The sequence below is a fragment of the Durio zibethinus genome, chromosome 3, assembly GCF_047325235.1.
Source record: "Durio zibethinus cultivar Kanyao isolate XHJ-2024 chromosome 3, ASM4732523v1, whole genome shotgun sequence".
Taxonomy (NCBI): domain Eukaryota; kingdom Viridiplantae; phylum Streptophyta; class Magnoliopsida; order Malvales; family Malvaceae; genus Durio; species Durio zibethinus.
This window is the reverse complement of record NC_143164.1, coordinates 31,326,405-31,398,493: the sequence shown is the minus strand read 5'-3', so window position 1 is coordinate 31,398,493 and position 72,089 is coordinate 31,326,405. Positions and strand designations below refer to the sequence as shown.

At 30.4% G+C, this 72,089-nt stretch overlaps 2 protein-coding genes and 2 pseudogenes across 3 annotated transcripts; 1 reads left to right on the top strand and 3 right to left on the bottom strand.

The window, feature by feature from the left end:
- The first annotated feature begins 17,827 nt into the window (after positions 1 to 17,827).
- LOC111283660 (BRCT domain-containing protein At4g02110-like) lies at positions 17,828 to 25,448 on the top strand (annotated as a pseudogene). Its single transcript, XR_016340991.1, has 9 exons — positions 17,828 to 18,198; positions 18,562 to 18,666; positions 18,989 to 19,090; positions 19,222 to 19,306; positions 19,730 to 19,808; positions 21,439 to 21,483; positions 21,658 to 23,994; positions 24,220 to 24,436; positions 24,638 to 25,448. The product of XR_016340991.1 is annotated as a BRCT domain-containing protein At4g02110-like (transcript).
- Positions 25,449 to 38,398: 12,950 nt separating this feature from the next.
- On the bottom strand, positions 38,399 to 40,343 carry LOC111283840 (uncharacterized). Its single transcript, XM_022872466.2, has one exon. It carries the CDS (start codon positions 39,226 to 39,228, stop codon positions 38,635 to 38,637), a length of 594 nt encoding a protein of 197 aa, XP_022728201.1. The 5' UTR covers positions 39,229 to 40,343; the 3' UTR covers positions 38,399 to 38,634.
- Positions 40,344 to 51,541: 11,198 nt separating this feature from the next.
- On the bottom strand, positions 51,542 to 52,491 carry LOC149519748 (uncharacterized; annotated as a pseudogene).
- Positions 52,492 to 53,984: 1,493 nt separating this feature from the next.
- On the bottom strand, positions 53,985 to 56,723 carry LOC111283727 (small COPII coat GTPase SAR1A). Its single transcript, XM_022872324.2, has 3 exons — positions 56,369 to 56,723; positions 55,900 to 56,031; positions 53,985 to 54,571 (listed from the first exon to the last, which is right to left on the bottom strand). The coding sequence occupies exons 1-3, from the start codon at positions 56,495 to 56,497 to the stop codon at positions 54,251 to 54,253; spliced, it is 582 nt and encodes a 193-aa protein (XP_022728059.1). The 5' UTR covers positions 56,498 to 56,723; the 3' UTR covers positions 53,985 to 54,250.
- Positions 56,724 to 72,089: the final 15,366 nt, after the last annotated feature.

Genomic DNA, 72,089 nt, shown 5'->3' with positions numbered 1-72,089 from the left:
CAGAATGATTTTAAAAGAGTTAGTTACTGTTTGGGATCAGTTAAGTAAGGGAAGAAAAGAAAGCTTTTGCAAAAAGTATGGGCAGATTGTATCCCTCATTTCAGTAGTGGTTGATGAACAGCTGGTCAAAGCAGCTATACAGTTTTGGGATCCATCCTATAGATGCTTCACTTTTAATTAGGAAGATTTGGTGCCAACCATCGAGGAGTATTCAATTTTGCTCGGGATAAAACTACAATGTCCAGATAAAGTATTTACCCGAAAGCCAAAATCAGGTTATCGCAAAAAGTTAGCCAAGCTTATGGAGGTTAAAGTAGAAACAATTGATTCCTTTGTGAAGCCTAAAGGTGAACATCTCGGCATTCGATGGGATTTTCTCTAAAATTTCATTCAGGAGCATTTGGATAATGATCAAGGTATGGATGTGTTTGCTCTAGCATTGTATGGCATGATAATCTTTCCGAAGACTTTGGGTTACATTGAGATAATTGTGGTAGACTTTTTTGAGCAAATTAAAACCCAAACAATTAATCCCGCTCCAGCAGTCCTAGCCGAAACCATCAGGTCATTGAATTTCTGTCGACGAAATGGAAAAGGTCGATTCATAGGATATGCATATCTATTATACGTATGGGTCAGAAGTCATTTCAAATGTGGGAAGAGTGCATTTTCGAAACCATATCTTCGAAATAAAGCACCACTCGAAGAGTTTTACAAAAGCCAATGGCCGACATTAAAGACTAAAGAAGAATAGGTCCTTTTCTTGCGAAGGATTACTGGGGATGAAATCGAATGGATGGCGTCTTGGATGCCTCGTGTGCCCTTGTTGTATCGTGGAGAAAATGAGCCATAGATTCCGTTATTAGGGCTATGAGGTGTTGTAAGTTACGTTCCATTGATGGCACTTAGGCAATTTGGTGTAAAACAGTTTGTTCCTGCTATTCATGGCCTGGTCCAAGTAGAATTCATTTATGGGAAATCGAATCCATCAAGAACCTCGGAGCAGTTGATCCAAGCATGAAAGAGAACACAAAGAATGAGATTAGGGCCTTTCATCGACAAAGTCACTTCTGACTACCAAATTTGAAAAGCAATGCGGCTTAGAGACATAATACTCCCTCTTGATGATAGCTCATATCAATTGGTTAATCTTTCAGAAGAGGTGCAATTATCAGAAGTTGAGCTTATCAAGAAAGAATTAGAAGCTGAAAAAGAAGAAATAAGAAGAGAAAATTTGAGACTTCGAGATAAAGTAGGGTAATTAAAATATAAAACGAAAGTACAAGGGAGCAGATTAGAAAAAGTCATAAAAGAGCGAGAATTGGCTAATAGTGACTTGAAAGATCTACACTAAGAAAATAAGAGGTTACGAGTTCAATTCAAAACTAAAAAAGTTACCAAGTCTTACCTTGGCCGACAACGTGAAATGGATGAGCTTCGAGAGGGAATAAACCAATGGAAGGGCAAAGCTCAAGAAAAGCAAGAAGAGACCACCAAAATTTCTCAAGAATGTCAGAATTGGAAGAAATTATACTCTACAACCTCAGCAAGATTGGTGGAATGCCAAAATGAAAAGAAAAGATTAAAAGTCATGCTCGCAGAAGAGAGAAAAAAGCACTTCGAAGTATTGAATGAAAAAGAATCGCTTCACCAGGTGATCCAAGGGTTAGAGCTACAACTGCAAGACCACAAAAGTCATATTTCAGCAATGATAGATGAGTGGCATAGAAGGAAAAAAGATTGGATCTTCACATGTGATTCAGAAAGAGATGCTTATATGATATGAAAGGCAGAAAGTTTAGGGAGGCAACAATACATAGAACACTTGACTAATCAAGTTAGCAAGGCAGTGAAGAAAGCATAGGAAATGATTGAAAAGGTAGAAGCATTAAGAAGAGAAGTCAATCCCATAGGAGAATATGGATAGCGTCTAGTGAACTTTCTAGATGAGGCGAATGACCATTACGAGCAAGTCAAATGCTTTTATGGAGATAACTCTAGGATGATAAATCCTATGTAATAAAAGTTATATGGATCAATAAAAATTTCTAATGTTGAAATTCGCCCAAGAGCAAATATCTCTCACTTGCATTCATGCATCATATACATCATTTTTCATAAAATAAAAATTTTAACACATAGCATTCTAATTTTTTTTCTTTCTTTTTCAAAATAAAAACTTTATGGTAATAAAGGTTCAAGAATAGCTCGCCCATCAAAAATTTTGACCCAACTTACTCATCATTCATACAATACCAGGATACAGACAAAAATCATGGAGCAAGAACAGACCAGTCGATTTGAGAGAATTGAGAAAGCTCAAGAAGAACTAAGAGGGGATCTTAGCACAATAATGGATATGCTCAGGAAACTTGACAAAGGAAAAGCAGTGGAAAAAAATCCTAGCTTTTATGAACAATCGCCAGATATAGTAGATCCTGTCTATCCTCCAAGGTTTGAGCCACGATTGAACCAACCTTCACAAGGAACTAGAGTACCAATTCCTACTCCTGGTGGATATCCTAATCCTTATCCAGGAATGACATCCACACTTGCTCCAAGATAATTTCAAAATTTTGTTAATCCCATTATGATGGAAAAACCACCTGAGCCAATCTTAGTTCCTGATTTGGATGATCCCAAGGAAAGAGAAAAGCTAGGGATGCAGACACCTGAAAAGGTAGAAGATACTAGTGCCCGGGAGAAGATGAAGTTATTAGAAGAAAGGCTTAGGGCTGTAAAGGGAATGAATTTTTATGGTTCCACAGATGTGACTGACCTTTGTCTAGTTCCAAATGTGGTAATTCCACCTAAATTCAAGGTCCCTGAATTTGAAAAATATTATGGCACAAAATGCCCAATGACCCACATCACCATGTATTGTCAAAAGATGGCAGCATATGCTCGAGATGAGAAGTTGTTAATGCACATATTTCAAGATAGTCTTATAGGTTCTGCAGCTAGATGGTATGTCCAGCTAGATAGGACTCATATTCATTCTTGGCAAGAGCTTACAAAGGTATTTCTTACACAATATCGGCATGTCACGGATATGGTTCCAGATCGTCTGTCTCTTCAAAGCATGGAAAAGAAAGTAACTGAAAACTTCAAGGAGTATGCACAAAGATGGAGAGATGTGGCTGCACAAGTTCAACCTCCTCTCACTGAGAAAGAAACAACTGTTTTATTTATGAACACCTTGAAAGCACCGTACTATGAGAGATTGATAGGCAATGTAACCAAAAACTTTACAGATATGGTGATATCAGGTGAGATCATTGAAAATGCCATAAAGAATGGTAAGCTCGATGCGGGAGAGATAAGTGGAGCAAGAAAAGGTGGAGCTCCCAAAAAGAAAAAGAATGAGGCTCAAACAGTGAACTATATGGGGTAACAATTCAGAGGTTTATACCTTATCCTACACCAGTATACCAAACCCATTACCCTTCTGTAAACCATGTTACATCCATCCCTCATTCATATCAACCATACCAGTCATTATCATAACCAGCTTATCCACCTCATTTTCAGCCATCCTTTCAGACACCCACCTACAATCGTCCTACTGCACCTATCAGACCAGGATGGAAACCTAGTCCTAATATTAGTTTAAGAGCCCCGAGAAATACCCAAGAAAAAATTACTTTTGATCCCATTCCCATGATATACACAGATTTGTATCCCAGACTTGTTGAGAAACATCTGCTTGCTCCTGTTATCATTGAACCTATGAAACCTTCGTTTCCCAAATGGTATGACCCCAATGCACATTGTGATTATCATTATGGGAATCCAGGTCATTCCACTGAGAACTGTACTATTTTGAAGCGTAAAGTGCAGGGGTTAATCAATAAAGAAGTATTAAATTTTGATACCAGCCAACAAGGGACTCCAAATGTCAATGGGAACCCTCTACCAAATCATACCAGACCATCAATAAATGCTTTGGTTGATGGGCAAACAAGTTATGTGAAAAGAAGAATAGAAGAGGTCAAAACTCCTATGGCTAAAGTGTTCAAAGTATTGGTCAAAGCTGACATGTTAAAGCCAATAGAACCTTAAAATTACTCTAAAATAATTAACTCAACTGAAAGTTGCAATTATCACAGAGGTGTTCTGGGGCATTCTATCGAGAATTGTCAACAATTCCATCAGGAGGTGCAAAAATTGATGGATGAAGGTCGAATAGAGTTTTATCGAGAGAAAAAAATTGGTGAAAGCTGAAGTGTCTACCATTGATTCAAAGAATAAGTTTGTACATAGACCGGTAACTATCTATTATGATGAGAAGCCAACATCAAAGCTAGAAAAACCCGTCTCTCGACCAGTGGTGACAATTAAAGTTTTTAGCCCTTTTCCATATCAGAATGATAAAGCAGTACCTTGGAAGTATGATTATGATGTCGTAGTTAACTCAGATACTGCCAACATAACGGGTGTAAGAGGTATAACTCGAAGTGGGAGGTGTTATACCCCAGAAGCTCTAGAAAAAGCTAGAAAGGAGAAAGCCAAGGTAGGAGAAGAAAATAAAAGTCAGAGTGGTCTTGACACAACCCTAGAAAAAGAATGGCAAAAGCCAGTATCTGAGAGTGAAGCAGGTGAATTTTTGAAGTTAATAAAACATAACAAGTATAGCGTGGTAGAACAGCTTAACAAGATGCCAGCTAGAATTTTGTTATTGTCATTATTGCTCAGTTCAGAGTCACACCGTAATGCTTTGCTGAAAGTGCTAAATCAAGCATATGTGTCTCACAATGCTTCTGTTGAATATGTGGAACAACTTGTTGGCAATCTGACGATTTCAAACTATATCTCTTTCAGTGATGAAGAGATTCCTCCTGAAGGTAGAGGAAGTACCAAGGCTCTTCACATTACTGTGAAATGTAAAAGTCATATAATGGCTAAGGTTTTAATTGATAATGGTTCATCCATCAATGTTATACCCGTGACTACTTTGATAAAACTCCCTGTTGATGGATCTTATATGAAACCTAGTCATATGATAGTGAGAGCTTTTGATGAAACTAGAAGAGAGGTGCTAGGAGATATAGAAGTGCCATTACAAATTAGCCCATGCATTTTCAATGTGAAATTTCAAGTTATGGACATCTCTCCTTCATACAGTTATTTATTGGGTAGGTCATGGATCCATATGACAGGTGTTGTTCCATCATCATTACATCAAAAAGTCAAATTCATTGTTGAAGGAAAGCTAACAGTGTGACAGGAGAAAAAGATTTATTAGTAACTCAACCGATAAATACTCCTTATGTGGAATCGACAGATGAAGCTCTAGAATGTTCTTATAGATCTTTCGAGATTGCCAATGCAACATATATAGCTGAAGGAGCTAAATTATATTCGCCACACTTATCTACAACTACTAAAATGGTAGTCAAACAGCTTACCAAGATAGGATGGCAACCTGAAGCCGAACTTGGAAAGAACTTACAAGGAATCACGAAGCCATCGATCATATATGAAAAGAGAGACAGATTTGGCTTGGGATATAAACCAACAAGAGGGGATAAAGTAAGAATGGTGAATGAGAAAAGAGATAAGAGGATAGCTAATCTTAAGGGATATGAGCCAGAGTCAGAGCCCATAGTCATTCCATACCTCTATGATTCTTTTCACTCGGGAGGATACATTTATTCAGATTTATCGGGAGCCTCAAGTGCAGGATTCGTGGAAAATTTTTCAGAGCTGACCATTCAAATGGTGGATGATGGAGAAAAGAAGAGTCGAAGTGAAGAGCTGTTCGTGTACCCTTGTCCTTCAGATTTTGAGCTGGATAATTGGAAAGTTACAGAGCTGCTTGTTGTTTTTAAAACTTTGGAAAAGTAATGTGAAAACTTTAAATCCCTAATTACTTTCTACGAGTATTAGGAGATCTTTTATGGTGTGTTTATGTTCGTCATTTTAATAAAAGACTTAGAAGATGCATCCACATTTTCTTCTATTATTTTTATCTCTATTTTACCTTTCATTTTTTTCTTTCTTACATTTTCTTGCCATTCCATTTTTGTGTGCCAATATTCTCTTCATCTTACCCTTTGCAGGGTCCCAAATAATGAACATGAAGATAATCATGGCAATAATCTCGGATTTGATTTTGAAAACTTAATTCATGTTGATGAACTTGATAATGAGGAAGATTCAGATAACTACACACTACCTCCTGATTTGTTAAAATTAATAGAATATGAAGATAAGCCAATTGAACCCCATCAAGAAATTACTGAATCAGTAAATTTGGGATATGGTGAGAACAAAAGAGAGGTCAAAGTTGGTACATCTCTTTTACCAGCTGAAAGACAGAAGCTAGAAGAGTTACTCCTAGAATATGTAGATGTGTTTACGTGGACTTACCAGGATATGCCAGGACTCAGCACTGATATTGTAGAGCACAAGTTACCTTTAAAACCAGAATGTAAGCCGATGCAACAAAAGCTAAGACGCATGAAACCCGAGATGTTGCTAAAAATTAAAGAGAAAGTGAAGAAACAATTCGATGCTGGATTTTTAGAAGTGGTAAAATATCCTGAATGGGTAGCCAACATAGTGCCAATTCCTAAGAAAGATGGAAAAGTGAGAATGTGTGTCGATTATCGAGACTTAAATAGGGCAAGCCCTAAGGATAACTTTCCTTTACCTCACATCGATACTCTAGTGGATAATACTACTAGGCACTCTATATTTTCCTTTATGGATGGTTTCTCAGGCTATAATCAGATCAAGATGGCTCGAGATGATATGGAGAAAACTATATTTGTGACCATGTGAGGGACATTCTGTTACAAAGTTATGCCTTTTAGGTTGACAAATGCTGGTGCTACTTATCAAAGAGTAATGGTGACTCTTTTTCATGACATGATGCATAAAGAGATAGAAGTGTATGTGGATGATACGATCATAAAATCTTGTGAAAGAGAGGATCATATAGTCAATCTCAAAAAGCTGTTCGACAGATTAAAAAGATTCCAGTTGAAGCTGAATCCTGCCAAATGTACATTTGGAGCCAAATCAGGAAAACTATTGGGCTTTGTAGTCAGTGAAAAAAGAATCGAAGTGGACCCAGATAAGATACAAGCCATCCAAAACTTATATCCTCCTCATACCTCAAAAGAAGTGTGAGGTTTCTTAGGGAGATTAAATTATATTGCTCGCTTCATCTCTCAACTCACTTATAAGTGTGATCCTATTTTCAAGCTTCTCAAAAAACATGATCTTGAAGAATGGAATGACGAATGCCTAGAAGCTTTTGATAAGATCAAAGAGTACTTGTCAAATCCACTTGTGTTGGTCCCACCAAAGCTAGGAAAACCTTTGATTTTGTACTTAACAGTGCATGAAAATTCAATAGGATGTGTGTTGGGGCAAAGAGATGAAACTGATAAGAAAGAACGAGCAATTTACTACTTGAGCAAGAAGTTCACTGATTATGAGTCAAAGTATTCACCATTAGAAAAGATGTGTTGTGCATTAACCTGGACAGCTCGAAGGCTTAGACAATACATGCTTTATCACACTACTTGGCTCATAACAAAGCTGGATCCTATTAAGTATATCTTCAAAAAACTCTCATTGACAGGAAAAATAGCACGGTGGCAGGTTATGCTTTCAGAATATGATATCATCTACGTGACTCAAAAGGCTATAAAAGAGAGTGCAATAGCTGAATTCCTTGCTGATCGTGCAGTTAAAGATTATGAGCCAATGAAATTAGTTTTCCTAATGAGGATGTGATGGCCATTGAAGAAAATAAACCTGTTAAAAAATCATGGAGGATGTATTTTGATGGAGCTGCTAATGCTTTGGGTCATGGTATTGGGGCAATTTTGATATCTCTTGATGGACGTTATTACCCCATCACAGCCAGGTTAAATTTTAATTGCACAAATAATGTGGCTGAATATGAGGCCTGTGTTATGGGTCTACAAGTAGCAATTGAAAAGAAGATCAAAGTGTTAGATGTGTTTATAGATTCAGCTTTAGTCATCTATCAGTTACGAGGTGAATAGGAGACAAGAGACTCTAAACTGATTCAGTACCATAAATACATCTCTGAGTTGGTTAAGCAATTTAAAGAAGTTCAGTTTGAGCATCTACCTAGAAAGGAAAACTAAATTGCTGATGCACTGGCTACTCTAGCTGCTATGATCAAAATATATGTAAATACTGAAATCCAACCCATCAAGTTGGATGTGAAAGATGTACCAGCACATTGCTCAGGTGTTGAAAAAGAAATTGATGGAAGGCCATGGTATCATGACATCATGCAATACATTAAAAGCCAGTAATACCCAGAACATGTAACTAAAAATAATAAGAGGACTATCAGAAGATTGGCTATGAGTTTCTTCATTGATGGAGATATCCTTTACAAAAAAGGTCTAGATCAAGTGCTTTTAAGATGTATAAATGCAGCTGAAGCAAAGAAGATTATTGAAGAAGTGCATGATGGAGTTTGTGGGGTACATGCAAATGGTCATATGATGGCTAGACAAATTATAAGGGCTGGCTATTAGTGGTTGACAATGGAGAGTGACTATATTGATTATGCTAGGAGATGTCATAAATGTCAGATTTATGTTGACAAGATTCATGCTCCACCATCAACATTATACGTTCTAGCTCTTCCCTGGCCATTCTCAATGTGGGGTATGGATGTCATTGGTCCCATCACTCCAAAAGCTTCGAATGGGCATAGATTTATTTTTGTGATGATTGATTACTTCACCAAATGGGTAGAGGCTGCATCATATGCTAGCGTGACCCGATCTGTGGTATGTAAGTTCATAAAAAGAGAGATAATATGCAGATATGGGCTTCCAAAGACAATTATTTTTTATAATGCCAAAAACTTGAATAATAAAATAATAAATGAAGTATGCACTCAGTTCAAGATCTGCCATCGTAATTCGGTACCATATCGTCCGAAAATGAATAGGGCAGTAGAGGCTGCGAATAAAAATATCAAAAGAATCTTGGAAAAAATGACTGAAACTTACAAAGATTGGCATGAGAAGTTGTCTTTTGCCTTGCATGCTTATAGAACGTCAGTCAGAACATCTACTGGGGCCACACTGTTTTCTTTGGTATATAGAATGAAAGCTGTGCTACCGATCGAAGTAAAAATTCCCTCACTTAGAGTCCTGATAGAGGTAGAGTTAGAGGAAGCAGAATGGGTTCAAAAAAGCTACGAGCAGTTAAACCTCATCGAAGAGAAAAGATTGTCAGCACATTGTCATGGTCAATTATATCAAAAGAGGATGATGAAAGCACATGACAAGAAAACTCGTCCCCGTTGCTTTAGGGAAGGAGACTTAGTGCTAAAACGAATCCTTCCAAATCAACATGATAATCGGAGGAAATGGACACCAAATTGGAAAGGCCCGTATGTGGTGAAAAAAAAGCCTTTTCTGGTGGGGCATTGATTTTGGCAGAAATGGACGAAGGTGATTTGCCTACCCCAATAAATTCAGATATTGTGAAGAAATATTTTGCTTAAAAAAAAGAAAAAAGAAAGAAAAAAATGATAACTTATCTAAGCTGAAAACCTGAAAAGGTAACTTGGATGTGAAGCAGAAGCATCATCAAGAAAAATCCCATAATGCAGGGGCAAGTGTAGTTTGACGAAATCTAAATGATCAAAGAAGTCATCTGATTTAGTTTTAGAGAAAGAATCTGAGAATATTTTGTCCATGATTATCTTGTGATCATTATTTGGGTACCTTTGTTTCAACTTAAACACTTTGACATACACTTGTTACCAGCCATATGAAATACATTATCTTTCCTTTGAAAATAATGCCTATTCCTTCTTTTATCCTTATCTGATATTTTTGTTCATCGTATAAGTGAATTAGAGAAATGTGTGATTGCATTTTATTTGTCTTGAACTTAAAATGATGAAAAGAAAAACAAACATGAAATATCTCAGCATTACTTTTAAAGTTGACAAAGGCAAATGAAAAAGGATGAGAAAAGTATGACAAGACATTGATGTTGCAGACTTTTGAAGAAAAAAAATATTGTGGTCAGATGTTGAGAACAGATTGGTCATATAAGAATTCGGATAAAAAAAGTCGAAAGTAAGAGATTTCGAGAACCTTTTTACTACAATGAGCTATTTTGATTGCATTACATGCATTGCATTATGAGCACTCAGTACATGCATCCATGATAAGTTGTAACAAAGATAGAAATTTTCCATTTCTTAATGAAAAACAAGATTTTGGTAAAGACAATGATCAAATAAAAGAATTCAAAAGAGGAAATTTAATTGTTAAATGATGAGAACTCAAATTTGAAATTAAAGTTGTTGAGCCTCTGCTGAGATGAGCTTTTTTAAGAGAATTTTAAAGTTGTTGAGCCTCTGCTGAGATGAGCCTTTTTAAAAGAATTTTAAAGTCGTTGAGCCTCTGCTGAGAGGAGCCTTTTCAAGAGAATTTTTAAAGTTGTTGAGCCTCTGCTGAGATGAGTCTTTTTAAAAGAATTTTAAAGTCGTTAAGCCTCTGCTGAGAGGAGCTTTTCCAAGATGAGATTTTAAAGTTGTTGAGCCTCTGCTGAGAGGAGCCTTTTCAAGAGATTTTAAAGTTGTGGAGCCTCTGTTGAGAGGAGCTTTTTCAAGAAAATTTTTAAAGTTGTTGAGTCTCTGCTGAGAAGAGCTTTTTCAAGAGAATTTTAAAGTCGTTGAGCCTCTGCTGAGAGGAGCCTTTTCAAGAGAATTTTTAAAGTTGTCGAGCTTCTGCTGAGAGGAGCCTTTTCAAGAGAATTTTAAAGTCATTAAGCCTTTGCTGAGAGGAGCTTTTCCAAGATAAAATTTTAAAGTTGTTGAGCCTCTGCTAAGAGGAGCTTTTCCAAGATGAGATTTTAAAGTTGTTGAGCCTCTGCTGAGAGGAGCTTTTTCAAGAGAATTTTAAAGTCGTTGAGCCTCTGCTGAGAGGAGCCTTTTCAAGAGAATTTTTAAAGTTGTTGAGCCTTTGCTGAGATGAGCTTTTTCAAGAGAATTTTAAAGTCATTGAGCCTCTGCTGAGAGGAGCCTTTTCAAGAGAATTTTAAAGTCGTTAAGCCTCTGCTGAGAGGAGCTTTTCCAAGATAAAATTTTAAAGTTGTTGAGCCTCTGCTGAAAGGAGCTTTTCCAAGATGAGATTTTAAAGTCGTTGAGCCTAGGGCTGTAAACGAGCTGAGCTGAGCCGAGCCGAATAGTGAGAAGCTCGAGCTCGAGCTCGACTCATAACTCGGGGCTCGATACTCGGCTCGAGCTCGATCGAGTTTTATTTTTCAAGCTCGAGCTCGATTCGTGATCGAATTCGAGCTACTCGAGCTCGCTCGATTAAGCTCGATTAATATGTAAAAATAAGCTCGATTCGTATACTCGACAAGAGTTCGATTATTCATGATCGAACTCGAACTCGGACTCGAAATATTTTATTAATTAAAATAATAAAAATATATTTAAATATAAAAGCTCTATTAAGCTCGCGAGCTACTCGAGTCAGATATAAAAATACTCGAATTCGGCTCGATCGATAAGTCGAGCTACTTGAGCTTGAGCTCGACTCGACAATAATCGAACCGAATTCGAGTTTTTTTCAAATCGAACCCGAGTAGCTTGCGAGTACTAATGTATCATTTACATCCCTAGTTGAGCCTCTACTGAAATGAGCCTTTTCATGAGATTTTAAAGTTGTTGAGCCTCTGCTGAGAGAGGCTTTTTTAAACTTTCAAAAATATCGATTGAACCTCTGATGAGAGGAGCCTTTTTCTGTCGAACCAAAAAAAAAATTTTTTTTTTCCTTCTCAATGTTTCATCTTTCCAAGCAAAATGGTTGTTTATTTGTCTTTGCCTTATTTCTGTTTCACAGAAATAGGCAAAGATGGGCAACTGTAAACACCATTTTTTTTTAATTTTTATTTTTATTATTAAAAATTTTTTTTCTTCCCATTTCTGCGTTTGTCTTCTTCTTCCTTTCTTTTTCTTTTTTCTTCCTCCTTAGTTGGTTCAAATCTAGTACACAATCCCTAAAGTCAAAAGCACCACCGATAGCTGCCAACGACCGACAAGCCATCAATCACGGACGGTAGGTGTGATTTTTCAGTTGAAAAATGAGATTCGAATCTCAGAAAATCTGAGATTTGAATCCCAACAAGCCCTGGAACGGGAAACCCAGCACCAAACTACACCTACAAAGACACCCAACGAAATCAAACCAGAAAACACACAAAAAAAGGTGTTTTTTTACCGAAACTTTGAGCCCCAATCTACGTTGATTGGGGTTGTTTTCGGTGAAAAGGAGATCGGATCTGGAAAGAAGGCATCTAGAGGAGTCTTCGGTGACCTTTTGACCATTTTTCGGTCACTGGCGACAACCGCCGACGGTGGAGCAGGCCACGGTCGGACAGCGATCGGCCGAACCCCTCCCCTAGAGCACTCTCTCTCTCTCTCTCATTTTTTTTTTTGAAACAGAAGCCAAATGAATAAAAAAAAAAACCTTCAGCTATATATAGTAAAGCAAAAACTCAAAACGACGTCGTTTAGGGAAAGACCCAAAATGACGCCGTTTCAGCCAAGGAGGATCCGCGCGTCAACCCGCGACCCAACCCGCGACCCGTTTTCTTCATCTGCCTCTGATCGATCTGACTGGACCGAAACTGAACCGCCCAGACCAAACCGAACCGGTACTGAACCGCCTAGACCGAGCCGAACCACCGGACCGAACCGTCAAACCGAACCAGACGTTGACCGAACCTTTGATCGATCCGATTTAGGTAAAAAAATTTTATTTATTTATTTTTTATATATTATTTTATTAATATTTATGCATATTAAAATATCTATATTTGTTAGACTAATTGATGAAATTGTGGTTAAATTTTTTATGTAATTATGTTAATAAACTTTAAAAACAATTATATAAAAATAAATTTAATAATAATACTAAAGCAATAAAAAATGTAGAAAAAGAAAATTTTTATCCGACGATGAGATTCAAAGGTATTCCGAGTAGTGATGCCTACAAAATCTCTAAGTGAGAAGATTTTTTTAAAATACTACAGCGTATTGGAGTATTTATAAAAAAAATTTTAATACAGTAAAGATTTTTTTTTTTAAATAATAAATAAAAATTGATTAATAAATTAAAAATATAAGTAATAAAAATAGGAAGAAAAGAAATTTAATCCAATGATGGATTTCTAAAAGTATTCCGAGAAGAGATGCTTTAAGAAATCTCTAGGTGAGAAGATTTTTTTGTAAAATATTACCAACGTATTGGAATATTTATAGAAAATCTTCAATATGATTAAATTCTTTTTTTTCTTCAAAATTTCAATTAAAATTAAAAATTAATAAAACAATTAATAAAATTTTCGAAAAAGAATAAAATGTGTGCAGCAACATGTAATTATTTGCATTGCATACATGACATAATTTTTTACGAAAAGTAAATTTAGACCTCCGAGGATGAGATTCTAAGGTATTCCGAGAAGCGATGCCTAAGAAATCTTTAGGTAAGAAAAAATTCTTTTAATGTTACCAACGTATTGGAACATTTTAATAATTATTTCAATAAAAAGGTTTAAATTTATTTTTTCTCGAGAATAAATTTTTTTACATGACATTTTCTTACGAAAAATAAATTCGAGCCTCCGAAGATGAGATTCTAAAAGTATTCCGAGTAGAGATGCTTTAAGAAATCTCTAGGTGAGAAAGAGTTCTTTTAATGTTACCAACGTACTGGAACATTTTAAGAATTATTTCAATAAAAAGGTTTTAATTTATTTTTTCTCAGGAATAAAATTTTTTTAAAATAAATAAAAAATCAAGGAAATTACTTTTCGAACACCGAAAATTGGACTATTTTTATCAAAATCAAAGGATAACACGTTGTTAATTGGTACCATTTTTTTAACGGGTGTTGTGGGGGTGCTAATCCTTCCCCACGCGTAATCGACTCCCGAACCCAGACTGTTTCGCAGACTGTAAAATTATCTTTTTAATAAATTTTAATTAATTTTAAGATTTCATTAAAAGAATATGTTTTAATAGGTGGCCAATTGCACCTAGCCAAAAAAGATTGGTGGCGACTCCGTTATTTTTTTATTTTGTTTTCATATTTATCGGGCGGACACAAAACCGTTACGACGCACATCGAGGAGAATATTTTGATATATTTTAAGATTTTTCGGTGACTATCCGACAATCGACCGGCACCACCAACGGCAACCGACGTGATGGACTACAATTGGCCGATTGTGTTTAGAGAGAAGAGTCTAAGAGAGGGAAATATTAGAAAGAGAAAAAACCAAAAAAAATGATTTGAAAAAAAATATCGGCTTTTATAGAAACTAAAAAAAACCAAAACGATGCCGTTTTAATAAATGTCAAAATGACATTGTTTTGAGTACCTAGGATCTGTGCGTCAGCCCATAACTTGACCGTGCACTCGATCCGGTGACCCGTTTGACCTTTGGCTTCTGATTTGTTCAATTGAACTGGCCCAGACCGAGGCAAACAGACCCCAAATCGAACCAGACCGACCTTCAAACTGAACCAGACTAACCTCAAACTGAACCTAATCAGACCACCAAACCCACTAAATCAGCGTTGATCAAACCGTTGACCAGTCTGATTCAGGTGTAAATTTTTTTTTGAATTTTTTTAAATATTATTTTTGTTATTTTAAATTTATTAATATTTATGCATGTTAAAATATTTAAATTTACTAGAATAAATTTTTGTTGTTTTATAATAATAATTAATAAAAATAAGTAATGAAATATATAGTTGCAATTTTTATAATTTTGTTAATAATATCAATAAATAATAAAAAAATCTAAGAAAAATAAATTTTTATCCGATAATGAGATTCGTAGGTATTTCGAATAGTGATACCTATGAAATCTCTAGATAATAATATTTTTTTTAAATACTACTAGTGTATTGAGTATTTAAAAAAGTTTTCCAAAAAGTTTTTTTTCCTTTTTTTGCTATAAAAATAAAAATAAACTAATTTGTTAAAAATAATAAAGTGACAAAAAATGAGAAAAAAAAAATTTTATCCGATGACGGATTCTAAAAGTATTCCAAAAAAAGATACTTTAAAAAATCTTATGTGAGAAGATTTTTTAAATATTACCAGTATATTGAAATATTTATAGAAAATATTCAATATAATAAAAATTCTTTTTTTCTTCAATTTTTTAAATAAAAATAATAATAAAAATCAATAAAATTTTTAAAGAGTAAAATAAAATGTGTGCATTAACGCATTATCATTTACATTGCATGCATGACATAGTTTTTTTGAGAAAAATAAATTCGAGCCTCTGATAATGAGATTCTAAGGTATTTCGAGAAGCGATGCCTAATAAATCTTTAGGTGAGAAAGAATTCTTTTAATGTTGCTAATGTATTGGAACATTTTAAGAATTATTTCAATAAAAAGATTTTAATTTATTTTTTTTGAATAAAATTTGAGCACTAATTAAAAATAATAATTTTCAATAAATGAAAAAAATCAAGAAAATTAATTTTTAAATACAAAAAATGAGACTGTTTTTTTATCAAAATCAAAAGATAACGTGTAGTTAAGTAGTATCTTTTTTAAATGGGCGTTGTGAGGGTGTTAATCATTTTTCGCGTGTAACCGACTCCTAAACTCAGACTGTTTCACTGACCATAAAATTATCTTTTTAATAAATTTTAATTAATTTTAAAATTTTATTAAAATGATAAATTTTAATATGTGATCAATCGCATCTAATCAAGAAAGATTAATGATGATTTTATTTTTTATTTTTTTATTTTTATTTTTAAATTTATCAAATGACTCTAAAACTGTTACGATCAAAATTTGTCCTATGATTCAGGCTAGTTTTTTCCGGGAGCTCTTTCTTCTTGTCCCCACATGTTCATTTTGTTTTCTACTATGTGCATGGTTTTATGAATGTGTGATGAATGATTGGGCCATACCTTTTCACATCCTATATGCGTCTGTAAACAGGCCCCTCATATCATTTAGTTTTTCGTTTCCACCTGGCCCCACCTTGTCCAATTGCACTTGTATTGCATGCATGTGTGTATTGACATGGGTTGTCCACTGAGTGCAAGCTTTTTGTGTCACATCTGGGTTTGCTTGTGGGCCTTTAGAAGTATCCATACCCCTCTCAAATACCTCATTAATTCCTCAATGCTTTACCGGCATGGTTTGAATTTCTGGTTGTAAATTTGGAAACTTCTTTTTCTCCTGTCATTATGTCGAGATTCTTGGCCCCACGTTATCCTTTTGCTCCTTCAGGATAATAGTTTCTTTCTTATTTTTTTCACTCCACTTCTGTTGCTAGTATCCGGTTTCTGTAATTTCACTTAAACATCCATTTACAAATTGTCCTTGTTACAGAACTAGTAATGACTAATGAGCCCTACCCTACTCATTTTCCATGGCGTCCGTTGTTCCTTCAATCTGTCTCGTTGTGGCCTATCAACATTATTCTAGATGGAGGCTTGCCCTTCGCCCCATGTCCTGATCGTAGCTCTATACTCCAACGATTTCACTCTCTTTTTATCATGAATGTAGGGAAATGTTCCTCAGTATTGGTTGGCAGTTGGTGGTTGGTTGAATTTCCAATGATTTTTTGAGAATTTCATTTTTAACGGACTTACAAAATTGTCAATTTTCTTTTTCGAGATTTTTAGTCAAATAAATCATCAAAATTAAAAATGTCTAAGTATATCATTAATCAATTTTATATTTTCTAGCTGTTCAAAATTTTGATTTTAATCGAATTAATCCGTTGAAGTTATTTAAATAAAAATTTGGTTAGTTATCAAATTAAATTTGATTGATTATTAAAAATAATTTTAAATTTTAAATTAATTTCATTTTTGAATTGATTTAATCAAAATTTGAATTGAAATATAACAAAACTTAAATATAATTTAAAAATATATGAAATGTATCATTTTATTTTATAAGTTAGAGCTTTTAATTTAATATTTTATTATTTAAATATTTTATTTGATAGTTTTATTTAATTTATTTTAAATATGAAAATTTTAAAAATTAAAATATAATTGAACATAAATATATTTTATAATTCTACTAAACAAAAAATTAAGAATTAATCAAATTTAATTAAATTGGTTAATTTTTGAGATTAATAAATTTGATTTAATTAATGAAAATAAATAACATAATTCAACTAATTTAATTTTAAGTAATTTGATATGAAATTAACTTAATTGAAATAAGCACCTTAATGTTTATTAGAAGATTTGTTATTATTTTTTAAAACTTTGATGGTATAATATTTCAATTAAAAAATCTCAAAAAATGATAAATAATACAGTAATTAATCGACCTAAAAAAGAAATAATTAATTGTTTTAAAAACATAGGCTACCATTTTTTTTTTCTCTTTCGTGGAAGAGTTTCAACCCACTAGTTTTCTAATTTTACCGTTCGCCCGAAACACTTCTGAGGTTTTGATTTAGATAATTGATGGAGTTGATTATGATAAAATTAATAATAATAATAAAATTTATTATAATTATAATTAAAAAAATTATTATAATTATAATTTAAAAAGTTTTAATAAAAATTTTATATTAATTTATTATCAGTAAAATTAATATTTAAATTTAATCCTATTGCACGAAAAGTGTGATGAGATTCATCCGGCTACTAAAATAGGTGATGGCATCGCAGCACGAAAACCCCGAATCGCACGTGGCGAAACAATGGGTTTTCACGGAGCCACGTGGAGGCATCGTGTTCAATCGTGACTTTTTCACCTCCCGCCAGTGCACCAAAAATTAATGAACAATGAAAGCAAAACAATTTTCCCTCCCCCCCAAATGTTTTTTCCATTCTCACTTCACTAATTCCCCCCTTCCTCGACAAGTTTCATAATAATCCCATTCACTTTTATTTTATTGTCGCTCACTAGCATTCTCACTTGATTGAATTTCCAAACCCGTTGGATTAGATTTCTGATTTCAAGGGCTATTTCACGTCGATTCTTCTCTTCTTCATCAGATAAAGTCTCCCTCTTCCTCCAGTTACCCTAATTTTATAATTATCTTTAAAGGCTAACTTTCGGACCAATGCTGGAATCCGATACTCCCTCGAAAACGTTTCTCGGCGTTTGTTTTTACCTTTACGGCTTCGATCCAGTCAACGAGCATAAGGTCTTTTCGCATTCTCTGTTAGTTTATTTTTGTCTAAAAAGCTCTCTGCTTCTTACTCAATTGATTAATTGAAGTGTTTATTTGTGCAAAAAAAATGTTGGTGATGATTAATTTTGTTTTATACATTGTGAAAAATCGTGAAGGTTCGAGTAAAGCTCATTGATGGTGGGAACGTGGGTGCCGGTCAGTATAGCCGGAGTTGCACATCTGATTGTTGATAAGATTGTCTATGAAAGTCTTCCTTAATTTAACCCAATTAACCCAATGGCGCTTGCTTTTATTTTGGGTTTTTTTTCCCTCTTTTTAAGTTTTTTAACATTCATAAACCGAATGCTGAAAATCCAGCTTTTAAATGTTATGTAGGACGATCCTGTATGTGTTGCTGCTCGAAATGATGGCAAAACAGTTGTCACTGGATTGTGGGTTGATCATGTTTTTGATATTGGAATGCCTGTCAATGCTACTTCCGTGAGTTTATATTTTTCCAAGTACTATTTCTTGAAGCTAATTGTCTCATTGTTTAACGTATATAAGAGATTTTTTATTTTTGTATCATGTCTATTATTTGGATTCATGAATTCAGTTGGTGTAGCATTAAATAATGAATAACAGCCAACGGTATGATCACTCTATAGATAATTTATTTATGCAAACTCTATATGATTTCTGCGAATTAGAGATGTTTCATTGTTTTTAGGTCCAAAAAGTTTGTCATATCATTATCTTTTTTTTAATAAAGCTGAACTTATATTCCATGTAAAATTGTGAATTTGTCATTGTTTTGGTACAGATTATTTGCAGACCTCTTAGAGATTTGAATGGAATTCCTGGTGCTAAAAATTTAATTATATGCTTGACCGGATGCCAGAGGCAAGATAGAGATGACATTATGGTAGTACTGTCTCTTTACTCTTGTGGTGCTGCTTTTATTCCTTGTAAAGCAAATATTTTCTTTTTTCTTTTCTTTTTGGTTCTTTTGGATGATAATAAAAATGTTATGTAATTTTACTTATTTGTTTGCAGACAATGGTTAGCTTTATGGGTGCTCAATTTTCTAAACCTCTGGTTGTAAATAAAGTCACCCATTTGATATGCTATAAATTTGAAGGTGCATTTTTCTTTGTTTTTCTTATTATAGGGCAGCTAAAATAAACTGCAAAATGCTAAAGACTCTGTGCTGATCTTATTTGTCTTGTCAATCTTTCCCCAATGAACGTTATGCTGATTATTTCTTTATTTTTTCCTGTCAACTCTTAATATTGTCCTTCTCTCTATTCCCTTAACAAACATTATGCTTGTTAATTCATCTATTGTTTCGTGTTTGTATAGATTTAATTTATTTTTGTATAATTCTATGCACATCTAGGAGCCAGTTCCAATGGTCATTGCTGGTAGTTTTTACTAAACATTAAGAAGCTTTGATGTTTATTTTCTGTCACTAATAAGTTTTTCATATGAAATGCAGTTTTTAATATTTTACTTCTATACATAATGAGCTTCAATGGTAATTTTTTTTAATAAATGTTGTCAGCTTATGAAGGGGAGAAGTATGAGCTTGCTAAGAAAATCAAGAAGATAAAGCTTATCAATCACTGTTGGTTGGAAGATTGGTATGTTTGTAGAAAATTGAAGTTTGTAGTCATTAAATACAATGTATTTAAAGCTTAAAAAATATAGTTTTGAGAAGGATGAGAGTAAAGAAAGTTGTAGGATCAGATGGAATCTCTATTGAAGTTTGGAAATGCTTGGGTGAAATAGGTATAAGATGATCGAATCTTTTCAACAAAATTTGGTGTACTCAAAAGATGCTAGAAGAATGGAGGAAGAGCACTCTTGTGCCTTTATACAAGAATAAATGTGATATACAAGATTGTTCGAATTATCAAGGAATAAAACTTATGAGTCATATTATGAAACTTTGGAAGAGAGTAATTGAATGTAAGTTGCGACATTAGGTCAGTATCTCTGAAAACCTATTTGGGTTTATGCTAGGACGTGCCACAATGGAGGTGATCCACCTTTTGAGGTTTTTATTGGAGAGTTTTTGGGTGAGAAAGAAAGATTTACATATAGCATTTATTGACTTGGAGAAAACATACTATAAATTTCTTTGAGATGTGCTTTGGTGGGCCTTAATGATGAAAGGAGTCCCTTTAAAGTGCATCAACATAGTTAAAGATATGTATGATGAAGTGGTATTGAATGTGAGGATTATTGGAGGCATGACAGATAGCTTCCCATTACCTCAAGATGACATCAAAGCCCAGCACTAAGTCCATTTCTTTTTGCATTAGTTATGGACGAACTTATTAGTCGTATCCAAGATAAGGTACCATGGTGCATGTTATTTGCCAATGACATAGTCTTAGTTGTTGAAACTAGTGATGACTTTAATGCGAAATAAGAATTATGGAGTACATTGGAGTTTTGAGGTTTTAAATTGAGTAGATCTAAAACTAAATATATATAATGCAAGTTTAGTAATCATAGGGAGGCGGGTACTAGTGTGATTAAGTTGGATGGTGATATAGTACCTAAGAGTAGCCAGTTTCGATATTTAGGATCAATTATTTAAAGTGATATTGAGATAAAAGTAGATGTCAAGCAGGATGGGCGAGATGATGAAGTGCGTCGGGTGTGTTACGTGATCGAAAAATGTCTTTAAAATTAAAAGCGATGTTGTATAAAATAATTGTAAAACTTGCATTGCTATATGGAACTAAGTGTTGGGTTTTTAAGAAACAAAATAAGAAGAAAATGAACGTAGTGAAGATGAGAATGCTTAGATGGATGTGTGGTAAGACTAGAAGAGACAAAATAAAAAACGAAGAGATTTGAGAAAAATTAGGGGTAGTTCGAATTGAGAAGATGAGAGAGGGTCGTTTGTAATGGTTTGGATATGTGAAACGTAGGCTTAGCTATGCACTAGTTAGAAGAATTGAGTCTCTAGATCTAGGAGAGATCAAAACCTCTAAAGGTAGACCACGAAATTAATGGAAGCAAGTAATAAAAAAAGATATGATGGTTAGGGAATTAGATGAAAATGTTGTTGTTGATAGAAATGAGTGGTGCAAGAAGATTCAAACTACAACCTAACTTGATTCCCTTATTTGGTCTTTTATACAGCTGACCCCAGAGTATGGGATATAAGGTTTAGTATGTTGTTGTTGTATATTAACCAGAAAACTAGATTTGTATACAAATTTTTTGCTGTTGTTTGATCATGTATTTTTTATGCAGTTTAAGAGAATGGGAACTTCTTCCAGAAGTTAATTATAGCAAGAGGTAAGGGTCTTTCTGAGAATGCTATTTGTGTTTCTGTATAACATATCTACCATGCATATGCTTAGGCATATTGATTCTTGTTTATATTTGCTTGGTTCTTATCCAAGAAAGAAAAAGTGAAAAAGAAAGGTATAAACTGTGCCAAATTATAAGTTAATCTGTTCCTCTCAACAGTGGTTATGAGTTAGAGGTGATGGAAGCTGAAGCTAAAGATTCTGAAGAAGAAGCTGGAGAAACTACTTCAAAGCAATCTGAACTAAAAAATTTGAATAGAAGCCCTCGTAATTTGAAAGCTGGAATGCCCGGTTCCAGTGAGTCACCCAATTCAGCAGTTGAAGTGTCAACTTCGACTATGCCCAGACATTCATCAAATACCAAGGAAGTTTCATTGATGCCTGGCAAATCTCAACGAGGCACAAGATTCAATAATGTTAATGTTCCTGAGCTACATGCTTTTCAGGACTTTGGTGTCAGGAATCTGAACTACACAACAGAAGCCCAAACTGTACAAAGGTTGATAACAACTTGGCATCTACCTCTAAGAACCTCTCTTTATCTGATGAGAAGTTTACTGCTACAATTTACTTAAGGAAAACACCAAGGAAATCAGCAGGAAAGTTTACGCCCCCAAATTTATCAGGAGAGATATCAGGCAACATTAGTGGTGGCTCTCCTCAAGCTATGAGAATCAAGGATACATCTGACATTTCTTCCTCTAAAATGCTGCAATCAGAGGAAAGAATCAGTTCTCGTTTTGTTGAATCTCCTTGGAAAGGAAATGATTTATGTCATGGAGAGGACTCACCTGGCATATTGCCTCAGAAAAGAGCATTGGAACTTTCTGCCAGTAGCTGTCAATCACAAAAGATGAGTCATAATACAAAAGCTGCCATAAAGGGGAGTTCACTTGATACTGAACGATTGGAGCCAACATCTTGGTGGGTGATCAACTACAGATTAATGGCTCCTCAGTGGATGGGACTGGTTTACTGAATGTTGTACGTAACTCATGCGCTAGCAATGCAACTACCAAGTTCTTGTCAAATGATATTGCTTCCTTTAAAACTGTAACTGCAGACAGGCCAAATAATACTGAAGAGAAGTCACTCAAAATGTCCTTTAGGGCTTATAGAGAGTCCACCTTGGCAAGCAGGCCTGATATGCAAACTGAGAACGCTTATGAGAACTCACCCCAAATGTCCTTCAAGGGATTGAGAGAGTCCACCTCAGCAAGCAGATCAGATATTGGAGATTGTGGCCTAGAAAAATGTGGACAAGTGGTTGGAGAGCCAAGCGAGCCACAGAATAAGCAGCAAGATGTTGAGGTTCCTTCACTTGATGACGGAAAACTGGTGACAGAAAATTCCCATAGCCCTGCTACCTTGGATTTGCTTGAAGGAGGAAGTGATAAGTTGGTGACAAAACTGCTTAGCAAGAAGATGCTTGCAAAAAAAGAAAAAAAAAAGAACCTGGGTTCTAGACCAAAACTAAGTAATATTGCTAACAGAAAAGGATCTATTTACTCAAGCAAAGTTGCTTGTGAAAATGATTCTACAATATGCTTGGATGGGGCTAATGAAAGAGCAACTCATAAAGAGTGCCAGTGAGCTTGGGATATCCCCTCCAACTTTTAAAGTGAAAGCAGCAAAGGATGTCGTTGAAAAAGAAGTCCCAAAATCTCAGAATGCTGCTGTTAGTAAGACTCAATTCATTGATGATGAAACTCAAGCTCCAGGTGAGGAGGATGAAAATGATTATGAGAGGACCTCTGTAAAAGAGAAGTCTGAGTTGGTTGAATCGACATGTAAAGCAGATACATTGGTAGAAATGGAACATGTCAGACTTGATTTCAAGGTAGCTGTACATGGGAGTGTAATTAGCTCAAAGAATGGGACAAACGGAACTGATCCTGAGAGGGTAGTTGGTTACAAGAATTCTGAATTGGGTGAATCTACTTTAAAATGTGATGGCTTGAAAAGGAAAGCAAGTAAAAGGAAGTAACAGCTTTCAGGTAAAGCCAAGATGAAGACTGTTCCTTCTCAATCCAAAAGTGATTTGGTCGGGGAAGATACTAGTGTTGGGAAGAATGTTGAGGAGAAAGATGATGAAAAGAAGAATTGCGTGTCACATCCTGTTGCCAAAACAAACAGTAATGTCTCTTCAAAAGTGGAAAACTTTTTGGTGGCAAGGGCACCCCAGTTGGTTGCAAGGAGATTGCTAATAAATCAGGTGTTAAGCCAAATAAAAAAGCAGTGAAGACTAATGATCAATCCCAGAAAGTCGATCCTAACACACAGCCAGTACAAAAGTTTTTCAACAGATTGACAACGGAGCCTGTATGGTTTATATTGAGTGGCCACAGACTACAGAGAAAAGAATTTCAGCAAGTTGTTAGGCGTTTGAAAGAAAAATTTTGCAGAGATTCTCATCAATGATCATACCAGGCAACACATTTCATTGCCCCAGATCCAATTCGTAGGACAAATTTTTTGCTGCTGCTGCATCTGGAAGGTAGCATATTTCTAAATTCTAACTGTCAAACTTGGCATAGTTTTCTCTTTTGTTCTTGGCAAACTTATGCTAAAAGTTTCTCAATGGATCATTCTCCAATTAAGATGGTATGGTAACTTTTGCTCTTGATATTTTGGAACTTTTTGCGATTACATTTCTTACATCTATGCGTCACTATTTCATTCTTAATTTCAAATGGTTAATTCGACTTTCCTCTGAATGCAGGTGGATTCTAAAGACCGATTATTTAAGTGCTCGCACTCAGGCAGGAAAGTTCTTGGCAGAGGAGCCTTATAAATGGCACAAGAATAGCCTCACTGAAGATGGTGCAATCAGCTTGGAGGCTCCAAGAAAGTGGCGTAACTTAAGGGAGAGAACAGGTCACGGAGCATTTTATGGAATGCTCATTATCTTTTATGGAGAATGCATTGCTCCTCCTTTGGTATGTTTTCCAGTATTCATTTGTTTGCAGTATTTTTTCAACTTCTGCAATATCTTGTACAGTACCGGCAATATTTTTCATGAGTTTGGGTTGTGCCCTGCTGGCTTTTCTTGTTTCCCATAAACATAAACTAGCAGATGATTAAGGTTGGTTTTATATACGGCCTTTATGACTCTTTGCCTTATACCAATCTTCAACCAGGAAGTGTGTTTGAAGGCTGGGGATGGTACCATTTTAGCAACTTCTCCCCCTTACACCAGATTCCTTAAATCTGGAGTTGATTTTGCATTTGTTAGCCCTGGCATGCCACGCGTTGAATTGTGGGTTCAAGAGTTCTAAAACATGAGATACCCTGCATTGTTGCTGATTACCTAGTAGAGCAAGTTTGCAAACCTGGTTACTCCCTAGAGAGACAAGTTCTATACAACACTCGTGAATAGGCAGAGAAATCATTTAGCGACTTGACAAGCCGAGCTGAAGAGATTGTTGAGGTCTTCACCACCCCACCGCCAGCAGATGAATGTGGGAGTAATGATCTAACATGCCAAGTTTGTGGTTCTCGTGAGAGAGATGTGATGCTAATCTGCGGTGATGAAAGTGGCTCTGTAGGATGTGGAATTGGCACTCACATTGATTGTTGTGATCCTCCGCTTGAGGATGTTCCTGAAGAGGACTGGTTTTGTCGGAGGTGCAGTAGAAGATGGAGAAACAGCACAACGCTTTCCAAAAAAAGAAAAGAGGAAAACTCTCAATCAAAGGGCAAGTGATGGATTTTTCATTCCTTTTGTAGCATTTGGATTGGAACGGTAGGCTTCCCTCGTAATTTTTGTACGTTAGTTTTGGGCTTTGTGTCCTAGCTTGTAGAATTCTTTAGAGTTCAAATATAAAATATTTTGAGGGCCATTTAAACCTGTTTGTTATGCTTATTTCGTCATGTTGGAATGTTGATAATATTGTTCCGGAAATTTTCAGTAAATAATACCGTTCTTCCATTAGAGGTGTTTTACTTGTATTCTTTCTGAAATGATTCTCTTTTGATCAGATTACCGGTAATACTTTCTTGTTACGACTGCGAGCCATAATTCATACCAAAAAACTCTTGTTTTTTTGTATATTATATTCTGAATTGGGCCTAAGGGTCTTAGTAGACCAAACAAACATGTAGAAGAAATACCTTGAGCCCAAGCCCAAAGTTTGTGCACTCACATCCATTAATCAGCCTTTCCTCAAGTTTTATATGTACATCAATATTCACAAGTTATTTGAGTTTAATTATAATAAAATTTAAATTTAATTTAATCATTATTAAATCGAATTTGAATTTAAATAACTTAATTTATCTGATAATTGAATTTGAGTATTTAATATATGACTCAAGTAGTTAGTAAGTTTAATAGACTTTTTATATTTTAATGTATTTTATTATTTTAATTAAAAAATTATTATTTTATTTTTATATATAATAATTCGAGTTAAAATTCAAATACAAATAAATGAGTTTAAAATCGAAAATGGAAATCAAGCTTGTTTTTTTTTTTTTTATTTGATAAACAAATCTAATTCAATAAATTTGAATAATTTAATTTTTATCTTGAATCAAATTTAATCTTCAAAATTAAATTTTGAATAATAAATTTTAAATTGAGCTCCAACTCTTAATGTATTGACTCACTTGATTTTGATAACGAAATATAATATATTTTTATGATGAATTCTTCTATAAATTCTATAGAAGAAACAAATTAAAAAATATCCTCTATTGAAACACAATAGATGACTTCTTTTTGTAATATTGTAGGAGAATCTCATACTTTAACAGAAGATGAGATCTCTAAAATGCAAATAGTAAAAAAAGACAATTTATAAAACCTCATTTTTAAAAAATTTCAACATTGGGTACAATGTCACATTGAAAAAGTCAGTGGTAATACAGTTGCAAATGATTCTAAACAAGAATCTATTAATATCTTTTTTTTTACTAATGAAAAAATCAAGAAATTTAAACAAAGATATCCTGAATTAGATACATTCGTATAGATATTATAGTGATGACTATAAAATCCCTCTTTATTTTTGGTAAAGACATACCAATTTTAGCAGTTTCACTAGACAAAAGGTTTACTTGCCCTGTTAAATCTATAATATGAGGTATTCAATCAAAATTAGTGTCAGAAGTCATTTGGTTTAAAGTCAAACCAAATTATTTTATTTCTATTAATGATCCATTAAGTGAAGATTGTCTTAGATTAAGAATAAAAACAAAAAATTTTGAAATCTGAAATAGGTCATGATCTTTCCATAAATTGGACAACAATTTATGAATTGACTAATCATACTACTATTATTAAAGAAATTGATCCAAAAATTATAAAAATTTTTAAACCAAGATCCTATGATTTAGAAATCAAATCAAAATTAATGAATCTAAGAGATTTATATGTTCTCATAGATTGGTTATTAGAAAACATTAATGAAGAAAGACCTATACATCGTAGAGTCAAGTTTTTAAAGTTTTTTGCATTAGGAAAGAACCTATATTTCAAAAATTCTGAAGTCAATAGTTCTAATACAAATATAGTTTCACCCTCCTTTACATCAATTCCATCACTTTCTAATCAAGAAGATGATGTTGAAAGTATCAATAGTGAACAAACTTTTAGTTCACATAAAAATTCTTTTTCTGGTTTTTCTAATCAAACAAACAATACTAATATTCCTATATTTCAAGTGATACTAGATCTTACGAACCTGAAAACTCTGTTTACAATTCAGTAAATTCTGTATCTTCTAGAAACACTAGAAGAGAAGAAAATAAAAGCTTAGCCATCATCACTCAATATAAGATTACAGATGATGAAGTTATTACCTTTTCCAACAATCAACCAAAAAGGCATTATAATCATATTAATGCATAATTTAGATTTAAAAAATATAAGCCATATTTTTACATGTTTTATTAGACACTTGAGTTGTTATATCCAGCTGTATAAGTAATGCATTACTATTAAATAAATAGGAACCCATAAAACATCCTTTAGCAGTTATAGGCATAGATGGTAAAGAAACTATTATTAGTTTTAAAGCTAAAAATGCTTCTATATACTTGATGAACAAAAAGTTCATAATCCCAAAAATTTTATGTTTTTTTTTTATGCATGGAGATATGCTATTAAGAAATAATTTTTTATACAACTATTTACCTTTTAGTCTAAATCCTTCAACCATTACTCTTACTATAGATAAAGAATCTATAGAAATCCCTTTAATAAAAAATCACGAACATATTTGTGATTCTAATTTTCAACTTGAAGCTAATAAAGCTAAAGTCAAAACAATCAGTGAAAAACATTGGTTATTTAAAATATTATAGGAAAATTTTAGTGAAGAACCACTAAAATTATGGTCTAGAAGTCCTAGATATTGTGATTTACAAATAATCGATTCTAATCAAATCATTAGAGTCAAACCAGTTATTTATACTAAATAAGATATAGATGAATTTGATATCTAAAATTTTGATCTATTACAAAAGAGACTAATAGAACCAACTAATAGTCCACATTTTAGTCCTGCATTCATGGTAAAAAACCATGCAGAAAAAAAAAAAAGAAAAGCCCGAATGGTAATCAACTATAAACGACTAAATCAAAATCTAGTCTTTGATGGATATTTTATTCTTAAAAAAGATGTGTTGATAAATTTAGTAAAAAATGTAAAATATTTTTATAAATTTGACTGTAAATCAGGTATTTGGCAAATCATGCTAACTGAGGAATCAAAATCATTGACTGCATTTAGCATTCCAAAAAACCACTATCAACGAAAAGTAATGCCTTTTAGACTTTGTAATGCTCCATAAAATTTCCAAAGATAGATGGATTTTATTTTTGGAAAATATAAAGATTTTTATTGTATTTATATTGATGATGTTCTTGTTTTTTCTTCAAATTTAGACCAATAGAGGAAACACTTTAATTTAATTGCTCAGGAGTTTATAAAACATGGTATTATTTTAAGTTCGAAAAAAATTAAACTTGAAAAACAGAAATAGAATTTTTAGGATTAAATTTATCTTCAAATGGTATTAATTTACAAGATCATATTAGGAATATGTTTGTCAATACTAAGAAGAATGCTGATACTCTTTCTAAAAATCTAAATAAAGCTAATTATAACGAAACAACTTTGCATAATGAAGGTCACAAAAGCAGAGCGAAATCAGCCTTTTTAAGACCAAAAGCTTCACTGCCCTTTTCTACTTCAAATTCACTAAATCAAACATGAAGTTAGTATATTTATCCGTTGTTAAAACTAAAGTGGTTATCATTTTTGAGATTGCTAATTAAATCTTTAGTTAATCCTGCAAGGTATTTTGATTGTGAATTAGGAGCTCAATCCAAGCTTGATGAGAAAGTAAAAATTTCACTTATAAAAGAGCCTAAAGATATGCATGAATATGTACTAAATAATTCTCCAACAAGAGAAAAAACTAGCAATGATGACATGCGACTTGATGATTGACTATTGTGCAAAGTGTATAAGAAGCAAAAAAATGTAAAAAGGTAAGATGTTATTCTTTTAACGGACAACATTCCTTGTTCTACTCAAGGAAACTTAAAAATGCTTATTTTCCTTATTCACATTCGACATGGCACAACCTTGGTTATTGATCTTGGAGATCTTCAAAAGAACATTAACACTACCCTACAAGTGATTTAGGTGCTTTCTAATGAATTGACAAAACCAACCCTTGCAGCAACTTTCACTCATGAAGAGATTACAATTCATAAAAGTGTTGTTGAGACATATCTTCTTTGCTATTGATATGACTGCAATTAGAGAATTTTATATAACCTGCAACATCAATTTCCTCCTTTCAATCCTTAAAGATATGGATTATTTCAAGAGAAGGGTATTGTTACAAGTTGAATTAGTTAGTTAGTTGACTATTCTGTCATCGGCCAACAAAACCATTATCTTGAATTATTCACTAACTGATAAACAACAAAAGTACATGAAAGAGGAGTCTATGGGAAAAAAATATCATAACAACACTTCTAAAAATTCAATATTTCTCTCTTTATTCTTTGAATTTTATGAATTCTCTCTACTTTTATTTCTTTATTTCTTGTCCAAAAGCTTCACTCTCTAGTATTTTGTCTTCATTTTTCTTATTCATTGACAACATCTGATTTGAGATACAACACTAACCCTAAATTTGGATTGAAGAGAAACGTAGCTCACAATGTTACATAAGATAAATCAACTATAGATTTGATAAAGGTAATATTTGATATGTATGGAAAGCCTTCGAATAATAAAGTTTTTCTTATGAAGAAATTATTTGGGTTAAAGATGATGAGAAAAGGTGTTTCAGTGGCAATGTATCATAACGATTTAAATACAATTGTCAATCATTTGTTTTTTTTGTTGAAATTATCGACACTTTGCAAATGATTATTAATCAATTTTCACCTAAAACTTTCCAATTATTACTATGACTCAAGGTTTCTTCCAATATGATTCATGTTTATAATGGTACATAATCAAAAGAAAATCAAAGTTTATTTTGACGTTTATAGGAGATAATATTATGACGTTCCTTGTTGTATTATTTTTTTTATTTTTGTTTTCCCGTTATATATTGAACGATTTAGGCCTTATTTATTCTATATTGCTCCACTAAAAGCCCCAAATGGAAACATTAACAGACACAACAAAATTGGGCTACATTTCTTTCATCTATTTTCCTTTAGAGATTATAAATTTAATAGGTTATTGTGTCTATATTTTAAGAGCAACAGAGTGAAGCTGAGATTCTTATCTGGGCCAAGCAAGTTTGTTTGGAAACCAAGAATATCATTTTTTTTTTTATTTTAGAGGAATATTATCAAATTTTTAATTCTTAAATAATGGTAATATGGTAGTTGGGCATAATAATAATAATAATAATAATAATAATAATAATAATAATAATAATAATAATAATAATAACTAGCATTAGACCCCAACTTCGTTTAGTGTGCTAAATTAATTTTTAGTTTTTTATTTCATTAATATTTTATTGAATTAGAATTTAAAATAATTTAATATAAACTTAGTATTATTAAGTGTAAAAAGGTTTGTTAAAATAATTGGTAACAAAAAGTTAATATAAAACTAAATAGAAAATGTTAGGTGGTGTCGTTAAATAACTTAACGCACATTTTTGTCAATATCAGATTTATTCTTTGTGGTAGCATTACCTAAAACCATTATTTGGTTTCATTAAAACCTAAATAGTTGCACTAATAGCCTACAGGAACAAATGTTTTAGCTAGTAGCTACTCATTAAAAGATAGATTACCTTGCATCTATGAAAAGATTAATAACTTACAATCGTTGCTAAAGGTGAAATAATTGGACAAGCATTTGGGCCTCCATTTTGCCCTAAAATGGCAAGAATTTCTCTTGCTAACATTGAGATACCATTCATATTTGGCTCGAAAAGGAATTTTATTTGTTTTTTGTTTATGTCAATTCTATTAATACTATTTTCGAACTTTAATGATTCTTTTTTTTTGTTGAGGAAAAGCAAGTTGCGTAGTTATCCTATCAGGTTCCCCCATGCCACCATCTATGATTTCTATTCTATCATTTGTAATTTTCAAGTTTATAAGAGTATCAAGAGGTAACACTTCAGCTCCTTCATTAACATATACATGTTCTTTTGCTGCCTGCATATTAGAAATCTTACAATCATCTTAACAAATAGTAATTATAAAATTAAATATTTTTTAACCCATTTTTGCAACTAGCAGAGTTTCTAATTTAATAAGATTTTATCAAATTTCACATAATTGCACCAATTAATTAGTAAATTCTTCACTTTTGTAGTTTTAATAGATAATTGCATGATGAACATTACAAGTTAATGTGGCTACCTTTATTATTTATGATATATGAACAGCCTCCTACAACTCATAATGCTATCTTTTATTTCTAGACAATGATCATAACCCATTTGACGTCTGAAAGAAAAATGAGATAAAAACAAAATCGAACAGATTAACAAAATATAGTGACAAGGAATCAGGATTTAGGATTTTCAAATCAATGCAATGATTCATGCTTTATTCTATATTGTTGTTAAGTTGTTGAATAATAGCTTTAAATGTAACAACATTCTATATAGAATGCTTGATAATACTAACAACTACACTAAGATTTCACTCCATATATAAGTGTTTAGATTTCAGCAATCGACGTAACTTGCAAGCAATTATAGGCATCTGTTTGGCTTTTACTAGCAAGAAAAATAAGAAATTAAGTAAAAAATACCAATTAGTAGAAAACAAAGACATATACTAGAAATTGAAGTTAAAAAAAAATTAGGACAAAAAAGTAAGAATTGGAAATTGATTAAAAAATTGAAAAGTTTTTACCGATTTCAAGAAGTATTTGTTTGGCAATACATAACCAATACTTTCATCCTCTGCACGAGCAATTATGTCTCGTTATTCATAAAGCCTCTCTAAACTATTTAAATGAGAGATATAAGCCAAAGAAATGGAAATCATCCATTTATTTTTGCTAGTAAGGCTTTTGCAAGTCAAATACATATATTTGAATTGAAACTAAACATTTCTTGTGGTTTACCAATCAATCGATATGTCACTTTAAAAGTAAATTAAGGGCGATGTAGATATGAAAACAACACTAACTTAACATATACAATCCACAACTAATACACACACAAAACATCAGCCACTAACAAAACCATAAACAATAAAAGAAAAACATAACTCAAAATTGAAAAACATAATATCATACTATATTCCTATTCTAACAATACCATATAAATAAAACTTAGAACATAAATAAAGCAAACCAATATATACAAAAAAAAAGAAACAAACACAAAAGGGGAAAAATAACAATACGAAAGCCAAAATCACAACCTAAAAGTTACCTTGCATGCAAACTACGTAATACCTAAATTGCATCTGCAAAAAAAAAAAAAAAAAACAATACCTCATAATTTATAACAATAAAAATAAATCAAATAACAAATTAACTATATAATTAGAACAATAATAAAAACAACAAGCTCTATTAACAACTTTCAGTTATACATACAAAAAAAAAGATAGAATGATTAGCCAACATTATAATTTAGCTATAATTTATGTAAAAAAAATGCATAGTAATCAAATGTTTAATTTTAATTAAAATCCATTCATATAAATTTGTCTATATACATTGTCCATAATATAAAAAGAATTTGGTAAATCCAAAATTTATCAGTCAAGGTATTAACAATCTCTACTCCTTAGTCAGTCTTTGGATAACTTCTAAAACGAACTTAACATTACATTTAACCTTACTCTAAATTGTCATCCTTTACCATTTAAGTCACCATAAATGATGAGAAGTGCAATACAACCTATTTTTTCGAATTAGCCTTACTATAACTAAATAAAAGGGGCCAATCGTTTTTTTTCTAATACCACATGACTTTAAAGCATGCTTCCATTATCAAGTAAATGTTAGCCCTTACTCTATTTTTTTCTTAATTATATTAACACATTTTCAACTAATTGGCTTGATTGTTATCATATGCTTTAGTGCGACCACTGTATTTTTGTCTTTAAAATTTGTCTGAATGCTAAATGGTTCTTATTTTGTGAAAAATGATTTTCTCCCTATCTTTTATTTAGGATAACCATTAATTACTTAAATATGTTATTGTAAAAGGAAAAAGCCTTTGAAAGAAAAATTATCCCCTTGCTCTAATGTGCCACATTGGTTTAGACTTTTGGACAATAGAATCATATATGCCTAAAATTGGATTCAATCACAATTCCACCATATGCTCCATCCCATAAAAAGCAAACACATCTAATTTTTGAAAAAACTCTTAGGTCCATTTTTGTTTACTTTCGCCAACTGTTTTATGATGTTGGAACACCAATAAAGTTTAATTTTGTTTCTAGAGTTACATGAAAAAGTTGAATGTAACTTAGAAATTAATAAAAGCTATAAAGCTATAAATTCATAAAGCTCTTCATAACATTCAACTTCATCATTCTCCAATCATATTTTTTATCTTACCTACATAAATAAAAGTCTCACAACCTATAGATAACCTTTAACAATACAACATAATAGGTATTGGATTATTTGAAAGTAATTAAGTAGATTTATATATAGAGCTACTGGATAAACTATTGGATACAATTTTTGATGTAAACCTTATATGAAAAAAAAAAGCTTTATATAAAAACAAATGTAAGATTTTTGTTTTTGTTTTCATATTTATCTTTGACTCCTAAATCTTCTTCCTTGCTTATTCATCCAATTACTTGTCTAGTTTTATACTTTTTTTTTAACTTGAAAATACTTGTATTCAATATCCTTTCCCATTACATGATCATTAATACTTGACCAAGTTTAAATATTATAAGTAAAAAAGTTTAATATAAGTAAAAGCAAAAAAACAAAAAAAAACATTTTTTTCATAAATTTGATATGTCATTCAACAAAGCAAAAGAGCTATACATATTTATCTTTTCATTTTTAATTCATAATTCATAGTTTGGCTTTAAACAATAAAATTGAGTGAAATTTCTTAAACTTAGAAGGAAAAAGGTTTTTACTGCATACTTTTGATCTTTCCAATTTTGAAAGGCACAAATGAAGCAAAGAAAAGATGATAGTTAGAATTTTAAGAACCCTTGCCACTAAAATAGATAAGACAACAAAATCAATCTTTAAAGCTACAAAATTAGAGGAAAAAAAGATTTAGTTACTATAAGGTTAAGAACTTTAAGTAAAAAGGAGCAACTAACTAAGATCCAATAACATGGAATTATGTCAACAGTCACACCATTATTTTTAAACATTCTTGTAAAAAATGCACACCTCAACCATTTTGTTTCATTTTTGGTAACTTAAAAGAAGTATATATTTTAAATTTGAAATACAAATATCATGATCATCAACATTACTTAACAAAAAACTATTTCCCTTCTCCATCACTTTAAGCTAATGATTTAACAATTAGTTATTGTAGTTATTCCTTTCTCCTTTTGACATTTTGATATTATACATTTTGATTAAACTACATATTGTACATTGCCCAAGTTTTTAATCACAAAAATATCTTTTTTATCTAATCCATGATAACAAATATTTTGTAAATTTTTTTTTTGTTTTCTCACTCTCATAAATTGCATATGGAACTTAAAAAACCTACTATTAGTTAAGCAACTATGCATGACGCACCTCCTACTTTTTCAACTACAAATGTAGGATTTTTTTTTATGACTCATAAATCTCTTTCCCTACTAATTAATCCAATTACTTAATTGTTTCTTGTCATACTTCTTTTTGCCTTACAGTTTTCATGATGATCAACATTACATAAAAAAAAAAAAAAACTAATTCCTTTCTACATCAGTTTAAGCTAATAATTTAACAATCAGTAACTTTATGATTTATCATACTATATACTATACATTACCTAAATTTTTAATCACAGGGATATCTTCTTTATAGGATCCATGATAACAAATATTTGTAAATAATTTTTTTTTGTTTTCTAACAAATATTTGAGTTCGAAAAGCTTACTGCTAGTCAATAAACTATGGGTCATGCACCTCATGCTTCTTCAACTAAAAATCTAGAAATTTTATTTTTATTTTTGTCTTTAACTCATAAATTTCCTTCCTTGCTAATTAATCCAATTACTTAATTGTTTCTTTTGATACTTTTTTTTGCCTCAAAAGTACTTTTATTCAATATACTTTCTTATCACATAATTTAAGTTTCTCTATCAATAAAATATAACACAATATAAAACTCAATAATAATAAAAAAAAAAACTTCAACTTCAGATTAATCAATTGATAAGCAAAAATTAAATATAAATGTCAACAAACAAATAACACATAAAACCTAACAAAACAAAATATATAATAAATAAGAAAAACATATATTACAATTCATACAAACCTGAAAATTTAATATCCAAAGAGCTTAAAAAAACCCTGAGACAAAAAAACAACAAAAAATAAATCAAAAAAAAAATTACAACTTTATTCAAACAACATGAAAAACAAAAAACTCTAAAAAAAAAAACAACAAATTATGTTTCTATAAATAATAATTCAATTTTCATCAAACATCAGAACATACAAAGAGAAATTATTAAAAAAAAATACATTCACAATAACATGGAAATCTGAAAACCACAAAACCCAAACCCTATTTAACATACAAAGGTGTAACACCAAAATCATCCAAAGAAAACCTAAAAAAATAGAAACCTGCATTCAATTAAACAATAACAAAGGAACCACAAATTTTACGCAAAAACATCAGAGAACAAAAACTATGGAAGAAAATAATAACCAACAATCACAAACCACAAAAGACTCTATTTTATACTAAAGTTACACTCTTTGAAATAGTAATGAAAACCCAAAAACAAAAGCTTTAAAATTCAAGTTTAAACACACATGTTAAAGTAAAAACCCATATGTCAAATATAAAATAACAAGAGCAAACATCTGCAAGCAATGAAAGAAATTTCTCATTTTTTGGTTTGAGCAAAACAATTCACTTGACCCTTACTAAAATGGCAAAACCCTATAAAAAAAAACCCAAAAAAAATACATGTGGCAAGCTAAGATCCCTTAAGAGATACTTTTTATATGAAGTTATATTGATTATTGGCCAAATAATAATAATAATAATAATAAGAGAAATTCTCACATCTATTTTCAAAATCAACATGATGATACAAATCTCACATTTGGTGTATAGGATGATGGATGAGATAAGATAATAATCATCTTATAATATATTTATTTTGTATTTAAAGAAAGTGATAGAGTTATAAGGAGGATTAATCATCCTCTTGGTATAGAATGATTCAATATTTTCAAAATAAAAATGATTATTTTTAATCCATGGGATTAAATTTATATATTCTATTATACACTTAAAAATTACATCAATAATTTAAATTGTATAGCTTTAAGAAAGAATAATTTTGATCAATAAATAAATTATCCTATCTTAACCCTTGCACATATTAAACATAAGAAAGGATAACATTATTTAACCTAATCCTATTTATAATATAATCTTATCATATCTTATCATATATAGTGTATCAAACACATCTTTAAAGTATAATAAAAAATTAAAAAATAGAATATATTATAATTATTTATAAGAATGTCAACGGATAAGGTATGAGACAGATAAAATATTTTTCATCTTTATCTCTGGTTTTTTATATTATCCTATTCTTATACCCATATCCAATAAGTATTTCAAATTCATTTTCATTCTCAATCTCATGAGTATTTAATAAATATGGGTAATCTTCGTACCCATAACTTTTTTAAAATATAAACAATAAAATTTATTTTTTTATATTTGACTTGAACATTTATGTAACTTTTTATAAATATATACATATTTTTAAATACAAATATATTAGTTATAATTAATTTAAAATAAAATTTATATTATTAAATATATATAAATATATATAGAGGGTACGAATACGGGCAAATATTATATTACCATTCTCATACTTGTATCAGATGAAAATTTTAAAATCATATTTATTTCCTTCTCTACCTCTAAAATTTAATATCCAACTTATTTCCATTAAGATAAAGAAATCAAATTTCCATTGAATTTGAATAAAATTGATATCCTTGATCATTTAATCCCATTTATGATGTAAAAAATGATCGGTATATACGAACTCAATAGGTACTAAGGTATCGTATTTTTATGAATTTAGATAACATATAGATAGAGGGATAGATAGCGGGTAAAGCGTTTCTTTCAGATTCAGAAGCAGAATATTTGGTAGCAGAGTTTTAATATCGATTTACATCAGTTTAGGTGTTATTTAGTCAACTCTACACATCAGGAAACACGTCTTTATTTTGGTAGTGATGCTTAAGTACATATAATAATTAAATTAAATTTGCAAAAATTAGTCAGAATTACGAAGATAATATTTCTTTACTTTTCAATTAAAAATTATTTAAAAAATTAAAATTAAACATTGAAAGCATTAAATTTGTAGAGCTTAATACATAGATTGTGGATACAAACTTATTAATATTTTATTTCAAATTCGCCCAATCTGTGTTTAAATTGTGTATATACATTTTTTAGTTCAATTCTTTATATTAATGTTTTACTCTTTAATCTCCATTAATCTACTGATTTTAATTTGTATTATAACAATTTTTAGTTAAAAATTTGTGTCAATTTTATTTAAATAATTTTATTTAAGTTTTAAAATCTAACTAAAATTAACATGTTACGTATTTGAATAGATTTTGGGTAATAATATATTGTGTATAATATATATATATATATATAACTGTTTGTAATTTATTTTACATTTGAAATTGTTAAATTTTAAATGAGGGAGAAAAATCAATATTGTATACCATAGTCTCATGGGTGTAAGATTCTTCAATCGAAATCTAACTTCTTCATTTTAATTTTTTTTTTCATTAACTAAACTACACTCAAAATTACCAATGAGTTTGCAACTTAATGATATTAAAATCAGTTTCAGCATTCAACTCAAAAATGACAAAAAAAAAAAAAAACTACACTCAAAATTAATTAATTTAAGGGTGGCAAATTGATATTATTAACTAAATTAATTTATTTTAATTTAAGGGTGCAAAGTTGACATCCCAAACCTTTTTCTCACTTAGCAAGGCCTTTTCAATATCATTAAGATGCGAAAACAACGGATGAACAGTCAATTTTGCTTGCTCAAGTTTTCATAGTTTTCAAAAAAAAAAAAATTTAAAACCTCTTAATAAACAGCCGAAGCTATATAAATATATATATATATATATGTAATTGACTATAAATATAAATAAAGTCTATCAAATTATAATTTAAAAGCAGACAGCTTTGTTCCCTTTGTTTGTTTATTAATTGGCCAATCAAGAACTTGCTACACCGATTCAGAAACTTCTCCTTAATTGTTTTAAAGGATGATGAGAGAGAAACCAGTTGATAATCACAAAATGTTTTTCCCTGTAATGATTTCAACATAGTTGCATAATGAAGACGAATTACCATTCATTTACACATGGCAGATGAAACACTGACAAAAGAAAATCATAACCTTCACAATTACAGAACCTGGCTGTAAGCATTAAAACATCCAATGCGGTACTTTTCTTTCAACCTTCTTCTCCTTTATAGTATCCAAGCTTGGTTTCCATCCCTTGCCTGAATATTGTCTGTTCAAATACTCCGGCCTAACTTCCACATTTTCCGGCAAAAACTCCGTCAAACATCGAACTTCCTCTGGCCTCTCGCAGCTGTTTTCAGTCTTCTGCGACGGGTACTGTTGTCGTATCTCTTCAATATTAACTGCGGGACAAATCCTTGCAAACAAAGGAAGATACCTCGAGGACGACAAAAGAGATTTCGATCTCAACACGGTATTCGCACTCAATTGTACACGACGAGCTTCCTCAGATGACAACGTGGTTGGCTTCCCTCTCTTTACTGGTATCATTACGTAAACCTTGTTCATGTCAAGTTTCTGATCAGCTGGCAATGGAATCGGCCTCTTCTCATTAACTGCCGCCTGGAACTCCACAACAACGTGTTGCGGATGCTCCAGCATCAGCTCTGCCGCTGTCAAGGGCCAGCTAAACTCCTGCACGGAGCCGTCCCAGAGAAGGACTTTCCCAGCGGTGTCAGACGGACGGCATGTAACTGTACTAATGTAGTTACCCATATGATGACAATGATATAAGAGAAAAAGGAAAACGATTTTCAGTACTGTATAAAAAGGTGAAGTAAAAATAACAGAAAAAGGAAAGATGATTAAACCAAAAGTAAGGGTATGAATTTCTGATTCATGTGAGTATGATTAAGAAAGCATTTTATGCAGGAATATTGTCGAGAGCGCCTTCAAGTTCTACTAAGTGTTTGGTAAACCGCTCCTCCATCTTGTGAAGGGTTTTATCGGTGGACTTGGTAATATCATAAAAATTGGGGTCGTTGGCTGTTAGAGGGCCTGCCTTGCTTCATGTACATAGTCTGATTTCCCTTGTATATATACAAGATTAATTCAACGATGATGAATGACCTACACATGTGAGGACTGGGGACCCTGGCGTAGGTCTACAGTACCTGGCGTGGATAGAAAGGCAAAGAAATGGTTCAACCATAACTATATTAACTAGTTTAATGCTTTAAATTATGCGTTACGTGATTGAGTTAAATTTGAACTTAGACTTGACCGTCCATCTAACTTTAAGATAATCTTGTACATATACACGGGAATCGAGTATTCATGATTTGTTATACTAAGATAATCGAGTATTCATGATTTTTTTTAATTTTATACTAAAACAAGTAATTGTTCTAAAGTCTAGTGGTACATTGAACTCTTTCTCCTCCAATTTTTCACTAAAGGGTCAGTGGAAATTTTGACCATAGGGGTGCTATCCAAATGATACCTTTGGAGGGACAAAACACCCTTGGATTCTACCGCACTAGATTGCGGTGGAATCTAAATCAAACTAAGTTTTTCCCGTGGGTTAAACCCTTGGATTTTAATTCTCGCTGCTGGTATCACTGTCTTCACTTTTTCTTTTTTTTTTTATCTCCGGTTTTGGGAAAGATCAAACCGTATCGTGCACGGGCATATAGGGGACTAATCTTTTATGATGACATGAATTCGCGTCCCTGTACCAGGATTTGCAAGGAAACAAAAGATGTGCAAATCATAGTGTTTGTATCTAATATCTTAATTATAAAGGCAACGATTTGTTTCTTTGAATTAAGATTGAGGGGGCTTAACGTGACGGCGAGAATTGGTTTGGTCTCATGTTTGTTCCTTTGTGGATAACAAATATAGTGGACATTGATTATTTAGTGCAAATACAAAGATGTCAAAAGCAATTTAGCAAGCGGGATGGGTGACTAAAGGATGAAAACAACAGCTTAACTTCATAAACGCTATGGCATGTACCAAATTGCTTTAGAAAATGTTAAACGACCAAAGATTAAAGGCTAAGAAATTGTACGTGACTTTCGTATTGGACATCGTTTGTTTACGTATAGTATACTACGTATCTGTTTAGTACACTACAAAAGTTCAAAATTAGATGCATTCGATCCAAACATCTCTTTCAGATGGTTTCATCACGGGCAAACTAGGAAAGTAAACAGGAACTTATTCTATTGACAGGCAAGCAATAGGAAAACTCAATACCCACCGGCACCTTGCTCTTTTGTTTTTTTTTTTTTTTTTTTTTACCCTTAAAGTTATATTATAAATACAAAATATTTTTATAATTTTCTTTTATTTTTATTTTGATTTTTATTTAAAATTTGAAGTAATTTTATTAATTTTATATAATAAAAATATTATTTGATATTATTTTATTAATTTTTAATTATTTATTAAAAAACTATTATTTTGTATTAAAATAGTTTAATAAATTTTTTAATTATTTATTAATTTTATAAATGTTAAATAATTTAAAATTTTTATTACATATACTTTTCAATCTAATATCTTTAATAAGTTTTTTTTACTACAATTCATCTTACTATCATCATCATTTTTACCTCCAAAATTTAAATACTTATTTCATTATTATTTTTTATCTTATATTCACAATAACCAATTTAACCTCTATGGTTACTTTTAATCTTATAAAAATAATTTCACCACCCATCCAAAAAAATCTTTAGAAGCTTTAGGGATGGGTGGGTGAAGTAAAAGTCGAGCCGATGCCTGATCTGACTGCTACTTGCAGCCTGTAGGCCATTGATGACATGATTTCAGTAAAGTATAACTTTCACACATATTAACGTAAGTAAAATGGGTGCAAAATTGTTTAGCCAAATCAAATTCCAACAACTAGAATTCCCTGCATTTTCTGTGATATTTATTTAAATGTTTTTGCATTTTAGCTGACAACTCTAAGTAATAAAACTACTGATTTGAGCAGTTATTACTAGAGATTTAAATTACGGTAGTGATTATGTTTTTAGTCGCACATATTTATCGCGAATACTGATATAACGATTGTTATCGTAATCATTACACTAATTGCGACCATAAATTTTTTTTAATTTTGTATAATTTATTATAAAATATAATAATTATAATTATAAAAACTCTTTTTAATTATTTTTACAGTAGTTTTATGACTATTTTTTATTTATATGAGAAAAATAATATTCACAATTTTTTTTCGGCTCCCATCCTCCAAACAACTTCACATTTATTTAATTTATTAATAATGTATCACTTCATTTATAAATATTCTATAATTAAAAAATAAATAATAACACACTTATTCACAATTTATTTATTTTCATAAATATTTTTATCTCAAATCTCATATTTTTGAAAAAAATTACTAACATGAACTAAAAATGAACAAGTATATAAATAAAAACTAAATGGTATAAAAATTATATTTAATTAATGTTTTAATATTAAAGCCTAAAATCATAGATCAACTAAGCCAAAAACCAAATAAGTTAGCCAACTTTTGGGCCAAAACAAAATGGGGTCCAATCCAAGCCATAGTCCATTTCTTTCCTCTTTTATTTTCTTTTTTTTTTTTTCCTTAACCTTAAAAGTTAAAACCTTGTAAGTTAGTTCTTTCTTCTACCCTTCTTTTTTCTTCTTTCACGAGCACACCTCTTTTTCCTTCTTAACTCGAAATGCCACTTCTAGTTTCAGTTACCGCTCATCGCTACTCCATTAATTGTCCAGCTCAGAACAACCTCTCTTTTTTTTCCTCCATTTCCTTTCTCTTACTTCTTTCTTCCAATCGACATACCTTTCTCTTTTTTCAAACTTGAAACTCCACCTCTTACTTATTTATGCTTGATCTTGATTTAGTTTTTGAATTTAATTGAGGTTGTGTTTTTTGTTTTGGGGCTTTTCTCAAATGAAACCAAATGATATATATATTTTTTTACAAAAAATAAAGTTTCAACAATAACAATTAATTATTGTCATTATTTATTGTTAGGCCATTTTTTTACAACAGCAACAAGCCATTATCATTGTAAATGGCATTTTCAATCAATTTTTCTTCAACAGTGGTGGCGAAGGCCTATGTTACTACAAAATATAGATTGTTATACCGTTTTTCCATTGTTTTTTAAATAATACAAGAACATTGTAAAACACCAATGAATTTTTACTGACGAAAATTTTTTGTTAGTATTTACCAATGGATCATAAATACAAAATTACCATAAAATTATTGATGAAATTTCACCAAGCTGCAAATGGAATTTACCGATGGAAAAAATTCTTCAATATTCTGTAGGTGATGATAAGGTAGGAATTTGGCAAATCGGTGTAGGAAATACCAACAAAAAAATTCATCTCTAATCCATTTGCAAAATTTTTACCAACGGATTATCGATAAATTTTTTCGCTAGTAAAGAATTTTCTTAAAAAATATTAAAAAAATTATTTGGTATAAAATAAATGGAATTAATTAAAAATTTTATATTATCGTTGAAAAATCCGTCAATGAAAGCAATTAAAATTTTTGATTACCAGTAAAATTTCATTGATAATTCGTCGGTGAAAGTAATTAAAATAAAAACCCCTAATTCTTTTCTTTCTCCTTCGATAGAAATCAGAATCCCTAAACTTTTAAAAGCCTCGCTCGACCTAATTTTCTCTCCTCTCGTTTTCCCCTCTTCTTATCCATCGCTATCGTAGTTTTGCCATGTCACAAGTCCTTTCCTCCTTTGTTGCCAGAGCATTCTTATTTAAGGCCAGACGATTTTCTTGTCATTCCACTAGTTGTTCCTCTTTCTTTCTCATGCCTTACCTTGCCATCTTTCTCTATTTGTGGTTTTTGCCATCCTTACTTTCTTGCATAAGTACTAACTTAGGGAATATGAATCTATATTGAAAATTTTTTAGATTGAATCTGCATTGAAATTTCATTCTTTGGAATAGAATAGGCATTTTTTTTGTTTATTTGAATTTGAAATAGGCATTTCTTTGTTATTGATATAAAAGTATGATCTCATAGTAAAATTTCAAAGCATATTCTCAAATTTTAAACAATATATTATTGCATATGTACCTTTGTTGGAGAATTTTTGTTAAAGTTTTGTGTTTTTGTTGCTTACTTTCTTTGAACTAAAATGGGCAATTTTTTTTTTTTGTTTATTTGAACTAGAAATAGGCATTTTTTTTTGTTATTGCAATAAAAGCAAAATCTCAAAGTAAAATCTCAAAGTATATTCTCAAACTTTAAACAAAGTACTATTACATATACACTTACGTTATAGAAGTTATTGAGTAAAATCTCAAAAAGATAAGAATGGTTGCAATTGCAACAACTATATGACTTTTAAGCCTTTTGACCATTTGTATAATTCAATCTCTATAGTTTTCAATAATTTTTTTGGCAAAAAATTTTTAATGCATCATATTTTACAAATACATTTATCAATAAAGTCCATTACAAGTGCATGTGCAAGAGATTATATTTTATGAGTTAATTAATTATACTAATAGTATTAAAAGAATATTTTTATTGTATACACATGTCCAAAACATATGTGCATACATGTGTCAAATACCAATTACTGCTTTTTAAGAATTTAATTGCTTATATTTCAATTTAATATATTAAGAGTTATATTTTTTTGGACATTTACAATGATTCAATTAGGGTTGAAAAAATGGATAAAAACCACAATTGGATATATTTTTATTTAGAAGTAAATGGATAGATTAATAAAACTTATATGATGTTGTGAAAGAATCTATTGGATATGTTTAGTCTCAACCATACTTTGTAATTAATGGGAAGATTATGTGTCTTTGTACCCAATGTGAGAACAAATTATTTATAAAAGTGAATGTTGTGTATGGGCACCTTTATTATAAAGAGATTACTCTTGGTTATACGAGTTGGGTCTCACATGACAAGTTAGAAGTAGGACAACCATCAATAAACACAGATACCTTCGAATCGATTAATGAAGTAAAAATAAAAAATTCGTATACTAGAATGGTTATGGATGCTATCTATCTTAATTTTGGGATGGATGCTTCTTATGCTAGTGAGGTAAGAGTTGAAGAGGAAAATTCAAGTGTAAATGCGACAAGCTTCTATTCTTTGTTAAATGATACAGATGAATCGTTGTAGTCAGGTTATACAACTCACACAATCCTCTATGCTAAGTCATAATTTTTAAATTGTAAATTAGAATTTAATATGAGTGAGTTATGTTTTAGTCATCTTATGAGTATAGTGAAAAATATGTTACCGGTGGATGATAAATTATTAGAAAACTTCTATAAATGAAAAAAAGATGATGAAACTTGGACTTGGTTATAAGAAAATTCATGTATGCGAAAAAAATTACATGTTATTTTATAAAGAAGCAGCAAATTTGACATATTGTTCGATATGTAGTCATCTTTAATATTTAAGGAATAAGTCTGATGGTGAGAAAAAAAATTCCTTATAAAATCTTACATTATATGCAACTAATACTTGGTGAGGAAAAGATTTTATATGTCAACTAAAACTGTTGAATATATGACATGGCATGCCTATAAGCAAAGTCATGATGTTGTACTTCAACATTTTGTTGATGGTGAAGCTTGGAAACATTTCAATCGCAGCCATTAATTATTTGCACTTGAACTTTGAAATGTAAGATTAAAATTATGTGCGAATGATTTTTGTCCACTTAGTCTAAGCAATACTCTTTTTTGCTAATAATGCCAGCAGTATATAATTTACTGTCATGGTTGTGTATAAAGTGAGAATATATCTTATTGAATACGATTATTCTAGGAAAGAGTAGTTTAAGTCAAAATATAATTGTTTTCTTGAGACCTTTAATAGAAGAATTAAAAATATTGTGGTCGAATGGTGTTGTGACTTATCATGCTTACAAAAAGATAAAATTTTTTATTGAAGGCGGCTCTTTTATGGGCAGTTAATAATTTTCATGCATATGACATGTTGTTTGGATGGAACACTCATGAAAACTTATCATGTCCTTTTTACGTGAGATAAGAAAAGTCTTTTTTATTGGCTCATGATAAAAAAACTTTACTTTTTCGATTGTCATCATCGATTTTTTCCTCTAGATCATCTTTTAAGAAGATAAAGATAAATTTCAAAAAAGAGTTGAATATGACTCCCCTATTGTTCCATTATCAGGTTATAAAATTTTGGCTTAGTTAGATAACTTTCCTAATATCACATTTGGCACGAAACATAATAATCAGAAGTTAGTCGAGTTTGGTGAATTTCATAATTAGGTGAAGAAAAGTATATTTTGGGGGTTACCTTATTAGCATACTAATTTTATTCAATACAATCTTGATGTGATGCGTATTGAGCGTATTATCTTTGATAATGTCTTTAACACAATTATGGATATTAAAGGTAAAACCAAGATAACATAAAAGGTTAGATTAGATCTTAAGGTGTATTGCAAGTAACTTGAGTTGGAATTGGTTGAAAGATATAAGAAAGTTTTCATATGTAAAGCTTCTTACACTTTAAACAAACAGTAAAGAAAATATGTTTATGCATGAGTTAAATAATTAAAACTTCCTAATGGTTTTGCATCTAACATAGCTTGGTGTGTAAACATAACTAATTGCAAGTTTTATGGGATGAAAAGTCATTATTGTCATGCTTTTATACAATGATTGCTCTCAATTGCCTTTCGTGATTTGGTGCCAAACTTTATTTGAGATGCAATTATTGAACTATCTTATTTGTTCAGAGATCTGTGTTTTATTGAAATGCATGTAGATCATATGAAAGTGTTTGAAGTAAACATTGTGAAAACAATCTACAAATTAAAAAAGATTTTTCTTGTAAATTTATTTGATTCTATAGGGCATTTATCGATTCATTTGCCTAACAAAGCAAAAATGGGTGGACCTATTTGTTATCAATTGATGTATCCTTTTGAAAAGTAATATATTTCAGTTGTTAAACATTAGCATTGATTAGTTAATTTTCCTTCAATACCATTTACGTTATGCTATGATGATGACTAGGTTTCCTCATCATCTCAAGAAAAAATGCACCAATCTAATATTTGTTGAAACATCTATATGTGAGGCATATGTTATCGAGGAGATATTTATTTTTTGCTCATTTTATTTTGATCTAAATTTGTCAACAAGATTGAATTGAGTTTCACATAACGATAATGGGGAATCGTGGAATCTAGAGGATGTTTTTCGATTTTCATTCATCATGGCCAAGCATTGGGTCCATAAGATAAATCTTGATGACTATCAACGGATGAGCATACGAAGGTAAACTTATATGTTTTATTGAATTATGAAGAGATAAATGCTTACATTGAATAAGTACTATATCAACTCTATAATGTATGTTTTTAGTAAGTTGACAATTTTTCTAACTCGTAATTGAAAATGATTGGATATTTGGTGACTTGATAAAAACAGAATTTGTAAATATAAGTGATGTAAAATTGGAGAAAATCCATTATATAAGATTCTGTAATGGTTAAGACAATTTGTAAGTTTAAAGCATAATAGCGTATATGAATAAAAATTATATTTTCATAAAATTTTAAATAATGATCAATTTTAATGTTTTATGATTTGATAGGTTGAAGAGCAAAATAATGAAATTTATCATCGTTTAGTTAAGATAGCTTATGGCCCTAAATGCATGGTTAGGCATTTCAAAGGTTACTTTGTGAATGGTTTTAAGTTTTATATAATTAACTGTAACCAAACTTAAAAGACGATGAATTATGAGATATGTGTGAAAAAAAGTTGCTACTATGACTATAAGCATGACTTTTATGATATCTTTGAATATGTTATTGAGTTAGACTACATTGGAGTAAGGAATAATGTTATACTTTTTAAATATCAATGGTTTGACATGGAGAATGGGATAAGGGTAGATCTCCATTATGGTCTTATTGAAATTAAACACAAAACAATGCTTGCTAACAATGAACCATTTGTGTTAGATGCATAAGTACATAAAGTTTCCTATAGAAACCATTCTTTTAGAAGAAGAGATCAAAATGATTGGTGGCCAATCTTTAAAACAAAGGCCAGGAATACATATTGGCTAAGAAATAATGATGGAGATGAAGAACAAATAACTGATTTAAATGAATACGTGTACCAAGAAGCTAAAGTTCTACTCCATGCAATGTTACCATGTGTACCAATAAGTTGAAGTTTTTACTCTATGAAATGTTACTATCTCAGAAGAACTTAATAATCTGTAATTCTTATTGTTGGTGATTATAAAGAGATAAATTTATTACAAATAATTTAAGAAGAATAAGATGATGATGATGAAGAAACTGATGATCATGATCATGGTAATGAAACACATGAGTTTGTTTATTCAATAGCGATTGATGTATTTAGTGTGACTTTTAATGCTATATTTAATATTTATTCGATATGGTCAATATATGTAACATTAAATATAACACTTGATTTTGCATATTTTAATTATAATGTTTTATATGCTTAATTTTATATATTTTGCTCACTTCATCTAATGCTATAATACTAAGGTAATAGTATATATGTTTATTTTTTCATTGTGCTTTTGGTATACTTATGAAATGTTTTGATTCTATACGACAATTATGATGAAATGTTGAGCAAAGAGCTTTATTTATTGACGTGAATATATAATAGAATCGATGAGAGGTGATACACATATCGGGTCATCTTCAACACTAATAATAAATGATCCACCATACGAGTTATCTTTAGCACTGATGATGGATGATTCATTGATAGAACATGACATCAATCCATTATTCGCTATCGAAGAATCACTTGGAAAAGAAGAAGGGACAACAATTAGACAGAGCACTAAGGGGGCAAACAAAAGCTTATTGACTCCTACAAATCCAAATAAGCGGGTGTGTATTACTTCGCTAAGAGATAGGTATGACATACTTTTTAATATTGATTTTTTCTTATTGTTATTTATTTTTTAAACAATTCTTGCAATTTAACTAATCTTGCTAACAAATAAATGTTGGTAGTTGTTTTAAGTAATCATCGGTTAACTCAATAATTTTAGGTATAATTCAAGAAAAATTTACTAGTCCTTGATCGACATGGGGTAAAGTTCCTACTCCAATGAAGAATTTGATATTTGATAAATTTAAGGTAGTAATTAAATATTTATTTTTATATATATTTATTTTATTTGAATGAAGAGTTCATACACTTGTCAATTACTTATTGTATTCCTATTTATTATGTTAAGAAAAATGTTAGTGGGTCGAGTTACATGATGCTCTTATTAAACCAATATGGAACAATATTTTCAAGAATTGACTGAAAGATTTGTTGTCAGACAAGAGGAAATTGGTGATAAAAGAGCATCGAGTTGATAAAATTATACACTGTAGAAAGATGGAGCAGAGGTGGATCACAATTTTGATTTGGAATGCTCTTATTGAGAATGTATGGAGCACTCCAAAATGACAAAACATCTTCGCCAAACAAAATCGTAGAACATAAAAAAAGGAAGTATTATGAAACACACTAGTAATTCAATTACATTTCCTGCTTATAAAAAAAAGAATGGCATAATGTTTTTTCACAAGTTATTTTTATCATCATATGTCAATTTTATATAAATTGCATTGTTACATATTTCATTGAATATGTCTCTAAATGAATGCAGTCACTTGAGTTGCAATGAGAACCCATATTTATAAAAGTTTTCAATCACACTCACAGACATTTAAGAAGACATGGTGATTTCGTTGACAACAAGTCTGAAGTTTTTTATGTATGTGACTTTCCAATGACTTTGCGAATACTTTCAAATTGCTACCTTGTTTTATTGAAATAGATAATATTTTGTGTGTTTTTAAATGCAAAGATTTTGTGAGAGGTGAAAACTATTATATTTTACTTTATGAATTTGGTTGTGTATTGTGATTGTTGGTGAACTATTTTTATAATAATTCAAAGCAATAAATTTGTAGAAAATTTTTTATTGAACTAGATAGTATATTACGTGCATTGCGATAAGATCACATTTATGAAAATTGAAAACTATAGCATATTTTACTTTGTGATTTTGGTTGTGTATTGTGATTATTGATGAACTATCTTTATGGTAATTGAAAGCTTAAAAATTATAGGAAATTCAGTATTGAACTAGATAATGTTTTGTGTATATTAAGATGAGATCACATTTGTAAAAGTTGAAAACTAATGCATATTTTGCTTTTGTGATTATGGTTATATATTGTGATTATTGATGAACTACTTTTATAATAATTCAAAGTATAAAATTTGTAAGAAATTCTTTATTAAACTAGATAGTATATTATATGTATTACAATGAGATCACATTTGTGAAAAGCGAAAACTATTGCCTATTATGCTTTGTGATTTTGGTTGTTGATGAACTATCATTATAATGATTGAAAGCCTAAAAATTGTAGAAAAATCAATATTGAACTAGATATTGTTTTGTGTGTATTGAGATGCAATGACTTTGTTAAAGGTAAAAATTATTGTGTATTTTGCTTTGTGATTCTGGTTGTGTATTATGATTGTTTATGAACTATTTTTATAGCAATTCAAAGCATAAAATTTGTAGGAAATTCTTTATTAAATTAGATAGTAGATAGCATGTATTGTGATGAGATCACATTTGTGAAAAATGCAAATTATTGCATATTTTGTTTTATGATTCTGGTTATGTATTGTGATTGTTGATTAAGTATCTTTATAGTAATTGAAAGATGAAAATTTGTAGAAAATTTAGTATTGAACTAGATAGTGTTTTGTACATATTGAGATGTAATGACTTTGTGAAATGTGAAAACTATTGCGTATTCAATAATCAAATCTTGACACTGTGAATTGTTTGAAGTTGTCTTACTTTATTGAACTGTGCAGGTCAAATGAAATGATAATTATTTTAAACTTTTTGTAGGATAAATATGTTGCTGCATTATCTTAGAAATATGGTGAAGACTCTTCCAATCATTCAGATTTTGATCCACAAGCACGGACCAAAGCTATTGGAATGGTTGAAGCTATATACACTCATGTATGGCTTTAGATCTGTAGATAGATCTAAAAAGCTATTTTACCCAATTCAATCCAATGTTACAACAACAATGTCTCACTTAGTTTGTGGCCTGTCATCTATGCCTCATCAACATCAGATACAAGAACAAATTTATAAGTTGAGGATTGAGTTTAGGCCTTTCATGGATCAAATGGTGCAGTTGATGGGGTCTAGACAGTTTCCATCAACACAATATTCTAGACTTGATGACGGTAATGTAGATTCTAGATCAAGAAATGTAGTAACACAGTGATGTCTTTTTCAAGACTTGTATGATGGATTTTATGGATTTCAATACTATATTTTATGGATGTTAACTTTATAGTTTGGATTGTTTTTGGATTATTTTAGAATTTCTATAGATATAAATTTTATGATGTTGATTTGATCTTTTAATCAATAATACATAAATAATAGACTTTTAAAATAATTACACATGTTTTATTTTTAATTTAAAGGTTTTTTAAATAATTATAAATGAATTTAATTAAATTATCGATGAAATTATAATCTTACCGATGGATTTCATTGACAAGATTATAGTTTTAGCTACGAAAATTAAAAATTACCAACAAAATACCAACATATTTACTGACAAAAATCAACCGTTATTGATCTATTATTAACCAATTACCGACGAATCATCAATGGAGTATCGACAAATTAGTGAGGTATCACCAATGAAAATACCAATAGAATATCGACGGATTACTGATAAATACTGATAGATTTTACTAATGAATTGTCGACACAATTACCAACAAAATAGTTACCAATAAAATGTTTACCGAAAAATTTTGAGTTGGTAATTACTAACAAAATTTTTAATTAAATAGATAGAATACTGTTTTGTCGATAAATGTAACACCGCCAAAGAATTCCATCAATAAAATCCTTTTTTTTATATAGTATCATTACTCTAATTTGAGATGCCAGTCGTGTTTAGAAGAAAAAAAAACACACACACTAATTATCTAATTACATGAAAGAATGAAAGAATTGGTCTTAGATTTCTATCACAAATTATATGTTCAAGTATACTAACCTTCTTTCTTATAAATCTCTCTTTTTCAACAAATATTTTGGGAAATCTCAAAATCTCCACCCTGATGAAGCCAAACCCAGCAAAGAACGAGAGAAAGACTTCTCAAAGCATTTCAGAAATTGGTTCCAATACAGGAGTCGACGGCTTGTAATTCCGCAATCGGTAGCCAAGAACCTAATCCCCTTCATACATTTTTTCTCGCAAAACCTGAACTTTCGCTCTCTTCCTCCGTTCCATGTGTAAAATCTTAGTACAACTTTTTCTAATTTTCTTTCCACCAGAAGCTATTTCTATGACAGCCATATCGCATCCGTAACTTTGCAATGAACCCTCCCTATAGGAACCAAAACGTAAACTTTAGCCGCCAAAAGTTCATTGTCAGCTCGCATAGCTGCAGCCACGCGGTGAGTTCATTTGAGCTCTTCCACTAGAGAGATGATTAGACCTGGTTCCTGAAGCATGAGCTTCGCGGCATTTGCTGGGAGCTTGACTTTCCTCAGGTTCTTTTGAGCGTCAATTACTTTTATCATTTTTTTCGGCTTGAATCCTGAATGAAGCAGCTAGGTGTAGTTTACATAAAAAACCTCAATCTAATCACACTAGAGGAAGTAAAATCAAACAATCAATCGAACACACAATAGACAATAATTTAATATGGTTCGATCCAACTGACCTACATCTACGAATGAAAAACAAGATTCACTAGTTATAGAGAATTACAAACATACATCAAAATATATCAACCACTCAACAATCAATACTCAAAAACTCTCTCAATCTCCTATAATCCTATGAAGTATCCTTAACTTAAACAAACACATATCCATGTGCACCCTATCAGCACAACCAAACATATAACCATATGCATCCATACATCATATCTATGTAAACCCTCTCAGTCTCTTCTAGTCCACTCACTAATAAACATACATACTCATAAAACGTAAATATTAAATAATCTTGTAGGATGTCTACCCATAAAATCTTATAACTCTCTTATATTTTTTTCACATACCTAAACTTATAGAAGTTTTACCTATTTATAATCATACAAATTTTTTTATTAAAAATCTCTTTACTCTTAAAATTTTTCTTCTGCAAGTCAAACTTATCTATTAAGAATCTCTTTTCTTTTAAAATTTTCTTTTTATAAATCTTTTTATCCATCAAATAATATTTGATCAATTTCAAATAAATCTCTTATAGAATTTAAGATATTATTCTCATCAAATATGTGGAAGTTGAAGTTCTTATTACTTAGTTCGCTTTAACTTGAGTTCAAGCTGCCCACTGCCCACCGTAAAGAAGCTATAGTAGTATTTGCTAATTGCTACGGATGTCGAGACTTGAAAGAAGGAAGTGGGAGAACGAGGAAGAGTAAAAGAATCAAAGGTAAAATTATTAGTAAAAAAAAAAGGACACGTAAAAAGGGAAAAACAAAGGAAGAGAAAGGGTAGCGGTGGACGAGTGGCAGAGGTTGGGACTTTAGTGGGGAAACGCCGATGCTAGTTCTGAGCTGCCAGTTAGAGCGTGGTTGAGACACAGGTTTACTTACGGGCTATGCTGCTGACGCTTGTGCCGTGGGGTCTTTTGCTTTGATGGACTACATTGGTCTGTGGTACGGAGGGTGGGGTTTAGGTGGTCCAGGCCACTCGACAATTTGTAATTGGGGGTAATTGAAGTATGACTTGGTCTTGGTACGTATCTTACGATGTTTGAATGACCTAACTTCTTAACAAAATGTTAGTACTACTATCATTTTCTGGCCGCCCCCTTCTTTAAAAAAAAAAAATGGGGAAAAAAAGTTGAGAGCTTCACAGCAAAATAGTGCATCACAAAGGTGACCAACTTAAAAATTGCATATGGTAAACATATAAATAAAGCATGTGCTTCTGGTTTCGGACACGAATCAACGTAGCAACCACAAAGTCGGAAAACTTTTTTTTTTTTTTACTCTTTTTTCATTTAACAAGATGCAGTTCACAAAATTATGTTTCGCAACCAGCTGCCCCACCATACCATGATAGAATGAAGAAGAACAAGCGTGTATCCAAATACATTTCACTTACAATTTACCAGATTTTATATAAAATATATTGAGACTTCGAGTCGATATCAAGTTGATTTGAAATATTTTAATACTCAATTTTTACCTTTTTACTAACAATATAGGAACTATTAGTAAGTATTATAATCAAGATTCAATAAAGTTCAATTACTTATTCGATCAATTTCAAAGTTGAAAACATAGTCGAATTCTGTTTGAGTTGACCGTCATGCCGGCCTCACACCTATGGATGGCTTAATGACACGGTTATAAAAGAACTTAACTAACGGTAACAGTAGTTTCCAGCGAAAACCAATCCCTTATTGTTAAGTTATCTAAGTTAATTGACAAAACTACAATACCAGAGACTTGCAGCCATAAGTAGATTTTTACACAGTAGTGACATAACTACCGCTTTCCACACATCCAATTTAAAACCCACTTAGGGGCTAGTTCAAACACAGTTTGATGAATACAATTTTTTTTCCTGAAGTCGGGCATGAGAAGATGAAATTGGGGTTTGGGAGTCTGTAGCATCTTCCTAAAGCATCTTTCTGCCCTTTCCCTACTTAATATACTGAGACATCCACTTGAAGCCATCACCATATCCCATTTTGCGGACAATACTGCACATAAATACCTCTAGTGGCCGGACATTTGAGTCCGCTAGGTTTACCTTCCCCTTGCCAGTGGTAAAGTTTGTGAGCCCAAGATGGTATCGTAACTCATCCTCCGAGGCAGCATATGGTATATCAATCTTGTTTCCTAGAATAAGAAATGGAACATTGGCCAGGGCCTCATCAGAAAGGAGTGCGTCCAGTTCCTTCTTTGATTCTGCAAACCTCTCTTTATCATAGGCATCAACCAGGTATACCACAGCATCCACCTGGAACCCAGAAAATACACTTAAGTACTCACTCAAGACCAGGCAGTCATAGCTTATAACAAGCAACACTAAGGACAAACAGTTAGAGCAGAAAACCAATCAAAGTGAGAGAAATGCAACATAATTGCATCCACTGCATGTAGTCAACGTCATGTAAACCCAGTCCCATTCGAAAAATGTTGCTTGAAAGCATTGGTCAGTGCTGATAGCAAACCACGTACAAACACTTCTTTGGTACAACCTTAACATTCCAGCTGGCAATTCTAGACCACCTCATTGACCACCCAGGCAGACCTTCCCCAAGATGTAGCTGATTAGGAATGGGGAAAGAAGACCAGCCCATGACCCACTGGGGATCTACCATTTCTATGCTTTCGTATTATTTGCTTTTGAAAAATCTTCATAAAAATCAACCAACAGCAAGCTTCAAGGTTGAAGAAAGCTACAGCTGCACAGAGAATACTTGGCCATCTTTCCAAAATGAATATTATGATGATCTACTTTAACAAAAGGCAAAAAGTAACAACTTACAGAAGACTGAAACAAGAGTTCAGACTTTTGCTTACTGTATGAGACCCATTATTCAACCAAGACTAAAGAAATAAGTCAAGCTGCTAAGCATTTCATTTAATCATTTAATAAGATGCTCATCAAGAATTCAAGACCAACCTCACTGAAAATTCATGACCATGAAAGACTTTGAAAATTAGCACATAACAATAGATTAGAGATATTCTTCTTTTGAGTCTCATACATCACAAGGCAGAAAAAATTCCACTAAGACTGTAGATGAAGATAGATCAGGCAAAAAAGCTTAAGTGAAACATATCAACACACACAAATTTCTGTGATCAAAACATTAATTTGAAAATCCAAGAGTAAAATATTATCCAAAGAAGAGTTTGTCTATGACTTCAGAAAAAGCCAGGAGTTTTTATTTATTTATTTGTTTGGAACCTAGGATGGGCATAACCCCTGGGGAAGGGATAGGAGACCTTGGTTCGAAACAAAAACCTCCATTTATCCTAAGAGCTCCTTAGCCACTAGGCCAAAAAGTTGAGGACGTGAAAACAAAATGATACTAATAATCCCTAAACCTAAAAACAACATAACATAGAATTCCTGCCAATTGAGACTGTAAGACCACAAAATGAATAAAAGGAAAACACATTCCAGTGAATGCTGAATTACTAAAACTAATAACCATGCAAACCGAGAATGACAAACTGTAGATAAGAAATAAAAAACACACACAAGTAAAAACATCGGAACCTAAAACCAAGCAAATGTTAGTGCAAAAAAAGGCATTACTTTCAGCTTTTGGTTACCTTAGCGTAGTAATCCTTCCAAACTCTGCGAGCAATCTGATGACCTCCCAAGTCAAATGCTTTGAACTTAATTTTCCCAATACTAAGCTCTTCCGATGTGGGATATTGAGTTGGCTGATGCTGAACCAATCTCTGCAAACATTTCACTAATAATCAACACCGCTAATTACCTCTCTTTCAAAATTTCCTCATTTCCATTAAAAATTAAAGAAAAATGAAGCATTAAAAGGCATTAATCTTTTCCATTTAAAAAGGAAAAAAAAAGCCCAAAACTCTCAAGTAGTTAATCAATCATACAAAGATAAAAATTTAGACAGTAAAGCGATCCAAAGAGATCCAAAATTATAGTTTCAATTTATTTATTTATTTTTTTAATAAAAGAAAGGGTATAAAAACATATTTCAATATTTGGAGCGAAATGGGAAAATCGTTAAAAGGACAAATAATAAAAGGGTGAGGAAAAACGAACCTCGTCTTTCAACATGTGAAGCAAGGTAGTTTTACCGGCATTATCGAGGCCGAGAAACAAGATCTTAGCCTCTTTCTGCCAGAGGCCGAGGGAGGCAAGAACGCCATAGAACCAATCGATAAGGAACATCGCTTTAGCCTTCGGTTCGGATTAGGGTACTCCGGAAATAAAAACGGATCGAGCTGGAAATTGTGACGATCTGAGTGTGGAGGACGGTAAGATCGTCGTAATCAAGGGCCCTGCTACGTATCATAAAAGAAAGGATCAATTTTGACCCCAAAATCAAGTAAGCGAGACGGAAAGGGGGCAATATTGGAAAAGGAGAACAGAAACTCTCGATGGAATTCACAAATCTGCGGTAAATTGAAATTTCATTACCTATATCTCTGTTTGTCTGTGGGCTCCCCTGCTTTTGCATGAGGTGACGTCGTTTCTTTTGAAACCGCAAAACTGTTTTGGGCTTGTAGGCTCTACATGCCACGACAAATTCATATTAACGGCTTTTCCTGTTTTCTTTTTCAGCCCATTTTTTGTTTTAAATTGTTTTCTACTGGCCTTCATTATTTTTATCACTATTTTTTTAATTTCAAAATTTATATCTAGATATTATTATTTATATATTAGTATTATATTTTATATAAAAATTATATATCATAATTTGTGTTGATATAAAAATATTAAATATTTTTTTTATTTCATTATATTTATATAATTATTATTAAAATTTTAAATTGTGTTATTTTTATTTTTTTATCTCATATTTATATTATATCATTATATTATATTTTAAATTATTAAATATATAAAAATAAAATTAATTATAATATTTTTTATATCATTTTCAATATTTATATTAAATATATACTTATATGTTTGAGTAATAAAAAAACTAAAAATGTAAAATTTTTATGTAAGATGTGATTCTTTGAATAAATTAAAAAAATTATTTATGTTTGATTGAAAAAGGAAGTTGTCTTTTGAGATTAAAAAAATAGACAATTAACCGCCTCTATCTCGTTAGAAACTTACTAACACCAATACCATTTTCTTATTATCAATTATAGATGTTAACTAAATACATTTAACAAGAAAAGTTGGATTTCAACTTAACAAGTTTAAGTTTAGGATAGTTAAATATTTATTGGCTTAACGATTATTTTAGCTTTTGAACTATGCAAAGAGGTCATTTTAGCTTATGATTTTTTAAGTCTTTTTGACCTATGATCTTTTTATTTTGAGTCAAATTGACTTAACTTTAATTAAAAGAGTTATATGTGATTGCATGATTAACAGGTGGCGTTAGGGTAATGGTGTTAAGGTGTCATGTAAGATGCTATTTCAATACTTTATTGTTAAGTGTCAATCCACATGCTAGTAAAAAGCCAAATAGTTGATGATGTGGCAACTTAAGAAATTTTTTTCTCCCACACATTTCATCCCTTTCTCCCTTAAAACTTTAAAAGCCTAACTGTCTATGAACAATCACCTTCTACCCAAATTTCGAACATCATATCATCACGTCAGTTGTAATCAACCATTGCTTGATAAAGCCTAAATTATCTATAAAATTTTTTTTTGAAAACTCCCTTAATCCTTTTTACCTTTTAATGGACTTACTTTTATCTAAATGATAAGTGCATGGTCAGCACGAAAGTTCAATACTAGATTATAGGTAAAGATGTGGTTGTTTTGGAATCTTTAAAGTTTTAAAGTAAGATTGTAAAAAAAGTAAAGAAAGAAAATGTGGGAGAAAATTTTTGTTAGGTTGCCACATCATCAGCCACGCGGTGGTAAGTGCTAGTATGGTTGATGATGTGGCCTTATACATGGAACCCCTAAAGATATTGTTAGTTATGTGATTGCATATAACTTTTTTCGTTAAAATCAAGTTAATTTGATTGGAAATAAAAAGTCAAGGACAAAAATAACCTTTTTTATGTAGTTTGAAAGTCAAAGTAATCTTTATACTATAGTTCTTCTCAAATTTTAAAAGATATAAATTTATTCCAATTCAACTCACAAGTGTTTTTTTAATTCACCTTTTTTTAATAGAACTAAAGCCATTAGTTGATATCTTAATATTTATTCTCTTATATGCCATCTTCATCACATCTTAGTTTTTAGAATATTATTACGTATGATGTAGATGCTACAACTAGTAGAATAGACACCATAATGCATATGTTCTCATCTCTTAATCCAAGATGAAAATTGATAAGAGTAAAATTTATAGTTTTTTACAAGTTATTTAATTGAAAATTTTGAAATTTTGCTTAAATTTGGTGTGTTTAATGTGTGATTTTTTTATCTTTAGATTTAATACATATGGGACGTGAAAGCTATGTGATGCCATGCAATTCCATGCAAGATTTGATTAATCCTAATCTAAGTCATATTCGGCAATGTAATAAGGGAGGGTTAGCTGGATGCTAGTTGCACTATAACTCCTATATCCATTCGACTATCCTACTTACATAAAGAATCTTACAAGCATTTGGTAAATAAAGAATTCTACTTGGATAAGGACTCCTATATATATTTGACCTATTAAAAAAAAAAAGAGAATAGAAATAATAAAAAAAAATGGCTTTGAAGGGTGAAAACCACTTTCGTAAAGATAATTATGTCTCTATGATACAACAAAATCTCAAACTTTTAAATCAAAAGTAGTAAAAATAGTTATACTGAAAGATCTATTTATAATGAATAAACATACATAAACTTTTATTCAAATGGTTATGATTTTTTGTATAATCATGACCATTCTGAATAATAATCTATTTATATTCAAATAGTTATGACTATTTGTCATATAATAATTGTTTCTTTTTAAACATAATTATTTAAAATATGAATAAAATTAATACAAAAATTAATTTTATTCATCAATAACTAAATCATTCTATCCAATGTGAAATGCACCACATTCTAAACTATCAATAATCTCCTATTAGTTTGAAATGTTGGTGTTTAATCTTTAACCTTTCACACAAATAAATATTATGAGTATAAAAAGGTATATCTCAATTTAAACCTTCAATTAGCATATATATATTAGAATTCTATCAAAGTTGATCGTATTCGCAAATTAAACCTCAACTCCTAGTATTAGAATAAAAATATAATGCATATAATATTTATTTATTCTTCTGTCAAAGGTTTATAATTGCTTTAGCACTATTATAACCATATACTTATCTTATTCATAAATATTTATAAGAGAAACCCTAATTTTTCTTGTTGAAGTAACACCACTTCTATGTTTATATAGGTAAAGTTTTCATTATATCTCCATCACTTTAGACATTTAAATAATAAACTCCATTAAAAATATAAAAACTCATCTTTCTCATACAATGGATCACATTAGTTTTTGAAATTTAAATGGATTTTACTAGTATTTGATAGACACACCAATAACTTTTTTTTACTCATTAAACTTTGCAATTAAAGGTTACTAATTCAAAGTTTGTTTCTCATTATTGGTGTCTAATAGTAAGGGTTTAAATCTATTCTACTTGTAGTACTACTAATCAAATATCTTGAAATTCAATATTCTTTTATGGTAATTACCTCCACTTGATATTAAATCTCTAATATAATCATTTCAATCTAATATATCTAAACTTTTCACTTTGCATATCATTTATATGCTCTAGATATTGTTGCCTCATTTTTGTCATTTTAAGATATAGATGATATTAGTTGTGGCCTAAACTCTATTCTTATTAATATAAAATTTCAACTATTCTATTTCTCTACTTTTATCTAGTTTAATACAAATATTCTTCTAGTACATTTTGATAAACTAAATGGATAGAACAAATCCTTTTAGCCCTTTTAATATATATAAGGACCTTTTTTTTTATGATTTCACTTTAATAAGTGCACTAAACTTATTAGCTTGTATAATTTGCTTATAAAATTATACTTAAATCTTACAATATTATGCTAACAATTTTATTTCTTTTAATTCTTATCACCTCCACCATATACAAATATGCATTCTTTTATTAAAAGATATCTCATTTAGTTATCAAGATATCATGTATACTTAATCAAGTAACCATTTCATTTATCATTTCACTATTTGGTGGTTTTTTTTTTTTTAAGTAAAAGGCCTCCAAATCCACTTTAGTGGAGGATAACTAGTAAATATTCTATAACTTAATACTTTCTTCTCATAAAAGTTCCAAAACTTTTATTTAAACTCAATATGAGAGTATACATCAATAAGAATGATGTCAAATATAAGAGTATACATCAATAAGAATGATGTCAAATATAATTACTCTCAATTTTTTTTTTTTTAGTATACTCATGCTTTTTATAGTCTCTTTTTAAGACTTTCATGCCAACTCATGAAAACTTATGAATGTATTTGATCATGTCAACCATTTACCAATTTATTACCATGAGTAAAATCATGTTTATCACTCAAATGGGTCAAATAGCATTCATTTTGCTATTTAAATTTTTTTTTTATTTACAAAGACTTTGAATCACTCATAGCTTTCAAAGTAAATATAATTTTATACTTTCACTATATCTCAAAACTAAAATCATGAGATGTAGATCATTTATACACACCATAATTATTATCAAAGAAAATTAAATAAATATCAATTTTATGTAAAGACTACTGAGAAAAACTATTTATGTATTATTTATAAATAAATAATTTTCAAACTTATCAAAAGCACAATTCATTTAAGAGTCATACCACATTCTCCATGGATAATTCATTTAGTGACCAATTCAAAGGATTAAGGCTATTGTAAGCAAATATCATTACCAAATCCACACACTAAGGGTGCATGACTAATACACATCCTTGCCATGAAATTATAAAAAGCCAAGGAGATTTATGTATTTTCTTTTTTTTTAATTAATCTATGCAAAATAATGTCATATATCCTTACAATTATTTATAATCTCTTTTTGCATTAAAACAAACTTTATTTAAATTGTTGTAATTACAAACCATGTTATCTTCTTCTTGGCATTCCAAAATAAAACTTATCAAATCCATAAACATGGCTAATAAGAAATTAGTGCATTGCCTTCAAATTATCAGTAATTAGCAATAGCCTTTAATGTTATTAATGATGTGCTTTTTCCATTTAAACTTGAATATCACATTTAACCCAATTTGTTGGCCAAACTTTCGATTTGAAATAATAACATAAAATTTCACAAATAAATCATGCCAATATATTCACCCTATTAATTTCATACTACTGCTAGCCACAATTTTGAAAAGTCCATTCTAGTGAAACTTTTGAAATGCACAATTAATAAATTTCAAAAGCTAAGAATATGAAAAACAATCATGAAATTGGATTCATGCAACAGAATCAAACAATGAATTACTGACATACTAGTTTTGAATAAAAATTAAAGAAAAACTTATCTGACATCACAATAAAGAATTATTTCTCTTTGTCTTTAATTATTTCAAGAATTCAGATTTCACCAATACATTTCTAAATTTCTCTCTCTTGCATCTCAATAAATATGGAACATAAAAATTTCTTTATAATTACTTTTAAATTGTTAAAAAAAAGAATAGATATAATAGAAAAGAAGTTTGGCTTTAAGGCATGAAGAATATTTCTTAAAGGTAATAACGTCTTTAGGATACAAAAAAGCCTCAAACTCTCTAGTCAAAGGTAGTGAAAATGGTTATGTTGAAATATATATTGATAATGAATGAATAGACAAACTTTTATTGAAATGGCTATGAACTTTATATAATCATGACTTTTATGAACAATAATCTATTTATATTCAAATAGTTATAATCATTTGTCATATAATAATTGTTTCTATTCAAACATAATTATTTAAAATATAAATAAAATTAATACAAAAATTAATTTTATTCATCAATAATTAAATCTTTCTATCTAATGTGAAATGCACCACATTCTAAATTATCAACACGTTCAAGAAGAGATCTTATTAAAGAAAGACTCTTTGATCATCTTGATAAAGTTTTCATGCAAGACAAATGCAATACAAGAGATAAAGACTAGAGTTTATATGCAATAAGTACTTTTAGAGATTTGTCTTAAGAGTTTAAACTTGAGGCAACTACATAATCTTGGATAATCATGCTAGCCTAATCTCTTCATCAAGATTGCAAGATGATGAATGGCTTGACACATATGTGATCAAAATCAACCCAAGACAACCCATTCGACCAAGACATTTCACAAATGAAGAAACCTTGTTCGGCAACAACACTTAAAGATCAAGATAAAGCTTAATCTTCTTAGAGTTTAATGTGCAAAAAGATTTTATAATCTCAATCCTCTTTACCTGAACCTAGCTTTATAAACAGGGAGACTCTTTGCACTTTTAACATATCCCAACTCATATCTTTTTTCTCCATTCTTTTCTCTTTTCTTTTCAATTTTGATATAGGTTCTTAGTATTTTTGCTAGGGTAATGGACTAGCTTAAATCTAATTTTATTTAGTCTTATCTAGGGTGATAGACCAATTCAACACAAGATTGTTTTCTCAATTCTTTCTTAATACAAGCATTGTTTTCATTCAAAATCTCTTTCTTTTACAAGCAATCTCTAAATCTCATTTTATGCTTTCTTTTATGTTCGGCCTACAATCATTCTTTTCTCAAAGCTTTTAATTCTTTTAAAGTATATTTATTACATTCAACCATCAATTGAACTTTCAAGTGATAGTTAGATAGTTATTTCTTAGCCTATATACACAATTGCTCTTTTACTTTGTATACTTGTTTTTTACTTTCAATTAACCATTTTTTTTTATCATTCAGATATTACAATATATAATTCTTATGAGACAATACTCTACTTACTCACTTATTACTTGATAACGATATGTGCACTTACAGGTGATATAAAAAGTAATAATAAAAATACCTATTAATTTACCTAGTTCACTGGGGTTTAGATTGAGTAATCTAAAAGGTTCGCTTGTCTATCTTGGAATTTATTCATTTTTTTTACAAGAAAACAAACTTTTATCAATGAAATTTTCATCGTTAATACCCTATTTATTGTCAAAAAATAGCTTTAACGACAAAAATTTTACTAACAAAATTTCCACCACTAAAAATATATTGAAAAATTTCAATTAATTAATGTATTCCATCACTAATGATTTTTACATTGGTTATGAGTGGATCATTAGCACTAAATTTTTAATCGCTAATACCCTAAATTCATCACTAACAGTAATTGTCATTTTAACTAAATTTCATAAATAAAAAAATAAAACTCTTTCATTAAAAAGAATTAGCAACTTAAATTCCATTACAAAAGTTTTTTTAAAAATATTTTTAAAACAAAATATATAATTTCATTGCTAAAACCAATTAACGACATAAATTCTGTTACTAAAGGTTCAAAATTTTTAAACATAAAATATACATATCCATCACTAAAACATATTAGTGATGGAATTTCTATTACTAAAGCATTAAATTTTAGGATTTTAGAGATTGTCCTGTATGAATGAGGATCGATCCTTGTTGATTTTTCGTCACTAAAACCTATTAACAACAAAAAAAAATTTTATCTCTAAAACATTTTTCTAGAATTTTAGACTTTGATCCTTATTCATAACAGATCAATCATTCTTTCAAAATGATCAATCTTTTTTAACTTTTAACCAATTTTTCAGTTACAATTCTCATAAAAATCATCCATATAAATCTTAAATCAAATAAAAAATACAAAAATTCAACATTTAATTCATTTTCATAAAAATCCGTCCATCCTATTACTATCATAAACATCATTACTTAATTATTGAACAAACCCATAAACATTTATAAAACATTTAACCATCAAGAAAATTTAATTGCTTCAACATTACAAATGATTAAAAATGCATGTATATATGAAGTTTTTAGTTTTCAAGACAAGACATGCAACACACTTAAGTATTTAACCTAAACCAATTTACAATACCTTTAACCAACTCATACAAGAAGCTTGGGGATGTTAAGCTATAGTGACGAACAAAATTTGTTAATGATGAGTGCCTAATCAAAACTTAGGTAGACCTAAAGTAAGAGCTAAATATCTATTCTTTTCTAAAAATGTAAAAGTACATGGCCTAACAAAAGCTCAGAGATTTCATGCAAATAGGAATTGTGTGGATTTTGTAAGGAGCTTTTTTACTCTAATGTTAGACATTAAGGGTATGTCCAAAAAGGATAAGATGTTATATTTCTTTGAGCATATCAAGCATTGTGCTATGATAGAGTTTCAAAAATAAAATGTGCAATATGTAGCCATTGTCATGGCTACTACTGAACTTAATGACTACAATAATGCCTCATTAAAGCAAAAGAACCCTATATTAGGTGGCAATAACACCAATTTGGGAAATGAGAAAAAATGACCAGATTGGAAAACCTTTGAGTATGAAAGCAAATAAGAAGCCTTTGGGCAAGTACATGTATTGGTAACTTTATAAAATAGAATTATTTAGACTTATTTTCAGTGCTTAAATAAGTTAATTTTACTTAATTGTTGGTGAAATAAGCTCTTTTTTTTACTCTTAAAATGCTTAATTTTTTGTTTTATGGGAAACTTGAAGAAAATATTGAATCTTGGTGATTTTGAAGAATCTTGAAAATTCTTGCTCAATCTTATTAGGTTCTTAGTTCATTTGGAGTAATCTTGAATTATTCTTGGTAAAGTATTATTGATTCTTAGAGTTTCTAGAAACCTTAAAGTTCAAGTGATGAATTTATACAAGACTAGTATTGTCATACCTAGGGAGTTAGAAATTGTTCAATTTTAATAAAAAATTCAAAACATTCATACAAGAATTGTGAAAGGGACATTCAGTTAGTATAAGGGATGAAAGTGTAATTTTAAGTTGAAACAAGTCCTTGGTAGCTTATATACTGCAGATGCATGAGATTACTAATGAATGACATGACAACAAATCTCTTCTCATTAACCAAGAAGGCTTATGTGGCATGATGACTTAGCAATTCTTCCTATACTTGAAAAAGTCCAAATCATCCTTAGTTTTTCTATTTCAAGAAAGTTTTTCTTCATTGACTTAGAAATACCATTTTGATTAAGAAATCCCACTTTGACTTAGAATTCTTACCTTGATTAGAAAATGCATTTAGTTATCCTATTTAGAGTTGATTTTCCTAAATTAACAAGGAAATCATTGTTTGAATTGGTATTCTTATGGTTTGCATGAAAAGAAAAGACTATTAAAAGGAAAAGGCAGCATACTAACATAAGAATACTACTTAAAGGTTTATTTTCTTTAATAAATCTTATTCCAACTCCAAAAAGTCTTCAAAAAGAGCAAAACCTACTCCAAGTTAAAGATTTGTTTCTATAAGCTTGCCAAAGGTCCAAAAGTAATTAAAACATATTATTTTCTCTTGAAAAGCCTAAGCTACACACCATTCTTCAATTTTAAAAGATTTAAAGTTTAAGAAGAGTTCAAAAAGAGTTAAGCAACTAAAAACTTCAAGACTTTAAGCTGCTAAAAGATTAAAGCCATACAAGATTCTTTACAAAAAAGAAGGTTACAAGTAACTCAAAGTTAGGATTTTGAGAGTTGCTCGAGAGAGTTTAAGAGATAAATAATTTCTCGTCTCCTAAAAAGGTAGCCAAACCTTTTTTCTTCAACTTAAGAGAGATAAGTCAGCAAGATTGAATATAAGTCAGCATCTAATCATCCTAAGAGTTACTTTACATGCATTCATGTTAAGATGAGTTAGCTTATCCATTAAAAATCTAATTTAATAAGACTTTTTCATGTAAGATACTAAGCATAATAGAATCACATTACTTCAAGAGACCAAGTTAAAGGCTGCCACACCTCTTTACAAATACTCTTTAGGATTTCTTGTATTCTTTTTCTATAAATAGCTATCATTTGTTTAAAGAAAAATTCAAAAAAGGTTTGGGGTGACAACCTAACCTAAGGTAGTTAGCTTTTTTAAATTTTCTTATTCTTTACTTTTCATGTTTTTAAAAATTTCTTTAAGTTATTTTAAGTTTATACAAAGTTAAATTTCAGTTTTCTTTTAAATTCAAGTTATATTGTCTTAAATTTTTTTTTCCTTGCTTTCAATTCCATTCAATTTGCATTTTCTCTCTTTAAGTGTTTTTAATTCATGCAATTCATGCTTTTTAAGTTATATTTTTAATTTAATTTATGGTTTGGAGTTTAATTCATTAAATTTAAGCTACTTGTATTCAATTAAGTTTAATTCAAATTTAGTTTAGTATAGTTTTTGCATGTTCAAGGTTGTTAGATTTAGGTTTAATAGTTGTTGCAAGTTTTACAATTTAATTGGCTTTAATTTAATTTTGTTCATTGTGATTTAAGTTTAAGTTGATTTGTTTATGATCATGCATGTTAGCGTAGATTTAATTTACATGTTTTAAGTTTAATTAGTGAAGTTACAATCAGTTTCAATTTAATTTAAGTTTTTTAAATTCTGTTTGAGTTTCATCTTGGTTTTTACATGTTTATTTGATTAGTTAAGTAGATTAATTTAGTTCTTGAATATTAGCTTTTATCTTCTGGTTATAATTAAAAGGGAAGAATTTCAATACTTAGTTCTCTTTCATATATTTTCATCTCCAAATGAATGATACTCTACTCATTCTATATTACTTCTCTTGACTCTATGCACTCGTAAATTCTCAATCACTTCCAATCCTCTACACAAACAATACATCAAACTTAAATTCAAAATAGCCATTAGCTTACTTCTTACGTTAAAGACTTCATTTAATGGTCGAATGCCCCCACAGAAGAAGAAGTTATTAGTAGTGATTTGTTTTTAATTACATGACGGCATTACTCACTTGGTTTTCGATTTATTGTCAAGACTGATAACACAATGATTAGCCATTTCTTTACTCAATAAAAGTTCACAACCAAATAGGCAAGATGCAAAAGTTCCTAATCAAATTTGATTTTTGCTTTGAATACAAGGAAAGACCAACTAAGTAGTTGGTGCAATAAACAAACAAGCAAAATTGGCAACTCTTAGGAAGATCGCTCCAATATCTATTACTAAGGTGACCATATAAATCCAAAAGTTAATTAAAGAAAATTTAAAAAAAGACTCACAAGTAGTTTCATCATGAAATTGGTAAAAAGAGGAAAGTCTAAAAATTTCTGGCTGTAAAAATGGAGCCTTATTAACAAAGGTTTTATGGTTGTTTATGCCAAGAGTAGGGTGCTTAAGATAGATGTTGATGCAAGAATGCCATGACACACCTTGGGTCAACCATCTTGGTTGGCAACACACTTTTTTTCCTACTAAATCAACATTACTACTAACCACGTATACGATAAGAAGTGATGGACTACATAAAAACTTAACTAATTTGCCAACAAGACAAGCTAAAAAAAATAAAAAACGACAATCATGCTTAAACTTTGCCCGTACCATAAAGTTGTTAACATACAATGTTTCAATTTTTTTAAATGGTATATGTCGATACTAGTTATTTTGACATATTATTTATGATTTTTTAATTTAATACAAATATATTTATAAATTTATTTATTTATTTATTAGCTCACTAAGTAAATATATAATTCTATACTAAATAATATAATAAATTCAAAAGAAAATTTTTAGTTACTTTTATATTTATATTGCATAAATTTATATAAATGTAAATGTGTTCATGTTTATATATGTTTTATTTCATTTAATAAATTATATTTAAACTACTGTTTATTTTTTAATTCAATTTTTTCTTTTTTTTATTATTTTTAAATAAACTTTTTATCTTTTAAATAATTAATTATAAAAAATTATAAACTCAATCCCTTCCACATGAGTTTTTTTTTTTTTTTTGTCCACCTTTCAATCTTTCACCTAAGCCTATCATTCCCCCCACCACTACCTACATCAACTATTATCTTTTATGGTTTCTAGTTTTAAGATTTTCTATGAATCTTATCTTCCCAATAATACATCTACAATTTTTTTGGTTTTGAGTTTTTCCTTACACATCATCTCGACTCTCCATTCTTCTTTCCTTTTCTTTTTTTATTTTATTTCCTTTTTATCATCATTGAATTGCAAAGAAAGAAATTAGAAATGAGGTAAAATCCTTAATGTTTATATTAGTCGAAATCAATTGATTTGTTAAAACAAAAAGAAATTATCCAAAATATTCAAAATCAATTGATGTTATTTAAAATCAAAATTGATACAAATAAATCCTTTCAACATACGAGTTTGGCCAAATTTGGAGTATACCAATCGATACTACCGGTACTAAAATTAAATTTACAACCATGCTATATCCATTAGACCTTAGGAAAGAATTTCCTTAGACTTTATAGAAGGACTCCCTAAAGTTAGGAACTTTGAGTCTATTCTAGGGGTGATTAATCATTTCTCAAAGGACTTTGCATTCAACCCTTCCTAAACGTATTACATTACGAGTGACACAACTCACTTAATCTTTAAGAATGTTGTCAAGTGTTGTAGTATTCCACAAAGTATTGTCAGTGACAGATTAAGAATGTTGTCAAGTGTTGTAGTATTCCACAAAGTATTGTCAGTGACAGAAATTCAAGATTCATTGGGTCATTATGGAGAAAACTTTTAAAGATTTTGGAATCTTAACTCAATACCTCTTTCAATTATCATCTGTAAATTGATAGTCAAACCAAACGGTCTAATGGATTGCTAAAAGAGTACCTAAGATACTTTGTACAAGCAAATAAACAAAATTAGCCTCCATTGTTAAATGTGCCACAATTCTGCTTAAATTTCAAGAAGAATTCCTCTACCAACAACAATCCCTTTGAAGTGATCATAGGGCAATAGTCAAGGCTACCCTACACTTTCTTTGAGCCCTATTTAGGGAAAAGTCCTCAAACCTTCAACCTTACTAAGGAATGGAGGTAAAACATAGAGATTGCTCAAGCATACATAAAAAATGTATTAAAATGCATGAAAAAATGGGCATATAAGGATCAAAAAGCACAACATTTCAAGATTAATGACCTTGTGCTTGTTAGGCTAATGCCCAAACAACTTAGGCTCGTAAGAAAATGAAATTGTAGGTTGGTGGATAAGTATAAAGGTCCAATGACAATCATTTTTTATGTAAAAAATGCCTCATACGAGATTGACCCATTAAAATAGATGAATGTATACTCAATATTTCATATAAGCAACTTAAAGCTTTATCATATAGATCTAACAAATGCAAGTCATAGTAAAGTAATAAGGTCTACATTTGCATGAAGCCACTATTAGAATAAAGAGTGGAGAAAATTCTAGTAGATAAGCTAACCATAGTTTCTCAAAAACCAATCTAAGAGTACCTAGTCAAATGAGAGGACATAGAACCAAAAAAAATCAGTTGGAAAAAATACCTTGATCTACGAGTTCAACTATAAAATTGAAGAATTCTAAGCCATCAAGTCAAATAGAACGTCGACAGATTTAGTAAGAGAGGATGTCATAAGTCAACCTTGTATAAGGCCATGAATGAATATAGGATGTCATAAGCCAACCTTGTATAAGGTCATGAATGAATATAAGATGTCATAAGCCAACCTTGTATAAGGCCATGAATGGATATAAGATGTCATAAGCCAACCTTTTTTAAGACTAATATTGAGTAGAGGTGGTAAAGGGTAGATCTTATGTGCTAGAAAAAGTTTCCTCATTTCAAACATTATAATAGTTTTTTATAGCATACTTGTAAAAGCTCTTTTGCTCTTTAGAAGGGGTTACAATTAGTAAATTATTGAGCTATCTCACCGATTAATATATGTGCTAGACCACTCATTTAAGGCTACCTTTTTAGTGTCAACATGGTGATAAAATTCAATGCTATTTTGTAATCATTGTAGCCTTTAACATATTAATAAAATATTTTTTCTTTCGAGGACACTAAAAGTTAACCTAACTAACATCTATTCTGCTTTGCTATATCGTTGAAAGTCTCTTAAACTAATTTGTGGCTTCCTTATTGCTTATTCAAATATTCAAGTTATCTTGACTAATCTGTGTGAAAAATATCTAGTCAAGTGTCGCATAGACTATTGTATTATCGAAACAAAACTTAGTATGTGACATAACCTAACTCCTATCTACCTAATTAAATTGGGCAAAAACTAGTGAATTTAAGAATAATTTTAGGCTTTGTTCTTCTCTCTCTACTTTTTTTTCATCTAGAGAATGAGCATAATGTGGATGTGCTAACAAAATGTTAGGTGGTATGGTACCTACCATGTTTAGATGGCATTCTATTCTTATTATTCAATGATGAACCTACTTAAGGGAATTTAAATGTGGCATTTTTTTCATTTTAAATTCTACCTTTAGTTATTTTTAAACTTTCTGGATTGAAGGTTTCAAGAACAGATAATTGCAAGTCACTATCAAGTCATCAAATTCATAGAATTTTTCATTGCATAGAAACTCAAGTGATGCATTTTGCTTGCTGTAACTTAGGCCATGTGGCTTGTATGAAGGATACATATATATATATATATATATTGTTGACTTAGGGTCTATTTAGATGGGTGGTGAAATTGATTATGGTGAGATTAAAAATAGTGATAGAGGTGACATGGTTACTGTAGCGATGAAATTAAAATCAATGATGGGATATGTGTTTGGATACAAAAGCAGCTATAGCGGTAAGATGAATTGTTTTAAGAAGAAAAAAATAACCATTAAGGATATTAGACTAACAATTTGATATAATAAACTTATTTAAAGTTTGAATATAATAATTTTAATATTTTACGTCTAAACATATTAAATTAATAAAATGTTTTAATTTTAAAAAAGAAAAGCAAAAAAAACATATGGATAATATTGGAAAATATGGTTGTAGTAAGAAATAAATTTTCCATTGGACCTCAAAACTCCAATAAAAAAAAATGAAGGTTCAATGCGATAGAAGTAGTCTCACCATTAAACCATTTGGATTTCATTGCAGCTTCTTTATTGTTAATAACACCTTACTGGAGGTGTAGTAGAATCAAAACCAAACCTTAAAACCAATTTGTATCTCATCATTCCTCTAATGTGATAAAATTCAACCCTCAAATGGAAACCAACTGAACTGGTCACTCATTTGGATGTTCTGATTTCAATACGGGGATGTCGTTCTCACCATGCCAAGGTCTAATGATCCACCGAAAGAGAAATCTACCAATGGCTAACTAATGTTGGTTTTTTGTCACTCTTACCTTTGAACTAGTAAAAGTTTGTAGGGATCAATAATCCCAATTCATTAAATAAATTTTTTTATTTAAGCATGTAAGCTTGTAAAGATTGGAAAACTTTTGTGATTAGAATGTGCTTTCTTTTTTTATTTTTTATTTTTATTTAAAATTATGACAATTTTATTATTATTTAATTTAATATAATAAATAAATTTCACTAAAATAAACTAATAAATAAACAAACTAATAAATAATAAAATTTATTATATAATAAACTAATAAATAAATAAAATTTAATATTATATAAAAATTTTGGGACATTATTTTATTAATTAACAATACCTACATAAAATAATAAAAATAAAGAAAAATATTATTTAATATATTAATATTATTTTTATTAATTTTAATCATTTATTAATAAATTTATTATTTGACATAAAAATAATTTTTTAATTTTTTAATAATTTATTAATTTTATAAATATTAAATAATTTACATATTTTAAATTAATAT

Bases quoted from the DNA above. Each gene is read 5' to 3' on its own strand.
- LOC111283840 (XM_022872466.2), bottom strand. From the start codon at position 39,228: ATGGGTAACTACATTAGTACAGTTACATGCCGTCCGTCTGACACCGCT.
- LOC111283727 (XM_022872324.2), bottom strand. From the start codon at position 56,497: ATGTTCCTTATCGATTGGTTCTATGGCGTTCTTGCCTCCCTCGGCCTC. The intron at 56,032-56,368 runs GTTCGTTTTTCC...AAATGTTTGCAG, and splicing joins TTCACATGTTGAAAGACGAG to AGATTGGTTCAGCATCAGCC. The intron at 54,572-55,899 runs GTAACCAAAAGC...TCTGGGTTCCAG, and splicing joins GGAAGGATTACTACGCTAAG to GTGGATGCTGTGGTATACCT.